This window comes from Nelumbo nucifera, chromosome 1 (genome assembly GCF_055504915.1).
Source record: "Nelumbo nucifera cultivar China Antique chromosome 1, China Antique-T2T, whole genome shotgun sequence".
Lineage (NCBI taxonomy): Eukaryota > Viridiplantae > Streptophyta > Magnoliopsida > Proteales > Nelumbonaceae > Nelumbo > Nelumbo nucifera.
In genome coordinates, this window is record NC_142649.1 from 31,453,588 (window position 1) to 31,525,676 (window position 72,089).

Here is a 72,089-nt window from a genome sequence, read left to right on the forward strand (position 1 = left end):
TAATATTTTTCAAAACCAACCTGAAAATGAAATCCTCTTTCATAGCAGGTTAGAGTGTCAGCTGTCAAAGTGGAATGGACCAACATATATATAAAAATACAAAAATGCAATAAAATAAAGAAAAGTGTAGAAAAAAATTGGACATATTTTTAATATCATATATTCAATGTTTTAAGAAAATTTAATCATGTTTAAAAGAGAATGTTTATTAATGATGAAAATGGAATGCAAAATTTAAAACTACTAAGGAAACAAAATAATTTTTCCATTGGGGTGGTGACTAGTGGTTCAACCATCTAAGTCAATCAATTCATTATGTCATTAACTATACAATAAAATTTTCAAAAATAGATAGTACAAAAAATTATAGAAAACTTGGGCACATCATTGACATTAAATATTCATTATATTAAACAAAAATAAATGTAAACCTGACACCATATTTATGAATAATGCAAATGAAATACAAAATTTAAAACTAATTGAAAATGATATCATCCATGTCAAATGGTCAAGCCTTGATATCATAATTAAATAATAGAAAGTGAAAATAGATATAAATAAAAAATTCAAATTTCAAAAAATAGCGCATTTCAAAATTATAAATTCATCATATAAAAGAAAACAAATTTAATAAATAAGAATTATTTTCATTAATGATGGAAAAGGAATAAATTTAACATTGACTTGAAAAAAAAAACCATTTTTTCATTTAACTCATCGATTAGCAATTCAACCATTTGGGGTTAATTCATGATGACATAATTAAATAAAAAACTAAAATACACAAAATTACAAAAAAAAAAGTAATTTTAAGGAAAAATATGGGCACATACTTTCACTCATCCTATTAAACCAAAATATGTATTATAAATTAGAATTAGTTTTACTAATGATGGAAATGGAAGATAAAATTTAACTCAACACAAAAATGAAGCCCTTTTCCCATTGGGATAAACTAGGCCAACCTATGATGTAATAATTTTATAAGAAGATTTTAATACTAGATAGAAATATTAAAAATTTACAAAAAATACAATTTTTTTGTCAAAATTCAAGACACATCTCCAATCATATTAAATAAAAATTAAGTGTGATAAATATAAAATATAAAATTACAATATCGGATGGGTCTACCCTGTGCTGGCAATATCGGATGCCCGTTTGCCATTCTGGCCGACCAACACTGGCTCACCTCTGGAATCTGAGGAATCCATCGGTTCTTGATTGGGCGACTCGTAACAAGACAATCGAGGAGGCACAAGGAGTGGCCGCTGATTAAGCTTGTGGAAAGAGCACCTATTGCACTCATTCAACCAATGGCCTTAGGTATCTTTGCCATTGTTTGGAAGGCTATCACGAGAATCCTTATCTTCGAGGAGGATGCCAGGGTAAGATAACTTATCTTTTTTCTTCTATTTTTGAAGAATATGATAACTCATTTCTCCAAGGTTATGTTTGATTTGAAGGAAAAGATAAGGAAAAGAAAGGAAAGGTAGGATAAGGTTTATAAAGGTTTCCTTGCATTTTCTTTCCTTTCCCTACTTTTTCCTTCAAACCAAATACAAGCATTCTCTTTTTCCTAGCATCTCAGTACGATTTTTTCATGCTACTAGTGAGAAAATTCCACATCAAATTAGGAAGTAATTAATTAAGGCTAACAAAATACATAATCCCGGTGAACATTAAAGTAGTGTTTGGTATCATTTTCTTAACTTCTAGGTTGTGTTTGGTATCGTTGCTATTTCTAATTGAAATGTTTTTGTTTTGTTTTCTTTATTTATATATTTATTTGAAACCTTTTAACTAATTAATACAAACTTGTAAGAGAATGATTGCTTTTTATCCAAACATGATTTTATGTTTCAACTTTAAAACCATAAAATCATTCTCTTATATGCATCTTTCTTATTGAACTGACTCTCAAATATGATGTGACAACATTAGGGTGCTGGCAATCTTGACCCAGACCCATTTGACCTACCCAACCCACCCACCCAATCTATTGACAGGTCAATATGGGTCAGGTAACCCATTAGAGTCAGTGGAAAAGGGTTAGAGTGGCTTGAATATATATCGAGGGTATCCATTAGTGTTAGGATGGGTTGGGTCAAAGTCATCTCCATCTATACTCACCAAATCTCAAAAAATAAAACAACTGAAGTGACTCAAACACAGGCCTCATAATGTGTTTATATCTTACAATTCCAAACCACTATAACACATTTCATTTTAAGATTAAAAGTGAAATAAAATAGATTTTATTAACTTTTGTGTTTACATTAAATTTTACACAAAAGCAATTCTACTAAAACAATTTTATAAAGTAATTTTATGAAAAGGACTTTTATAAAAGTACTTTTTCCACAAAAGCACTTTTATAAAAGTACTTTTATGAAAGTACTTTTACAAAGGCACTTTTACATGAAAAAACTTTATGAAAGTACTTTTACGAAAAAACTTTTATGAAAGCATAAAACACTTTTATAAAAGTGCTTTTATGACAGAACTTTTACAAAAGTATTTTTACATGAAGCACTTTTACGGAAATACTTATGAAAGAATAAAAACAATTTTACAAAAGTAATTTTACACAAAAATACTTATAAAAGTACTCTTATGAAAGCATAAAAGCACTTTAATAAAAGTACTTTTATTAAAGCACTTTTACGAAAGTACTTTTGCGAAAGCACTTTTATAAAAGCTATGCATGTTTTGCATTTTCTACAATTCTTCTGCTATTTTCTGCATTTTCTATAACTTTTTGTATATTTTGCAATTTTCTTGTATTTTTCTACATTTTCTGAAATTTTTTGGTATTTTTCTGCATTTTCTACAATTTTTTGGTGTTTTAATGCATAGTTTTTGCATTTTTTGGTGTTTTTCTTGCATGTTTTGCAATTTTCTTGTATTTTTTTACATATATTCTGATTTTTTCTATAAATGTTCTGAATTTTCTATAACTTTTAGTATTTTTTGCATATATTTGTAATTTTTTTGGTAATTGTTTTGAATTTTCTGCAATTTTTTAGCACTTTTTGCATTTTCTGTAATTTTTTACTATTTGATACATTTATCTACAATTTTTGCAATTTTGGGTATACGGATTGGCCTAACTCATTTTTGTCACATGACAGTCTAAAGAGAGATTATTCTCTCAAAAGTTATTATTTCGGCAGATTGTTTTGACCCATTTTTGTATTTATAGATAAGGGTAGACGGATTAGTATGGATTAAGGGTCAATATGGATGGATCAAATGGGTCAATATGAGTGGGTTAGGGTGAGTTATGACTCTTTAATAAGGATTGAGTGTGCCCCCAAACTGTTTTACATTTATACAAATGTGTTAAAAAATTCTTCTTTGTAGTTGATTTAATTTGATGAATGAACTTCTCTCTCCACCCCATGTGCAATAGTGGCTTACTAGGAGCAGATGAATTAGATCTAGTTTCTTCACTTGCTGAGAGAGAGAGAGAGAGAGAGAGACAATTCTGTCTATGAAATCATTTGTAACTGGTTAATCACCAAGGCCATGGTTTTAAAAGGCTTAGGCGTTGATAGGGGTGAGCAAAAAGAGCCAAAAAACCGAACCGACAGAAAACTCGACCGAAACCAAAACAAAAAAACAGTTAACCGAACTGTTGAGAACATGCTGTGAGGTTAGTGTTAGGAGCAGATCTAGGCTCCTTTGGTACTTGGGCACTCACCCCTTCTAATGCATGTGTACAAAGACACTAGTTACAAGAGATCAAATCAGCCCCCACAATGTCCCACAACACATCCCTGCCGTGTATTGGAAACATCTATTGATTATATTATCAGAAATGATGGTGTCATCATTGAGAGATGTTCCCAATACACGGCAGGGATGTGTTGTGGGGGCTGATTTGAACTCTAGTTACAGGATCCTTTCCACTTTGTTGAATTTGGATCTGCTTCTCATAGAGCATGTCTCACACTGACCTCACAGTTCATTTCAGTTGTACATTGAAAAAGCATGAATAAATATTTGGGAGAAAGACGGTTCAACTCAGGGTCGGAATTTATAGGCACAAAGTACTGTTGTGGTAGGCACCAGCTTGGAAATTGATGCCAATTCACCAGCGGACATTGATGCATAGAATGTGGGTTGTTGCTATTTTAAATGTTTATAGCTCTACAAATGAAATCAGAAATGGTCCTGTCCATACTTCTCCGTAAATATTTTCAAGATGTTCCAGATGTACAACTAAATATGGTGTAATGGGGTTCAGATCTGCATCCCACGAAGAGGCACCCCACAACATCCCACAGCGCATCCCCACCTTGTATTGAGAACATCTCCCAATGATGACATCATCAGGTCTAATAGTATCATCAAGAGATATTCCCAATACACAGCGGGGATGCCCTGTAAGACATTGTGGGGCGCCACCCTGTGGGACACAGATATGAACTCGGTGTAATGTCTATGTGAGACGTGCCCTGTGAGGACCAGATCAGAACAACTCTTTGCTTCTCATGTGTTTTAATCTTCTGCAATCTAAGTCAATTGTTGGCATCAAAGACTGGATTGCGGGTAGATATTATTTGATGGAAACATCTGGCTCGTATCACACTGGATTGCGGGTAGATATCACTCAAAGTTCCTTGCAATTCCATAATGTTACCAATGAAAAAATTAAAACATAGCCATGTAGGCCAATATATCTTGCAAAATTAAAAGTTTATCGTGATTAAATGAACTTTTTTTTATCAACTTCATTAATTGCATTGATAAATAGACTGCAATCCACCTCTGAAATCTGAAATTACAGTCCCCTATTAATTTACTAGTAGTTTCTTATAAATCGCATCCTTTCATGAATTTGGCATCATTTCATGGTCAGGATTCATCCCACTTATACAGTGGAACTAAGATTTCTAGAAGTGGACTCAATAATAAAAATCCCTAATTGCCTGATATTTGGTGCATGTTAATGTTTAAACAGCCCTTACCAGAGCCCGAATGACCTGGAAATAAAAATATTTTCCAACAACTTATCTACATAATCTCACACCGCACATCTTATGTATGGTGAGTCCTAGTTTCATGGTGAGACTGAATGGTGTTTTATTGGCAAAAGATATCAATTCTCAATTCCCCCTTAACATACCTAGCTATCAACTAGAAGTCTGTAAGTAATCTGGACTTCTATTACATATTGACAATGTAGCCTTATTTTTAAATGTTATAACACTCAAATAAATAGGATTAGTCAACTACGATTATGACACCTAAAAACTTAACAACTAAAATTAATCTGTATTATCTAGTTGGTAATTAAAATTCATCTATTTAAGGGTTTAATTATGATACCGAAAAGTCTTGTAACCAATCAACCGATATCTAAAAGTTGTAAAAAATAAAGTGGCATTTATCAACATTCATGGGGTTTTGATTGGTCAAAACTCTTTCGATATCATGTATTTCTAACAATAGGTTTTAGGTTTTCCTTTTAACTATATAATTCACCTAATGTTTCAGGTACCATTACATTAACATAGAAATTGCCTTAGACATTGAGAAGGGAGAAGTTGGTCAATGGGATTTTGGTTCCCATTGACCAAGAATCCCATGTACATTTTTCAGATTAATGTGGGAATCAGGGAATATTTATTTTCCTAGACATTTATTAGGTGGGTTAATAACTTTTCCACCTAGGAAGAAAATTGCTAACACTTGAATGGGACAAAAATGTCCCTTTTAATAATGAATTTTTATGACTAAAATGGTCATTACCTTATTTACCTGACCCTTCAGCTATATAATTCACTTGATGTTTCAGGTACTATTACTTTAACGTAGAAATTGCCTTAGACATTGAGAAGGGAGAAGTTGGTCAATGGGATTTTGGTTCCCATTGACCAAGAATCCCATGTACATTTTTCAGATTAATGTGGGGATTAGGGAATATTTATTTTCCTAGACATCTACTAGGTGGGTTAATAACTTTTCCACCTAGGAAGAAAATTGCTAACACTTGAATGGAACAAAAGTGTCCCTTTTAATAATATGAATTTTTATGACTAAAATGGTCATTACCTTATTTACCTGGCCCTTTAGCTATATAATTCACTTGATGTTTTGGGTACCATTACTTTAACGTAGAAATTGCCTTAGACATTGAAAAGGGAGAAGTTGGTCAATGGGATTTTGGTTCCCATTGACCAAGAATCCCATGTACATTTTTCAGATTAATGTGGGGATCAGAGAAATTTTATTTTCCTAGACATCTACTAGGTGGGTTAATAACTTTTCCACCTAGAAAGAAAATTGCTAACACTTGAATGAGACAAAAATGTCTCTTTTAACAATGAATTTTTATGACTAAAATGGTCATTACCTTATTTACCTGAGAAATAAAAGAACATGGATAAATGCACTTATTCGGATAAGTATTTCACAGAAAAAACTTACCCAAATAATTACATTTATCTAAGTACGTAATTTACCAAAAAACAAATGGGGCCTTACAGTAACCATTCCAACTCTTGATTAATATTAGCTGCTTAAATTTTAAGATTTTAACTTATAAAATGCCTCTAATAGAATTTTATTTTTGGATACTGCCTAAAAACGGAGCGGTCTATTATGAACAAGAGCTGTGAGAAAGGAACCACTAGTTATGCATGCAGACAGAACACCTACTGCTCTTACTCCAACAATGGCCCTGGATATATTTGCCATTGCATGGAAGGATACCATGGGGTCCTTATCTCCCTTCTGGTTGCCAAGGTATGAATCATTCCAAGAATTCTCCTTTTGCTTTAAAATTTGGCAAAATCTATGATGCATTTGCTACACCCTGCAGCAATAATAGACATGTTGGTTCTCATCTTATTAAACGTAAAATTAAATTTTGTTAGAAAACGTGAATCAATGAAAAATAAAATGTCTTTAATACAATTGGTTGAGGTTCAGATTTCAACATGCAGCCAATGTCAGTGAATACACTTTTGTTTAACTTTGAAATTGATTGGTAAATAGGGGTTTTCATTTGGATCGGTTCGATATGAAAATATGGTTAGGTCATTTTCATGAACCAAATTTAAATCGGTTCAGTTTGATTTTAATTCGGCTAATTTGGTTAGTTAAAATATAAATGTATTTTGTAATTATATTAATAACTATCACTAAAATATATCACTATTTATACTTAAATACGTATTATATATTATTATTAACATAAATAGTAATAATAATAGATATTAGTGTTAGTAATATGCATATTTTTTCATTAAAAACATAAATATATGTATTTCTTTTCATTATTTAGGTTTTTAGTTAAGTTTGGTTGAAGTTTTCTCAAACCGAACCGAAAACTGAAAACAAAATTTTCTAAAATCTTAAATCGAACCTGATGCAGTGCGTTCTGGTCACTCCTAACTGGTTCAGACTTGGCTCCTAGCTGGCGACGGACGTACAACACCTAAGAAGAGGATGAGAGATTCCCGGGGAGCTCACCCAGTGGGAACACTACAACGATCAAGTTAGAGCTTCTGAGAGAGAGAAAGAGAACACAAAGCTAAGAGCTAGAATGCGCTAGATCAGGAGATTACAATTACCTTTGCCCCTTGGGGGTCGGGGCCCTTTTATAGTGAAACTTTGTCAAATCAGGCATAACCGCCTCTATCCAGCCGGGCATAACCGCCTCTGCACCTCTATCGCAGTTGTTACTGCCAGAGCTGAGGTGGTGGGCGCAGGTAGACGTTGTAGGGTACAGACTTGTCGGGCGTGAAACACCTTTCTTAGATGTCAGGCACGACGCCGCCTGACGGGAGTCATGGGGGTAGCCTCCTGACCTAGCAGATACTGTTGTTGGGCAGATATTTCTTGTAAGTCCTAAGCCAACCTATCTTTTGCCGAGCTACCCTGTCCCGAGGTGTTCTTCCCTAAGACGGGCTCGGTGCAGTCAGGGGCACTAACAGTGCTGGTCCGAGGTGTCTTTTGGGCCAGCGCCCTTTGAACCAGATTAGGGTGTTCTAGAGCTCGGGAGAGGGGAGCTCTGGGGGGGCTCCTTAGGAGGAGCTTGAGGGGCTCCTTACAGGAGCTCAGAGGGCTCCTTAGGAGGAGCTCGAAACTTAAGAGGAGCTCAGGATGCTTCGGCCTTGGGGAGAAATCGGGGTAGCTGGGTGTCACTGTGGCGAGTTGCTACATCCACCGAACTGTCAAGACAGGCTCCGATGAGTTCATTTCGGCGAGCTACGACCAGGTTGTCGCGCTGAGCTGTCACTTGTGCTAGGTCACGCCCATGTGTCACCCGTGTTACTAGGTTGGGCCAAATCACCCTCCATCAATTGCCCCTCACTCCCCGTGCTAGGGGTCTTGACCCAGTGCGGGGAGTTCTCGGGATGACGGGTGGGTTTGAGCTGAAGTTCTGGTCGTCTAGCTAGGCAGCTCGTTGGTCAGACCAGTTCGCAACTTGGCTCAATCAAGGGTGACCTGGACCGCGTACAGTTCATGCGCGGATGTCAAGCGAATTATAGACTTCACGGACATCAAAAAATGCCCTAAACCGATTTTGCCTCGAAGGTCACGAAGCCGGTTTTGTTGAGAACCGTCAGATCATCTTGATCTTGACCGTTGATGCCCAAGCATAGTGGCTATAAATAGTGGGGGTCCTGGGTCATCTTTCCTTGCCATAAGTTCTTGCATTCGTTTTGAGCTCATGCCTAAGATCCTCAGCTCAGGTTTCCCAATTCGTCAAGCCTTTCCCAATTCGGTTGCTTTCCCTTGGTGAGTCCCCTTAGCCCTTCTTTCAATTCATTTCTTCCTTTCATTACAATGTCTAGCTTTGATAGCCTTCTAGATGAGCCCGAGGTGGGTGCCTCGGCTCAGGGCAACCCTACCAAAGTCCAATCTGCCCATGAGGCATGGGAGGCCTCTAGCAACCTGGCATCCACCTCCCACTGTGGTCGGGTGCCGGACAAGTTCGGTCCCTCCACCATGACCTTGGAGAGACTTCGGTACCTCATCCGTCAGTTTAACCTACCTAGGGAGTACACCTACAGCCTGCCTGCGGGTAACTTCCCGTGGGAGTACGGTCCTGATGAGATCGTGATTTTCCGGGAGCAGATCATAGCCGGGCTACGTCTTCCTATCCACCCCCTCATTGTTGAAGTCTTGAACCACTTCAACGTTACCGTAGACCAACTCCACTCGAAGTCCATTTGCAACGTGGTCGGGACCATATCCCTCTGTTTTGACTATGCCCTCCCCCTAGACTTAGACATTTTCTCTTCCATCTTGTCCATTAAGAAGCATGCTTCGAGCTTCCTCCCTGAGCACAGGCGGGCTTACTACCTATCCCCTTGCCCGGGCTTCAAGTTACTACACAAGCTTCCTAGAAAAGTCCCGGCCTGGAAGCAGAACTACTTCATAGTCCGGAACACCACGGGGTGGCCCTTCCCCACTCATTGGAGGGCAGCTATTCATGACTCCTGCATTGTGCTGGACAAGGTCACAAGGGATGCACTTCAGTCCTGGGCAGAGCTCAGAATCAATTGCAATGACTACATTGCTGAGAAGAAGCTCGTCCAGGCTGGCTTAAGCCTGGGTAGGTAGTCTTACCTTATTACTTCCACCTTTATAGTTAGTGCTTTTGGGTTTACTAATAACGAGCTCTGTTGCAGGACCCATGGAGGAAGAAAAGCTCAAGGGGGAGAGACTTTTCCATAAGATGAAGGGACGAAAGAAGCGAGCTGTCAAGAGAATTCGTATCGAATCCCCATGGGCTCCTACCTCTGAGCCCGAGCTCCCAGATGCTTCTCTAGTCATCGACCTGGAGGAGGAAGACGAGGTACCTCGGGAGCCTGAGGCAGCAGAGCTTGCTCCGGAAACAACTACAGAGCCCGAGGTCGTTGGGACCATTGATGCTGTTGATGCTGTTGAGACCTCTACCAAGCCCGCTCGTGTAGTTGAGACAATAGTTTCCATCTTGGGGAGCCAAGAGGGAGCCCGGAGTATCCTCATCCCTCAGTGCAGCATTCGGAAGAGCAAGGGGGTTGTCTATGCCGAGGAGGTCTCCAACTGGGCTAACCTCACACCTACTCAGCTCGGAGCTCGGGCCACAACTCACTCTATGGTGGTTAGTGTCACCAACACTTAAAAAATATATTTTTTTGTGTCCTCTTCGGTGCTAACCGACCTTCTTTTGATAGGTGAACTCTGCTGTGCATGCCCTGACCCTTCAGTCCGAGAGGCATTTGAAGCGAGCTCTAGCTGCCGAGGACTCAGCTCGTGCAGCCCACACCGAACTGAGGGCAGCTCGCGGCCAAATCCATCGACTGGAGAGTGACACCACAGCCTAGAAAAACGTCATCGAGTTACTAATGGCAGAAAAAGAGGAGCTGATGCGCGAAAGAGACGAGCTGAGGGGTGAGGTGAACGCCCTCAGGGCAGATAAGGGGGCCTTGGAGCTTGAGGTGAATGGCCTCAAAGAGGACAAGGGAATCTTAGAGCACGAGGTGGAGTTTCTCAAGGCTTATATTGAGGAAAAGATCGAGATCTTCACCTAGGGGATAGAGGAGGCTAAGGTCAAGGCTGTCATGGACTACATCGACTCAAAGAAGTTCGATAACATGATGGGGGAGGCCTATCGCAAGGGCTTCAAACTTAGCAGGTGGTTGATAAGGCATACGTACCCCGAGCTCGATACAAGTGCCATCACCACCTTGCAGATCACAGATGATATAGCCCGCTAGGCCATAGAAGACCGGGACTCTGAAGAGGAGGGTGGCGACGAAGAGACAGATGCCACCAACCTGGCTAAAGCTCCCGAGTAGGTCCCGAGCAAAGATGACGAGTCCCCAAAGTAGCTTATGTATATAGCCTTTGTACTTCGAGCCTGCGAGATCAGTTTTAGTTCCTCTTTTTTTTTTTTTTTTTTTTGCTGAGCTCATTGTACAGAACTCCTACTAATGAAAGTCCCTCTTTTTGCAAAGTGTTGTGTACTTCTATTCTTTTACCGAAGTGACTGTCTATCCAAACTGTTAGAGTTAAATGATCGGAGTAGGGTTTCTCAACTATTATCACCCCGAACTATTCCCCAGTACTTAGTAGGGTTGATTTCACAACATACACCGAGGTGAACAAATAGTAGGGCATATGCCGGACCTGTCTATGCCTGGGTTACTTTATGTTGGTTGTCCTAAGTAGGTCCAACTTGTGTGCTAGGGCAGGCTTTGTGTCGTAGGGTTCACACCCAAGCTGCTTGCGTCTATGGCATACTAAGCCCGTGCCGTTAAGGTGGTTAAGTCATGTATAGCGCCAAGGTCCTTAGCTCGGCACTCTAGCCCTTAGGCTGGGGGAGCAACTTATAGTTCACTCCCCTAGGGTCTGCCCATGCCGAAGAGGTTACTGGGTCTTGTGATAACGAGGTCGTCGTTAGCTCGACATATTGGCCCTTGGGCTCTAGGAGCGACTTGTAGTCCACTCTGAGGATTACTGGTAATATTGCCTTAGGTTGACAATATTCCATGCTCGAGGTACCTGTTTGCCCTCTAAGGTTTTGAGCTCGTACATACCTTCCCTGAGCACTTGCTTTACTCAGTAGGGTCCTTCCCAATTCGGGTCGAGCTTACCAGCACCGGGCTCAGGCACCATAACCTTACGAAGGACCAGGTCTCCGGTGCAGAGGTTCTACTTTTTGACCCTAGTGTTATAGTACCGAGCTACTCTCTGCTGGTAGGCCGCACTCCTAATGTATGCAAGGTCCCGTATCTCGTCAAGTAGGTTGAGGTTGGTGTGTAGCTCGTCTTCATTTTCCTTGTCATCGTATGCTTCTAGATGTAGTGTAGGAACCTCGATCTCGGCTCAGGAACCTTGACCTCGATCTCGGCTCAGGCACCATTTTCCTTGTCATCGTATGCTCCTAATTGCTTCTGTGCCATAAGTGAGGTTAAAGGGGGTCTTGCCTGTTATAGACTTCACTGTGGTCTGATAAGCCCATAGAACACTGGGTAGCTCGTCTGCCCATAGTCCTTTAGCTCGGTCCAGGCATGCCTTCAGTCCGCGGAGGATGGCTGATTCATGAATTTCGCTTGGCCGTTTGCTTGAGGATGCGCTACCGAGGTGAAATTCTGTTGTATCCCCATGTCTTTGCACCAATTTTGGAACTTGATGTCCTCAAACTACTTACCATTGTCAGAAATCAGTACCCGGGGTAGTCCAAAGTGGCATACTATACTCTTCCAGAAGAAGTTTTGCACATTCCGAGTTGTAATCGTCGCGAGAGGTTCGGCTTCCACCCACTTAGTAAAATAGTCGACTGCCACCACTAAGAGCCTTCTCTGCCCTGTTGCTGGTGGGAATGGTCCGAGTATGTCGATCCTCCATTGTGCAAAGGGCCACAGGCTGGTAAGATATTTTAGGTCGGTGGCAGGCTGGTGGTGGATGTTGGCATGCTTCTAACACTTGTCACATCTTCTGATGAGCTTGACTGCATCCGCCTTCATTGTTGGCCAGTAATACCCCTGTCGTAGTGCTTTCTGAATGAGAGCCCTGCCCCCTAGGTGTCCGCCTCACAGGCCTTCATGAGTATCGCGGAGAACGAGCTCGGCTTCAGAAGGTCGCAAGCAGCGCAGGTAGGAGAGCGTGTAAGATCTTCGGTACAGCCGTTCGTCTACCATGACTTATTTGGATGCCTGACGCTCTACCCTTCTGGCAGCATTACGATCTGCAGGGAGTTAGGTTTTGAGGAGATAAAAAGTTTTGGACCAAAATTTGTGTCGTTAAACAAGAGAGGAGTAGGTCATGTTAAGGAAGTTATTGACAAAGGGCTTAGTGATGTTACTGAGAGGAATTGATTTAAAGATGCATTGGTTTGTCACATCTGCTCCAACGGCTCCAATCATATTCCCATTACTCTATGTTTGGATGCAGTCATTTATAGAAAAGTCACCCCTTTAGATTTGAGGAAATGCAGTTAACCATGAAAATTGTTCTAGGGTGATCAAGGAAGTGTTGAAGAAAAACCAAAGTGGAGATAACCCGTTAACTCTAAAAGGAAAGAGTATTGTTTTGCAAAGAACTCTCCAAAAAATGGTATAAGGAAGGCTTTGGCTAGTTCAAAGGAAAATTCAAGAGCTGAAAGATAGACTTCTTTGGATTTGCTAAAGAAAAGATGGGTAAGTATAATCCCAATGAAATCAAAAAAATTGAAAAGGGTCTTGATAAATATAGGAAAGGGAGGAGATCTTGTTATCCAAGGAAATAAGAAATAGATGGCTTAATTGGGGAGACAAAAATACTAATTTTTTCCACTAAACTTCCCTAAGAAGAAGAGCCAGTAACAAGATTTTAAAGATTAATGATAAGAATGGGAATTGGGTTGAGGGTCCCCAAGATGTCCCAAAAGTCCCTATTGACTATTTTGAGGATCTCTTACTTCTTCCAATCTATTTGACATTGAGGAAGCTTTGAGTTATGTGAGATTCTTTATTTGTATGATTTTTTCCACTAAACTTCCCTAAGAAGAAGAGCCAGTAACAAGATTTTAAAGATTAATGATAAGAATGGGAATTGGGTTGAGGGTCCCCAAGATGTCCCAAAAGTCCCTATTGACTATTTTGAGGATCTCATACTTCTTCCAATCTATTTGACATTGAGGAAGCTTTGAGTTATGTGAGATTCTTTATTTGTATGGAAGATGCAACATATTTAGAAAAAAAGTCACTGATGAGGAAAAAATTGGAATTTATTCCAAATGGAGCCTAGGAAAGTAGATAAGGATTTTGCATTGCTATAGTTCACGACGATTTTAGAATGGTAGATGAGGGTTTTTTTTCAATGAGGTATCCTTGTTGAATGACTTCAACTCTACCTATATAACCCTTATTCCAAAAATCCCCCACCCAAAGGAAGTTAGTCATTATAGACCAATCAGTTTGTCTAACACTATATATAAAATCATCTCTGAGGGTATTGGTCAATGGACTGAAGACAAAGCTTGAGTTTTTGATTTCTCCAAATCAAAGTGATTTCATCCAAAGAAGATATATTAACTAGGGACAATTCTAACACTACAAGAAAAAACGGATAAGCCGGCATTTGTTAGACCACATGCTTAGCTTTTTAAACCGCCGGCATAGATATCTGTCGATGGTTCAATGGCTGCCGTATATAGTTGCGTCGCCCTAGGTCATGGACGTAGGTCTAGAATACAAAGACCGTCGGCCTAGGGAACCGTTCTGACCATTCATTTGCTGGCGGTTTTTAGAGAACCATTGGCTTAGTTATTGAGCCAATGGTAGCCCAAATCACTGGGACAGGTGGCCTTGACCGTCGGATTAGTTATTGAGCTGACGCTCTTGACCACCCGTTTAAATTAATTTGTCACTTCCATAAACCACCAGTTTAGCTAAATTTTGTAATCAAATCCGACAGTTTCAACTGCCAGCTTAGACTAAAAATTCATGTACATAAACCACCGCCATTCATGTTTTATTTCGTCAAAGGTGGCAGTTTGAACTGCCTGTGTAGACTTTATATAGACCGTCGGTTTAAGTGTAATGCTTTACCAAAGGTGGCGGTTTGTTTGACTACTGGCTTATGTGTTTAATTTTTTTTTTTTTTAAATTAATAATTTCAGTTGACACCTGCTGAAACCTAAAGTGTTCCAAGTATCATTGTAATGGTTTGCGGATAATAGTAACAGTAAAATAAAAAAATTATGATAGAGAAAACTGAACTGAGCTTAGTGGATCGAGAGAAAAAATTGAAGTTGTATTCTGATGTTTCTCTGATAAACCGAAGCAGTAGAGAAGGGGAATATATATAGTAGATGGAGTCGGTTGAAAGTGAACCGATGTACATGAACGAAGACTCATTAACTCACCTTGGGAGAGGTATCGACAGACTTTGGAAGATACAACGACTTGCATCGGAATGGAACAAACATTGAAAAGAGGCTTAACTTTACTGTTATTCGAGAGGACTGATTCACTGACTTCTGGAAATGTGAAGCAACATTTAATACTCCTCCATGGTGCACATTTCAGCAACTCCAATCATATCTCGTAACAATTTGAACTTCCCTTTTGGTAGAGCCTTTGTGAATATGTCAGCTAACTGTTCTTCAGTTTTGCAATGTTTGAGCTCTATTTCTTTGTTTCCTTCTACTTCTCTGATAATGCGATACTTGATGCCAATATGTTTGGTTCTGCTGTGAAATATCGGATTCTTTGCCATTGCAATAGCAGATTTGCTATCGTAGTAGATTTCAGTGGCACCAACTTGTGGTTCTCCCTTGTCATCAAATATCCTTTGAGCCATATAGCTTGGCTCATTGTTATTGCTACTGCAATATATTCTGCTTCAGCTGATGATTGGGCAACAGTTGCTTGCTTCTTTGAAGCCCAAGAAAATATCCTTGATCCAAGTGCGAAAGCATAACCGGATGCACTTTTCATGTCATCTACCGAACCTGCCCAGTCACTGTCGGTGTAGCCAATGAGCTTAGAGTCATGTGTGACTCCGTACCAAATTCCATAGCTCTTTGTTCCTTGCAAATACCTTAGTATTCTTTTAGCTGCTCCATGATGAACTTGACTTGGGTTTTGCATGAATCTTGATAGTAGACTAACTGCATACATGATGTCTGATCTTGTAGCTGTTAAATAGAGAAGACTTTCAATCATACTTTGAAATTGTGATTCATTTGCCTTTGGTGAGCCATCTTCCTTTTTGAATGCTTTAGTGTTGTCTAATGGAGTGGAGGCTGTTTTGCACCCCTCCATTTTGAATTTCTTCAAAAGAGTTTCTGTATACTTCTTTTGTGAGATGAATGTCCCTTCTTCTTCTTGAATTATTTCAATTCCAAGAAAGAAGTGCATTAGGCCTAAATCAGTCATCTCAAAAGTCTTCATCATGTCTTCTTTGAACTTCTTGACCATCTTCTCATTATTTCAAGTATAAATAAGATCATCAACATATAGAGAAACAATGAGAGTGTCATTTGTACCTTGAGTTTTGATGTAGAGTGTTGGCTCACTATAGCTCCTCCTGAATCCTTGCTCCAAGAAGTAATTGTCAATTCTATTGTACTAAGCTCGTGGAGCTTGTTTTAAGCCATATAATGCCTTCTTTAATATAAGAACTTTGTCTTCTTGTCCTTGCACCATGAACCCTTGAAGTTGCTCCACATAGATTTTCTCCTTAAGATAGCCATTGAGGAATGCAGATTTCACATCAAGTTGAAAAGTTTTCCATTTCTTTTGTGCAGCAAGTGCTGTCAATGCCCTGATTGTGTCAAGGCGAGCAACTGGAGCAAAAGTCTCATTGTAGTCGATACCGTATTGTTGTGAGTATCCTTTAGCAACTAGCCTTGCTTTAAGCTTCTGGATTGAGCCATCTGAGTTAAGCTTTGTCTTGTAGACCCACTTAACTCCAATAGTGTCTTTGTCTTGTGGATGATCCATAAGATCCCAAGTCTCATTTTTTTCAATCATTTTTATTTCTTCATCCATAGCTTTTCTCCAATTTTCTTTCTTAAAAGCTTATTCAAAGCTTTCTAGTTCTATGATAATCAAATTGCATGTTTCATATATTTCTGTTAAGGATTTAGTTCACCTTGGTAGTGAGTCCGGAGTAGACTGTGAAGCTTGTTTTGGTTCCGATTGTGTTGGCAAACTGATTTGATCACGATCTTCTTCAATTCGTTGACTTAGTAATAGAGGCAAGTTGATAGTCTTTCTTTCAATTTCTTTTGTCTCCCAATTGTATGCAGCATCCTCGTCGAAGCTTATGTCTCGACTAATTATGAGTTTTTCTTTCCTTAAGCTATAGACTCAATAACCTTTTGATTGAGTGCTATAGCCTAAGAAAATTCCTTTTTCAGCCTTCTCATCCAGTTTGCCTCTTTTCTCTTGTGGGACATGTGTGTAGCATATGCATCCGAAAACTCTGAGATGCTTTGGTGATGGCTTTTGCCCACTCCAAGCTTCAATTGGTGTCCTATCTTGCACAGCTTTAGTAGGACATCTGTTGAGCAGATAGACAGCAGTGCTTACTGCCTCTGCCCTGAAAATTTTGGGAAGACCTTTTTCCATGAGCATAGCTCTTGTAGTCTCTATAACTATTCTGTTTTTTTTCTTTCGGATACTCCATTCTGTTCTAGAGTATAACCGACTGTAAGTTGATGCTCTATGCCTTCATCTTCATAGAACTTGTTGAATTCATTGGAAGTATATTCTTTGCCTCTGTCACTTCTTATGGTCTTGATGTTGTGATCACTTTTGCTTCTCAACACGGGCTTTGAATTTTTTAAAAAAAAAACCTGCGATTTTTCTCACAAGAAATAAACCCATGTCATTCTAGTATAATCATCAATGAAGATGATGAAATACCTGTTTTGATTATTTGATGGAGTACGCATTGGACCACAAACATCTGTATGAATTAACTCCAATGGCACTTTGGCTCTCCAAGCTTTCCCAAATGGGAAGGGTTGTCGATGTTGTTTTCCGAGCATACACCCTTCACAGACATTGTTGAACTCCTTGATAGCTAGTAGGTCACGCACCATGTTCTTCTGCTGAAGAATCCTTAATCCATGGAGATTAAAGTGTCCGAATCTTCTATGCCATAGCCATGACTCGTCCACTTGTACTTGCATTGCTATATAACTTGCATCTTTCCATTGAATGGGGAAACATCTGTTTTCTATCATTTTTGTTTTTGCAATTTCAAGGGACTTGTCTTGCTTATCATAGATTGTACAAGAGTTTCCCTCAAAATGTAGAGAGTAACCTCTTTCTATCATTTGGCTCACACTAAGTAGATTTTGATCAATATTGGGGACCAAAAGTACATCATTTATGTATTTCTTGCCTTGTTTGGTGTCAACAACAATGGTGCCTTTGCCGGTTGCTTCCATGAAGTCGCCATTACCAATTTTGACTTTTGTCTTGATTTTATCAAGGCTATGAAAGATGCTTCCATTTTTAGTCATGTGGTTACTACACCCACTGTCAAGATACCAAATATCCTTTTTCTCTTCTATTGCAGAATGACAAGCATAAAAGAGATTATTTTCCTCATTTTTCTTTTCTGAAAAATTAGCTTGATGGGTTTTCTTGAATCTACAAACTTTTTCAACATGGCCAAATTTTTTATAGTTTTGGCACTGTAGTTTTCCTTTAAACCAGCAATCTTTCTCCAAGTGGTTTCTCTTTTTGCAAATACCACATGAAGAATACTTGTCATTATTTTCTTTTGGTTTTCCTTGTGACTTCCTTCCATCAACTTTTGGTTTATGACACCGCAGATTAACTTTAGACTGAAAGGCAGCTTCAACCAAATTTTCATTCTGCCTATCACGCCTATGCTTAAATGTCTCGAGAGAGCCCATCAATTCTGTTGGTGATAGTGTTTCTAGATCCTTTGTTTCTTCTATCGCCGAAATTATTGGATCATATCTCTCTGTACAAGAGATTAGAATTTTTTTGACTATTTTCTTGTCAGAAATAGTCTCCCCATAGGCTTTCATTTGATTTACTATTTCTTTTATTCTAGAATAGTAATATTTTACAATCTCATTATCCTTCATCTTAAGATTTTCAAAATCCCTTCTAAACTTCTGCAATTTAACAGTGCGTACCTTGACAGATCCCTGATACTCGTTCTGTAGTGTATCCCATGCTTCTTTTGTAATTGATGCGCCCATGATTCGAGGAAGTATCTCCTCAGCCATTGCTTGATGTAAGCAGAATAGTGCTTGACAATCCTTTTGTTGATTCTCTTCACAGATCTTCTTTTGATTTGCGGAAAGAGTAGAGGTGTCTTTAGCAATGCAGAATCCTTCCTCAACGATTCTCCATAAACTTTGTGACTGAAAATAGGTCTTCATTTTGATGGACCAGAAGTCATAGTTTTCTCCATTGAAGATTGGAATAGAAAGGGTGGAACGATTGGCTTCTGCACACATATTGTTTAGAAGAACTCACACCCAAGAGATTGATCGAATGGGCTCTGATACCACTGATGGTTTACGGATGATAGTAATAGTAAAATGAAAAAATTATGATAGAAAAAACTGAAGTGAGCTTAGTGGATCGAGAGAAAAAATTGAAGTTGTATTCTGATGTTTTTCTCTGATAAACCGAAGCAGTACAGAAGGGGGATATATATAGTAGATGGAGTTGGTTGAAAGTGAACCGACATACATGAACGAAGACTCATTAACTCACCTTGGGAGAGGTATCGACAGACTTTGGAACTGATTAACTTTGGAAGATACAATGACTTGCATCGGAATGGAACAAACATTGAAAAGAAGCTTAACTTTACTGTTATTCGAGGGGACTGATTCACCGACTTCTGGAAATGTGAAGCAACATTTAATACATTGTAGTAAAAATAGAAATGAAAAAATAAATATTTATTTAAATAAGCATCCAAGAAAAAAGAAACATCTATTCAAATAAGTATCCAAGTATCAATTTCGATAGCTTCCATACTTGGCTCAATAGGGTCAATATTGCTTCAGAGAAAACAGTGGGTGCAATAGAATAAACTAGAGAATGTGGTCATGCAGCCTTCACCTACATCTTTTTAAATGGAGATGAGAGAGCATTCCATAGGCAGATCAGGAGAGTCCAATGCCATCTCCATCATGGCATATCTGTTAGAAGTGCAACCTTAATTTTAGAGACCCCTTGTAGTTCACATTATAAGGCAAACATCCGTTCATAGATAGAAGTACACCAAAGTTTATGCCAACAAAAAGATAGAAGTACAAACACTATTTATCAAAAAAAAGATAGAATTATACCAAGTTTGCAACAACAAAAAGATAGAAGTACAAACACTGTTTATCAAAAAAAAAAAAAAAAGTATACCAAGTTTATACCAGCAGAACAATAAACACATACCGATCTCCTATATACTTTCCCCGTGTGAAGTAGCCCAAACCCAATTCCTCCACAAGAGCATGCTGCTTATCAGGACCCTAGTGTCTGGCAAATGCTATGAGCTTATGACTGTCCAAAGTATTCCCCCTGAATTATTGAATCATGGTTAGTTGAAACTCTGGCAAAGGCCATCTTTCTCCTACATAATGGTATCTATGATTAAGCCACATTTCAGGTTTAAGTAAGCCCAAACATGTCATAATCACGGCCATGACCCCGAAATATCTGCAAGAATTAAAGCTTTCAAAATGCTTTTAATAACTAAATAAAACAAAGGAAACAAAAACTCTATATTAAGTGATTTGATAAATGAGAAAAACCTCCGTCATCCAAGCTTTAATTTGTTCAGCCCGAGATCCAAACTTCCTTCTGTAAAATTTTGCCTTGTTAACTACTTCTTTTGGGGCAGAAGGATTAAGGAAAAATGGATGCCATCTAATTTGAAAATTTAACCAGTAGTAAATCCAACATGTGGTGAAAAAATAAACAACTTAGGAAACAAGAAAAATGATAAGGAAGTGAACCTCAAAATCAAATCTATCCTTTGATGAAGTTATAGCTTTATCCAGATTCCTTTTGCCAACAAAACACCATGGGCAAACAGTGTCTGAACTGATATCAATTTGAACGAGTTTCTTCCCGGCGTTGTTATCTTCTAATTGAGCCATGAATCTTGTGTATCTGCAAGTTTTACAGAATATTATCATAAACTTCAATACTTCTACCATACGAAACCTTGTAAGGCAAGGAATCAAACCAGTCAGAGTAATTAAATTCTTAATTTCAATCTCCCCACCGGCATAATCTTTAGTAGGCCACTTCTCGTTGGTCCTCAAGGGAATCATCATATAGAAGGAAATCTAGAAAAGTGTGAAAGAATCATAACCAGAACATAACACAATGACATGCTAGGGTATCTTACAACTCAAATTAAAAGTACCTTAGATTTCTTCCAAATGGGAATATGGGAATCCTCCCAGAGTTAATCTGCATCTCTACATTGGAAAGATACCAATGAGGTCTTTCATGGGATTTAATTAGTAACTCTTTCCCCACTATGCTAGTATTTTGTTCCATCATATACTTCACATCATTATCTTCAGAATAAGAAGTATCCATGACTGTATCGGAAGCTTCATGTCTATCAAAGGTAACTTGAGAAATGCATTACTCTCTTTCTGGCCAATCAGATCTTCTGCATACATCCCATACTACAAACATCTATTCAAATAATTAAGCATCCAGGAAAAAAGAAATATGTATTCAAATAATTATCTAGGAATCTGTTTTGACACCTATGATTCTGCAAACAAAGACATTAGCATCTCATATCTTCTGCCATGTGACTCTTCTCATTCCAAACCTCATTTACTTGGACCTAAGATTCAACTACTTCTCAGGCCCCATCCCGGAAGAGCTTTTCAACAAGAGACTGGACACCATCTTTTTCAACAACAACCAGTTCGAGGGCCAGATTCCTTCAAATTTTGGGAAGTCACCCGCTTCTGTAATAAGTTTAGCAAATAACAAGTTCAATGGAAACATCCCACCCAGTTTTGGTACATGAGTACTACACTGAAGGAGGTGTTGTTCCTCAACAACCAGTTATTGATAAAAAAAATGCTGAAACAAAAAGAATAATATACTAAATAAGCTTTCTTGCAATAATATCAAACCAAATGATAATGACAGTTTTGTCAATGAGTTGTCCTTATGACCGATCATTCCTTTCCATCCAAAAGAAAAGATAGAAACTTGAACAAAATCATATAATGTAAAAAAAAAAAATTATAAGCATCTTAAATAAAATACTGAATAAAATTCCAATTGTTCTCAAGCAAGACAAGCAGGGATTCAAAAGAAAACAGGGGATCTAGTGACATCCTATGCTCCTACTGCAAATCCACTTAAGAAATTATTTCAGTATGCAAAAGAAGAAGGATAAATATTAGAATTTATGTTGAAATGTTTGATTCAAAGAATACAAATAGAAAATGAATCTTACAAATCCATAAAACCAAGCAATTGGTACCCCAACAGCACTTCCAGTTGTTCGATATCGTCCATGTGGGCATACTAGAGGTGCATCATTGATAATAGGAATGTCAATCACAACCTCAATCCATCTTGGACCAAGTCGGGTACCACCTACATTTTTTGATGGGTTGGTACTTATAATAGTTGCTTTTGCTACGGAGGCAAATATCCCTTGATGGCTAATCAACAAATAGCATTTTGTGTTTTCCTACAAACGCAATTCAGTCATTAACAAATGTCTTTGTAGTATTTTTATAATAAATGTTTGAGATAAAAAGTAACACTTACAGTTAAATTCTGTAAATCACTGTTATGGTTGGCATTAAACCAATGGTAAAAGGGGCATTGAAAAGCATGAGCTGAACAGTGGTTTGGAAATTGAGATGATTCTCCTTGGGAGATCTTATTTATAAATTATGAACACAAATATCAATTTAGTCCATAATAAAATTTAGTATATATATATATATATAAATATATATACAAGCTATTACTTGTCTATTGGCCGATCTAGCCTCTAGTTCATGTACTCGAGCTTGTAATTCCCTATTTTCCTTAGCCAATTTATTTGCATGCTCTTCAGCTGTCATTTACCCTTCTTGTGTAACTCTTCTTTGCTCGTCATTTCTTTGTCAGGGGCCATTAAACCTAGTTGGGGTTGGACCAACCCTAGTCCATGCACTTGGCCATGACGTTCTGGGCCCATGTCATTTGATCCATTATCCTCTACCTGATCTTCTAGATATTGTGACATATAATTTTGCATTTGTTCCTTAAATAGAACACCAATATTGAATGCATTAGAAGACCATCTGTATTTATTTATTAAAAATAATGGTTTAACATGTCCTTAATAAATTATAAGGTTTCATATTTAAAATATGGTTACCATTATCTCAACAGATTGTGGATCAACAGGTGCCCCATCTTTCTTCCTGTGAGCAGCAATAAATACCTCTGTACGTTATATTTCTTTATTCCTTTCCTTTTGCTGTTATAAAAAAAATTGTATATATTGCCACTCTTAACAAATAAAAGATTTACTAACAACAAACTTAGTAAATCAAATAATACGATTACCAACTCTTCCCGAATCCTTGCATAACCTTTTGCACCAGTAGTGTGCTTTAATCTTTGCTTGGAGCGGTTATCTTTATTGGTTGTAGCTCGTGCCTATAGTCATATACAAGTATGTTAGATGGTCAACTCATTCAGCATCACCTAGAAAATTGTAATATTCTTTAGCTACTGTATTTGACCTCACCCTTGCATATGCATCTAGTCCCTCAGTTTCTTCATTCACTTGTTCATACACTTATTCTGATATTCCAAAAACATCCCGCAACATTCCATGCATATCAACATCCACATTTGGTGCATTATTTCCATTAGGATTCTTTTCTTTTCCCTATGCTCAATCCAATTAGTATAACTTGACATCATCCCATTCCACAATAAATGCCCCAAGACTTCATCTTTATCTTCTAATGCAGAGTTGACACATTTTTTACATGGACACAATGCCCTATCACCACGAGATCCATTAACAACAACAAATTCAATAAATCCCAAACAACATATTACCAAATCAAATACTATATAATGAAATCTATTCCTCAAAGAGAGGCTATATACTACGAAGGGTACCTTGGAAGATTAATCCAGCTCCTATCCATTTTATATGACTGGTTGCTCCAAAGATGATCAGTACAATGAAAAGTTCATAATTTAACCGGTAATGGTTATTATAAAATCCAAACAGGAAAAGAATTTTCAAAAAAATTTATCACCACCCTAGCTATCTGATATACTCCACTACAATGACAAGGTTGCCCCTACCCCAATAATATGGTTATGATAAAATCTACTCTAAGTTACTTGAAGGCTTTAATAAAATAGATCTGCAAGCTTGATAATCTGTTTCAGCACTTGATTTAGCACCCACATCTGACTCGGGCTGAGAAGGTCCAGCATGCTTAGCATGTGATCGCTGAGATCTATGTCAGGACAGGCTGCAACACATCAGTGCATTGTAGCACTCAACTTCTTATTTTATTTTCGTATCAGGATAACTATCTAGATCTGAGGGTGCAGATTGAAGAGTTATAATACAACTAGGAGTGGCATGTGGTATGTTAAGCTTAAAGAACAGAAGTTCTAATTTGGCAATATTGGGCAGGCTAAGGTCCAGCCTGGTGCTTTTTTCATTTGTCTGATCTTGATTTGTGTCCTAAAGGTAATGATAAGCCACTCCTAAGGATCGGCAACTGAAGTTATTCCCTAGCACTGTCAACCAGTTCTGTTTGAGATTCATCTCTACTCTAGCATTGTACTTGTCAGCAATAAATACTACTGAATAATTAAGAATGTTTCAGAATACAACTCTTCCAGTAGTAGCAGTAGCAAAGGTGGGAGTTCTGAGAAATTGGAAGGAGTTCCTTTATAGAATGCATCTGTAGAATATAATATGAGAAAATAAGGGTCTTGAGGATTATCGGTGTCATTGCTTCTTGATGATTTTCGGCATGGGAAGTATCCCACAACATTTCTGCAAAAACGAAGCATGCTCTTCGGCTTCCCTAGTATTGGTCTTATGAGGGTCTTACAGATAAAATATTCCACAGATTTCAGCAATTTTAGAAATTCTGATATTCTTGTTTACTGCCTTTCTCTTTGACTGAGTCCATATCCAAATTGGACAACCATGCTGTCATAAGAGAATATAAAGGATAGTGTTCTAGTTGAAGGGTGACAGTTGGGCATAAATGGTGTTTTTTGTTACTGTTGATTTGATTAATTGTTTTTATATTCTTTCTTTTCAATTATTCATTAGCAAGTACTGACAGTGGATGTGAATCACAATTAGGAAAGTTGGTGAATGGTTGAGATGCTAGTGAGTTGTGACTGGCTTGAATTGTTGGCCTGCTTAGCAGGACTTACATTGAAATCAAAATCAAAATCACGAGTATAAAGAAAATATAGATTGAACTTCTGCGTACAAGGAGTGTAGAGTAGTAGCTGTTCTCGACCTATGATGAAAGAAAAGCAAGATTAGGGTTTTATAATATATAGAGAAAGACGAATGGGGTATAAAAAATATAGGGGTCGATGAAGGTACCTTTCTCGACTCTCTGTTGAATTTCGCAGCTCTCAATGCATTGATTGAATATAAATCCGACCTCAATGATTCAGAATCTCAATCAATGTAGGAAACTTTCCATGTGATTTTAGAGTTGTGTAGGAAAGAAAGTAGAGAAGTGGTGTCATATTGCTCGTAGACTAGTAAATGAGAATCAATTATCTGGTGTAAAATTGAATAGAGGTTGGCCCATCTTTTCTCACCTGTTGTTTGTAGAAGATAGATTTATTTTCACTTTTTGCAAATTTAGAATAAGGGAAGAAAATCTTGGAAGCAATTTAGCATTATGAGAGAGCCTCGGGCCAAAGGTGAACTCCGCTTAGTCGGGAGTCATCTTTGTCTCCAACTTGCATCCTAAACTTCAGAAAATTGTGGGCAAGAGCCTCCATCTCAAAAGAATGGAAAATCCTTCAGTCCACTTGGGATTACCCCGTAAAATAGGAAGGTCAAAATATAGATTGTTGAGGTTCTTGTTAGAGAGAGCTACAAGAACTTGCTTTTCTATCTTCTATCTCAAAAGAATGGAAAATCCTTCAGTTCCTGTTATAGATGCTGAAGTATGTAAAAGATAGTTGTAAGTCCTTTTACAGAAGAAGTTATAATTACTGATATTTCAATAAAAACATTAAAGAAGTAAAATCCTGATGTGCTTACAACTAGAGGATATATCTTAACGTGGAAATGTCATAAATAATATTCCATCTTTCTCCAAACTATACTGCATAGATGCATCACATGGATAGTGCCTTAGTGGTACAAGGATAGGAGTAGTGATTCCAGATTGTAAACTAACATTCTCTCCTTTCAATTCTTCAACACATGACTATATTTCCAACCTATTTAATCCTTCCAGCTCCATGGCAACTTCTTTCATGCTGGGCCTCTGTTCCCCCCTTATGTTCAGACATCTATTTGTAAGGTCGGCAACTGCAAAAATTTGTTCATTTACACAATCATCTAAAAGTTCATCCTCAATGATTTGTAAGAGATGATTTTCATTAATTGAAGAAACAAAATATGTAGCTAAATTCCTTTGTTCTTGTGATCTTTCAAAACAAACTGGTTTTTCCCCTGTTAAAAGCTCCACAAGAACCACTCCAAAGCAATAAACATCACTTTTCTCTGTTAACTGACTACTATGAAAATATTCTGGGTCTAAATAGCCCAAGGTCCCTTGAACTAATGTAGTTACTTGATCTCGATCTGTTGGAAGTAACCTCGAAATTCCAAAATCAGAAACTTTTGCTGTATGATTATCATCCAATAATATGTTTGTGGATTTGATATCTCTATGGATGATTGGTATTGAAGCTGCAGAGTGTAGATAAGCAATTGCACCAGCAGTTTCTATTGCAATCCTCAACCTATCTTCCCAAGAAAGCAAGGAGATGCCATTCTTTCTTTGAATATGATTGAACAAGGTTCCATTGGAGACATATTCATAAACCAGTAAGGGTATTTCAGTCTCCAAATAACACCCCAAGAGTTTCACTACATTTCGGTGGTTAACTTGAGAAAGAATAATAATCTCATTTATAAGTTGCTCAATTTTTCCATCTTCAACTACTTTAGACTTTTTAATGGCAACTACTCGGTGATCAGGCAGAACACCTTTATATACTGTACCTTGACCACCTCGGCCTAGGATGCAGTCCTCATTGTACCTATTGGTTGCGTTTCCTTATGATGAAATGTAACCAAGAACCACCAATGAGTAAGAATATGGCACCGAAACCTATACCTGCATATAGCATTAATTTGAATATTACTTTGTTAGCAGAGCTATTATAATAGTAAGGGAGAAATGTATCATATATCAGTCTTTAATATTAGAGTGGGTTCATCTCCCTTTCCACTACTAGAAGGAAGAATTTAATTGGTTTTTCTTCAAGTTAAGATACATGTCAATGTCATGCTTGCAGATAATTAGTAAAATATATCTGGGTAAAGTCTTTAGTTCAACTCTTGATCCTAGCAATCTCTGAAATATGTACACATTATCTTATATAAATATAATTATTTGTCTATGAAGTAGTCATACACTAATTCATGCAGGATCCAAAACTACTAACATGAAAACTGTTCTTGATGAAGAAGGATTACCTAGAATGACCTTAATCGCCGGAAAGGCTTTACTCTTGGCAATGCATCCTTGACCATCTTTTTTACCATCACCATAGCTATTCTTTGGACAAGAGCAGTTGTAAGAACCAATTGTATTAGTACAACTGCTTACACAAGGATTGTTCTTTGGATCTTCACACTCATTTATATCTGCCAGAGCAAAACAAAGATAGAAAGAAGCATTACATACGTAGCTTGAACCATGCTCCCAGCAATTAATATCCCATATATCCGTGAACTCATACCTTGGCATCCAGTGGGGAGATATAGATTTCCGTGGTAGCCATTCAAACAATGGCAAAGATATCCCGGGCCATTAGTGGAGTCTGTGCAGTTGGTGTTCTTCCCTCAAGCATAATCATTCGCTCTTTGTGATTCCTTGCAATTCTTCTCTCGAATTGCCCAATCAAGTACTACTGGAGTTTTGATGCCAATGTTTACAATGCGATCCACATCATTTCTTGAATTCCACAGGGAAGATGCATTTGAAGTGAACCACATTTGGTCAGATAGGAAGGCTAAGCCACATCTGCTGATCTTCCAAGAGTTCGATTTGTTGGTTGTTTTGGCATACTCACTAACTCCCAGAGTAAATGCAGGAAGATCCTTCGGTATTGCGGTCTGGCAGCATCCAATGCCGTCACAAGGTCGCCCAGTCAATACGGTATCATAAGGACAGGACGAAATGCACCCCAAATTGAACTTTGTAGAATTGTAATCGGACAAGACGCCAAGTGTGTTACAACCAACAGCCGTGAACTGGTTTCGGGTGTAGGAGAATCTGTATACATTTGGTAACTCGATAGATGTACTGTAATTGTAGCCATAACTATGGTTGTCTCCAGTGTAACAGTAGATGGAAGCCCAGGTGGAGAGTATAATCAGTTGACCTTGTAGTTATATGTCCATAACGAGAAATTCTCTACTCATTAACATTCGAGGAGGATCAGTGGCAGTGTTGCAGAACAACTTAAATTCATCTCTGAAACAGGTTGGATCTCTCCATCGAGACCGAATGGGTATGGGATGCTAACGTTCCCGCATTTGTTTTGGCATCCAGGCTTTGTCTAAGGATGTGGATTCTGCTGCTGCCATCAACACAAATGGTCAACTGGTGTTGTTGTATCTCACATCCTTCTTAATACAAGACATTATTGAAATTTTAAATTAATTCACACCTTGGCATCCCTCAGGGAGGTAAGGATCCCCATGGTAACCTTCAATGCAATGGCAACGAAATCCAGGGCTGTGGTTGGAGTAAGAACAGTTGGTGTTCTCCCCACATGCATAATTAGTTGATCCTTTCTCACAGGTCTTGTTTACAGTAGACCAGTCGAGTACTGATAGGTGCATGTCCAAAACAAAATTCTATTAGTAACATTTTAATTTATAAACTAAACCAAAACATAAATTAAATATAAGAATAATACAAGAACATAATTATATATTATTTATTCATAAAATACATATTTATATGTATGTGAAGGCTTAAAACACTTCAGTTTTGCCAAAACCGTCTTTAAGTGTGTGTGAAGGCTTAAAACACTACTTCAGTTTTGCCATTATGGCATTATAGTTGCAGGAAAGGAGAATCCAACTTCAACTTTATTTGTGTTTCTAATATTGTTGTCATATTTAAAATGCATATAAATCAATCACTAATATTCAGAACAAATAAAATAGTTGTATAAGTGACAGAAAAAAAAAAATATATATATATATATATATATGCCAAAGAAAATTGTAAAAAGACAAGTAAAAATGAAAAGAAGGTTGAAAATGCTGATCAAGGACTCAAAGCCGCCGCCTATTAAAACGGTGTGACAAATACAATTGGTTTATTAATTGTATAAAAATAATTTAAAATTTACAAATAATTATTTTAGTAATTGTTTAATAATTTCTAATCCTATAATCAATTAATCATTATTAACTATTCTTACAAATAAATATTATAATTTATAATCTATTTAAAATTTGAAAATAGTAAAAGATAGTAACATTTCATAATATTGATTTTACTAATAAAACAAACAGCTCAGACCATAACACATCAGCATATATGTATGTATGTATGTATGTATGAACATATATTATATCAATAAAATAATGTATATTATATTCCACATAAATTATTCATTATATGTATTAACTAAAGTTTAAATTATATTTTTTATTTCATGTTTTAACTTTTCTTTTTAAAAAATGTCAAAATTTTGGATTTGATGCCAAAAAGGGTTTTTTGGAAAAAATAGCAAGACAAGGCACATCTGGCCCTTGGGACACATAATTCTTGAAAGATTATCCCAAATCAATATCAAGCTCACCCTAATTAGACAACTGAATGCAAAGTTATGGCACCTAGAAGTTTGCATACACATTTAGCGTGCAACCCATGACATAGTGATTTGGCTGAATGGGTCAACGGTTCAGCCACTAGGGCGGAACAATTTTTGACTAAACCCTAGACTTTAAGAAAACTGAACAAAATCATGGCCAAGTGACGGTTTGAACAATTCGACCATCCAATAGTGGCAGGTTTGAAATACTAACTTAAATCCATTTAAGTTTCTCACTTAAAATTAATAATAAATTTATGTTAATATTTTTCGTTAATTTAATTTCTATTTAAAAATAATACAAATTAATAAAATTAGTAAAGAATAATTACTAAAATCAAATTGAAAATAATAAAAAATAGTAAAATTAATAGAAAACAATAACAAACTCGGCCACTCTCATTAAGTGTGAAACTTAATTAGGTTGTGAAGATAACTAAAAAATAATGCTTGAGTCGTATTTGGATTTACTTAGTATAATTGAAAATGCCATAGGTTTTTTTTTTATTAACAAATCCCAGCACAGGTCCTGACTAGTACTTTTTTTTTTTTTGCAATTTTCATTGTTTTCTGTATTTCTCATTCTTTCATACTTTTATTTCCTATATATTTCCTACTTTTGCTTTATATTTCGTGTTTTGGTTGTATTTTATCATTTTTCTACAAAATGGTCTCATGAAATGACATTAGTACTCTGCGTTTTGAAATTTTTAAACAAGCACAGAACAGTCGCATGTGACTCTTTTCTCAATTAAACTAGTAGAATTGTTAGAGTGGATGGGGCCTACTATTTACAGTACTCCCGTGCATGATGAATTTTCCGTCAAATTATAAATTCTAAATCGAATCCAATCTGAAATACAAAGTACTGGATTCAAATCAGATTCAGATATAATCCAGCTTTCCTTCATTTAATAAAATAAAGAATTAATTATTATTTACTTATACATATAACTAAAATATTATATTTTACAGAATATATATATATATATGCATATAATTATATTATATTTTATGAAATTTGAATTTTTATCAATGAAGTGGGATCAAATCTGTATGTAACCCAATTACTATAAGGCTCAGTTTGAGTAAAAATAAATAAAAAATAATACAAAATATAAGGTTTTGCAGTCAACATATTTGTATTTATACTCTTTCCAAACTGAGCCTAAATGGATGTAGGTTTTAACATTCAAATTTAATATAATCAGATCAGGTATTTGATTTTAGCACTCCATTGACAACCTTAATGTATTAAGGACGTTAAGGATTAAGATATTAAATTTAATAATTAATTAAAAATATTATTATAATTATAAATAATACAATTACAAAATTATTTAAATACAGTTAATTAATTTGGTAGATATAATTGCTCTCAAATACTTAATTAACGGAGTAGAGTTGATAATTAAATACTTAATTAATTATGGTTAATTAATTAATGATAAAAATACTCTCGATAAATGATAATTAATTATCAAACATTTTGAGAAAGTAATTTAATAGTAAATTACCATATTTAATGAATTATTTAAATTATACTTTTGTTATTTTAATTAATATTAAGTTATGTTATAATAATTATAATAATAGTAATTATAATTAAATTATTATTGACAACTACTTAAATTATTAATTATAAATATAATTAATTACTATGGTAGTTACTATTGAAAATTACCATAATTTATGCAAATTATGTTACTTAATTATTTCAATTAATATTAAGTTATGTTATAATAATTATAATAATAGTAATTATAATTAAATTATTATTGACAATTACTTAAATTAGTAAGTATAAATATAGTTAATAACTATGGTAGTTACTATTGAAAATTACCATAATTTATGCAAATTATGTTACTTAATTATTTGCCTAACTATTTGAAAGTAATTTAATTGTAAACTACTATTTGAATAATTTGTTAAGTACAATAACTAATTAAACTAATGTATTATTTAAGTAAAATATCACAGTAATTAAAATAACTTCACATTTATTTACTTAATTAATGAAGTAAAATAATTCCATAGTAATTAAACTCAACTTAAATCCGTCCATTGGAATTGGGTTTAAGGCCCGAGACCAAGGCCAAGGTAGATCTATCCAATGTGAGCCCAATATGTGCATGTATGTGTCTATATAGTTCGACTAGGCTAGAACTGGGATAAGGTTGTCTTGATCTCACGTTGCCCAAGGGCTAGGCCCAGCCCAACCCTCAAAATTAAAAAAAAAAAAAAAAAAGAAACTCAAACATTTAGTCCTAGGCCCAACCCAAGGACTTAATATCCAAGCCTAATCCATGTAAATTTGTGGGTTAGGACAATCTGGACCCAGGCTAGGTTCCCTTAAGTTGCATTCCTAGTAACTTATTTATGTAGTTAAACAATCCTAATTAACTTAATAAGGTAGCATAATTATTAATTGTTATTACTAATAAAATTATAAAATTTATAAATTTAATCCATTTAAGTTATATTTAAAAAATGGGAATTGTAAAAATTAATTCAATTTTTTCAAAATAATAATAATAGTAATAATAATAATAATGATGATGATGATGATGGTGATAATTACTAATTGAAAATTCAATTAAATTACTAATTTTATAAAGAAAATAATTTACAATAAAATTAATTTATCAATAAAATTAATAAAAATAATAATATTACAAAATTAATCTTAAAATGATTAAATTAAGAAAGCTTTATGGTAGGCATATAGCCTAACCTAGCCCATGATCATACCTAATTAAGAATGTCATAGGGCTCTCTCTACTTTATTTTCTCTGAAAAATCTATACATAATAATAGATCATAGCAGAATAAGGATGTCAACCCAATAACCCATAAACGAATTTCCAACTAAAATTAATGGCTCGAGCTTTCAAAATCTGTCAGAAAAAATACAGCGAAAGATTGCGACATGGGTTGTGTTGGTATCAGGTTGAGTGGATCTGCATGGGTTTAACTCAACCCTAACCTAACCCAACCAACCTGGCTCAATACCAATCCAATTTGCTCCATAATTTTTCAACTTAATGCTTTTTGAAAGCTCAAATTAGTTTAAGTTGGAAATTGGTTTATGGATTCTGACGAAGGGAAATTTGGCCCGACCTCGCGATCGCCCGACGCGTGGCAAAGGCAGGCAGCAAGGACGCTGTGTTTAGTCCGAGCTCCTTGATAAGAGCGAACTCCCTATTAAAGATCCCAGCTCCCTAAAATCCGAGCTCCCTGTTAAGAGCGAGCTCCCTAAGTAAAAACCCGAGCTCCCTAAGTAAGAACCCGAGCTCCCTAAAAACCGAGCTCCCTATTAAGAACAGGCTCCCTACTGGGAGTCCGAGCTCCCTACTGGGAGTCCAAGCTCCCTATTGAGAGCGAGCTCCCTACTGAGAACCCGAGCTCCCTACAAGGGGCACGAACTATACCGGGCCCCGAGCCTCACAAAGCTGACCCGAGCTGGCCCACGGCAGCTCGGAACACTCCAAACCGAACTCAAGGCACCTCGCTCGCCACTCCAACACTTCACTTCCAGAGCACCAGGCCAGCCTCACGTACCCGACACCAAGGACGTCCGTATCCAAGGGCGACGCACCTGACTGATTTGGGATCTGACGCCTGACAGCCGCATTTCAAACGGCTTCCTACCACCGCCACCTGCAACCGTCGTCACTTGCCGCAGAGACGGCTCCGACAAAAGGAACAGTGGCGGTTCTGTCCGGCCAGAGGAAATGACACCCGAACTGGCAGGAGTTCAGAAGTAATCATGCCCGACCTGACGGAGGCCTGGAAGTGAGTGTGCGAGGTGGTTATAAAAGGCTTCTACCCACCAGGAACGAGGTATGCTAACTCTCGCGCTATCTGGTTATTCTTGCCTTTGAAGGATTCTAACTTGAGCTTCAGAGCCCTTACACCGGGTTCTCCCCGGAGCTTCTCTTCTCCCGTTTCAGGTCCCTGTTACTCATTTCAGAGGCGAGATCGTCAACAGCTAAGACCGGCCAGATTGTGCATCATCAGATTCCAAAGTGAAAGAAAAAAGAACCCAAAACAAATAGTGAAATAAATCATATACTTTAAGATTAGGAGTTAGAAGTTAGATCAAATTACAAGAATACCCTTTATATGTGTAGGGGCATTATGTATCGATGGATAGGGGTTAGCCAAACTTAATGCAGATGAGGGTTAAATAATCAAAACTCTGACCTAATCGTACACCCAATTTGGGTTAAGCAAGTATTGGAAGAAATCATAAACTTTAAGGTTAGGGGTTAGAAGTCAGACCAAATTATAAAAACACCATTTATATGCCTACGGGTGTTATACGCAACAGGCCAGGTCAGCCAAACCTTCACACCATTTGTGTTAAATAATCAATACTCTAACAAAATACAAGAATACCCTTTATATGTGTAGGGGTATTATGACCCGATGGGTAGGGGTTAGCCAAAATTAAAGCTGATGAGGGTTAAATAATCAAAATTCTGACTTAATCCTACACCCAATTTGGGTTAAGCAAGTATTGGAAGAAATAAAAAACGTTAAGGTTAGGGGTCAGAAGTCAGACCAAATTACGAAAACACCCCTTATATGCCTAGGGGTGTTATGACCCAATGGGCTAGGTCAGCCAAACTTAAACCATTTAACTTGATCCATTGACATCCCTAAGAGGGGTGTAACTTGGGCTAACTCGGGTTGGGAAATTGTTAAAAGTTCAATGGGCCAGCCCAAAAGCTTGTGACTGGTGCAGTCCTCAAATCGGGTACTGACTTGCATCTTTTTTCTCTACTAAAAGTTTACATATTCAACTTTGTTTGGTTTATATATTGAAATTGAATTGGATCTCGTCCATCGGAGATTCAAATCAAATTTGGATCATATAAATAAAATTAAATTAAAATGATAAAAATAATGTATAGTCTTTCATATTATAATTTATGAAGAAAATTATTTAAAATTTACTTTTATAAAACTTGAATATAAAAACACAACATTCAAACAAACAAACATTATGAATAGACACAATATAAATTTTAAGTACACATGAGCATTTATACTTGAATCCAATGGAATTGGGTTATGTTGGATTAGATATATATGTGAATTTAAGGGGTGGATTCGAGCTGAGCCGAGCTAAACACTTGACTATTTGAGTTTGGCTCGTTGAAACTATGTCAGGCTCAAGCTTGAGCTCGATTCAAGCTATAAACTTGAGCTTGAGCTCGGCTTTGTTCAAAGTTCGCAAGTTCGAGCTAGGCTCAGCTTGAGTTCGATTGCAAGTCACGTTTTTTTCTAAAAAATAAAAAATATACATAGAAAACTATTTTTTATTTTAAATACAAAAAATTAAGAACTATAAAAATTATTTATTATTATACACATAAAAACAAAAATATATGCATATAAAATTGTGTTTATTTTACATATAAAAAATAAGAATTATAAAAATTATTTACTATTTTACATAAAAATAAAAATGACATATATAAAATATTATTATATAAAGCAAACATTTTTTATTATATATATATGTATATATATATATATGTTTTTAGTAAAAAAAATTTTATTTATTATAGTAGTTTCAGTAGCCAATCTTCCCTGAGCTTGAGCTCGGCTTGATTAGGAAATGAGCCTATATAGCCAAACTTTTCACAAGCCTATTGAATGAATGTGAGTCTCACATGCATAATCAGCCTCACATTACCTTAATTGACCAGGTCAACTACCTTTTCTTCTTGACAAGCATAATGAATTCATACCTTGGCATCCACTGGGAAGATAAGGACTCCAATCGTAACTTACCATACAATGGCAAAGATATCCAGGTCCGTTTGTTGAGTTCGTGCAGTAGGTATTGCTCCCACATGCATAATCAGCCGCTACTCTTTGCGCTTCCACACAACTGGTCTTGTGAAAGAATGGTAGGATCCATCTAATGGACGCCATAAAGATTGCGGAATGGATGGGCAAATTTCAAAAATCTCCTACCTTCTCTCAACTGGGAATCATATTCCCTAAATTTAGAATACAATATTCAAGGATCCTACTTGAACCATAATCAAACCAGATCTGAACCAAAAGCAAAAGGGAGGAATATACCTGATCCGAAGAATCAGTATCTCCCAAAAATGGTGTTCACGCACAAAGAAGATACCAAGATCCGCTCCTGCTGAAGATGACACAGCTATGGGTGGAATGGAACCAGCAGAGTGCGTCCTACACACTGGATTCTTCGCAAGAACCCCTTGGAAACTCTGAACACCGAATCTTTTTCAGTCTTTCTTGCAAAACTGATGTCAAGAACTGATTTCTTGACTTCCTATTGCTGCAAAGATCGAATCTTGCAAGAGGGAATGGCGGCGACTGGAGGAGGACTCCTAGGACGAAGATGGCTGAATTGCTTCTCTTATCTCTAGAGTCTGTATGAGATCTAATCTCAATTCGCAGGAAGCTTTCTTGCTTGCTTACAACCCTTGGTTCGAAATTTGATATCTCTCCCTTGGTTTTTCCTCCTTTCTTCTTGATTAAGAAACCTCCTAATTAGGAGTTATCCCAATCCAAATCAGTATTTGGATAGAGGATTATCTTAATCCTATCTGCAGATAAAGTTAGCTTACTCCTGATCTTATCAGGAGGTTACCAGATTCAAATCTAATTTGAATTTGGTCTCCTAGAGTGGATAAAGTTAAAGGCCTAATCCTTTCACTAACATTAATCTCAGATTCGCCCCATATATGGATAATCATATCAGCCTAGCTCGAAATGGGCTTTTGGCCCATTAAGTGTTCAGTGCTTAACTAGTTTCCAATCTGCTGCCCAGTTGGGCTTCTTTGTATGGCGTGGGACCCAAGCATTGATCTACACACCAGTCACATGGGTTCGGCCCAGCCTTTATTACAAGGCCCAGCCGAATTCACTAAAAAGCTCAGTGAACCCCTTGAGCCCATCACATGGACCCTATGAGCCCAACACTTACATTAAGTGGTCCCTGGGCCAAGCCAACTTATAAAAACCCAGGGACTGTGGGCAGGTGCAAGATTAGCCCATCAGGTATTATCCCAAATGGTCTTACACTTAACCTCTCAGCCCTTAATGATCAAGCACTGCCCGACAAGAGAGGACCTCTCCCTCGGCTGCAAGGTACAGTGCCACACTCTCTACTCACATGGATTCTAGGAATTAAAACCATTTGCAAATATTTTGAAACCGTACATATACATATATATATATCTTAATTTTTGCAAAACAAAATTCCAACGATTGAAATCAACTACCGGCAGTTTGGTTTCCATCAGAGAGAGTGCATTCCCGATCATTACCTTTGTCCGACAAAGGGGTTGATCCTGTTACTATGATCACCCACTCAGATGAATTCTCAGACTGTCCCAACATACCCAGGTTTTGATCCCCGCAAAGGATCTCACTGATTGGCATATCAAAGACAGCCCAATCCGACACCTAGTGAAGTGTCATAATCGAGTCTAGGGGTCAGGTGTAACTTTCCAGTTTTGCCCCTCTGTCTCCAAGGTCCAGGGCAATACTAGAAATCTGGTCCGGTTCAAGGATTCGAGTAATCCCATACTACATGTGCCTTGGGTCTTACCCTGGTGGCCGAGACAGGCCATTCCAACACTTGGTGGCACACCAGTATCAGCCTTGGCAGGATAAATCTCCCCAGACTTATCCAATGGCAATGAACATTTAAAACTAACACGAGTCTCTATAAGTGTCCAGTTTTAGGGTCTTACACAGAATTATACCAAACAACATGAATCAAACATGCACTTTATTTATTTCCACTAAATAACAAAAGTACATCAAAACGGATTGAAGCTAAGGGCATACAAAAACTGTCTAACAGCTCCCACTTGCACTTAGGTCCAATCTGGTATAAGCCAGAGTCCCATACTTCCCACGTGTTTCTCAAACACCTTCTGTGTCAGTGGATTAGTCAATGGGTCTGCCACATTATCCGCTGATGCTACCTTCTGAATTAGGACGTCCCCTCTACCAACAATCTCCCGCAGTACATGGTACTTCCTCTCGATGTGCTTTGACTTCGAGTGGGCCCGAGGCTCTTTAACCTGGGCGATCGCTCCATTGTTGTCACACAACAACGGGATGGGTGATGTGCTGGTCGGAATCACTCCCAATTCGTGTATGAATTTCTTCATCCACACGGCTTCCTTGGCAGCTTCACTTGCGGCAATGTACTCGGCCTCGGTTGTGGAATCTGTAGTGGACCCCTGTTTGCTACTTGCTGCTTTTCCAACAAACAGCACACAATCCTATCGTGAAAACATACCCAGATGTAGACTTTCTATCATCTGGATCCGACTGGAAATCGGCATCGGTATACCCTAGAACTTGTAATAAACTACCATCGAATACCAGACAAAACTCTTTTGTCCTTCGAAGGTATTTGAGTATGTTCTTCACAGCAGTCCAATGCTCCTGCCCTAGGTTGGCCTGGAATCTGCTTACCACACTCACCGCCTAAGCAATGTCCGGGCGAGTGCACAGCATGGCATACATGATGCTCCCTACGGCTGAGGCATAGGGAACGTCTCTCATGGCATACATGATGCTCCCTATGTCTTTGGAGACATCTTCTTGGAGAGAATGACTCCGTGCCTGAAAGGAACGTTTCCTTTCTTGGAGTTCTCCATGTTGTATCTTTTGACAATTTTGTCAATGTAAGCAGCCTGGGATAATCCAATTATCCGCTTCGATATATCTCTATAGAGTCAAAGACCCAATATATATGAAGCTTCTCCAAGATCTTTCATGGAGAACTGCTGTGATAGCCATACCTTGACTGAAGTCAACATTCCTACATCATTCCCAATGAGTAGGATATCGTCCACGTACAATACCAAAAAGGTGATCTTATCCCCACTGGACTTCCTGTAAACACAGGGTTCATCCGGATTCTGCTCAAAGTCAAACGTTTTGACAGTGGAATCAAAACGGATGTTCCAACTCCTAGAAGCCTGCTTAAGTCCATATATGGATCTATTAAGTTTACATACCATGTGTTCCTGACCAGCAGCAATGAAGCCTTGCGGCTGCTGCATGTAGATATTTTCACTAAGATCTCCATTCAGGAATGCGGTTTTGACATCCATTTGCCAAATCTCGTAGTTATGGTATGCTGCTACAGTTAGCAGGATCCTAATGGACTTGAGCATGGCTACGGGCGAAAAAGTTTCCTCATAATCGATACCTTCTTTCTGAGTGTACCCTTTCGCCACCAAACGATCTTTGTAGGTCTCAATCCTGCCATCGGGGCCCTTCTTCCTCTTGTAGATCCATTTGCAACCAATTGCTTTTACCCCGGAGGGTGGATCTACTAGAGTCCAGACTCCATTGGTCTCCATTGAGTCCACCTCAGCTCTCATGGCCTCCACCCACTTCTGGGAATCTATGTCTAACATAGCTTCTACGTAAGTTACGGGATCCTCTTCACTAGTCAAGGCTTCCACCAGGTAACTATCCTGGTCATAACCATATCGGACTAGTGGCCTGGATACCCTAGTGGATCTTCTAGGTTCGTCACAACCTAGAACCTTTGGGACATCTTCCACTGCTCCTGAGCTTTCCTCATCAAGAACTATTTCCTGACGATGGGTGTCCAGGATGTATTCAGTTTCTAAGAATTGGGCGTTTCGACTGCAGAACACTTTCTGCTCACTTGAGTCATAGAATAGATAACCCACCGAATCCTTTGGGTAGCCTATAAATAGGCAACGGCTGGTTTTAGACTCCAACTTGTCCGCACTTGTTCTTTTAACGTGTGCAGGACAACCCAAAATCTTCAAGTGTCTTACACTTGGCTTCCTTCCGGTCCATAGTTCATATGGAGTTTTCGGAACTGATTTGGTTGGAACTCGATTCAGCACGTAGATAGCAGTCTCTAATGCGTATCCCCAAAAGGATGTGGGTAGTTCTGAGCGTACGAGAAGTAACCGGACCATGTCCAACAAGGTCCTATTCCTCCTTTCTAAAACACCGTTGAGTTGAGGTGTGGCAGGAGGAGCTAATTGTGACACTATCCCGTTGACCTTTAAGTAGTCCCTGAATTCGTCAGAGAGATACTCACCACTTCGATCTGATCGAAGTGCCTTAATTTCTCTCCCTAACTATTTCTCGACTTCCTGTCTGAACTCTTTGAACTTTTCAAAGGATTTAGACTTGTGTCTCATTAGGTACACGTAACCATATCGTGAAAAATCATCTGTAAAGGTGATGAAATACACGTGTTGATTTCGTGTCCTAACACTCAGGGGACCACATACATCAGTATGTATTAGGTCAAGTGTGCTTGTAGATCTTTCAGACTTACCGTCAAATGGCCGCTTAGTCATCTTACCTTGGAGGCAAGGCTCACAAGTGGGAAGATTTTCTACGGTTAGAAAATCCAAAGGACCATCCTTTACCAGTCTTGTGATTCGGTCGACACCGATGTGGCCAAGTCGGTAATGCCAGAGGCACGTGGGATTCACTGTATCACGAGTCCTTTTCTTGGGATTTTCAACCGACGTAGTTTCGGTTAAGTTAGTTTCCAGAGAAGGATGCAGAACATAGAGACCGTTCTCTAGTTCCCCGCATGCAATGAATTTGTTATTCCGTTTAACAGTAATCATATTACTAAAATAAACAGTATATCCATCAGCACACAGTTTAGAAACAGAAATTAAATTTCTTCTCAACTCTGTACATAAAGACAATCTTTAAGTACAAGGACTCCTTCTTTAAAAACTAATTCTACGGTTCCTATGGCCGCAGCTGCAACACTTGCAGTCGTTCCCAAAAATAGTGTCACATCGCCTTCACTCAATCTTCTGTTAACTTTGAACCCCTGCAGTGAGTTACACGCATGAGTTGAAGCCCCGGAGTCAACACACCAGGTCACAAAAGTAACTAACATATTAGTTTCTATGACACAAGTTTCGATGTTACCTTTCTTAGATTCCAAGTAGGCAGGACAGTTCCTTTTCCAGTGGCCGGTCTGCTTGCAGAAGTGACAGACATCAGATGCCTTGTTCTTCTTCTGCTTCTTGGGTTTGGCAGCTTTCTTCTAGGGCTTCTTTGCCTTTCTCTTTTTCTTGCCCGATTTGTTAGCTTCAGCAAGCATAACCACAGGCTCATCCTTCTTGAGTAAATCCTCGGCCCTCTGCAACATATTGCTGAGTTCCTGGACACTGACATTCAGCTTATTCATGTTGTAGTTCATAGTGAACGCATTGAAGGAAGAGGGCAAAGAACATCCACTTGCGTGCCAAGATCTAGCCCGGATCCAAGAGTTTCGAGTTCGTTAATGTATCCCATCATCCGAAGACAATGGTTATGAACTTTCTGCCCCTTGGACATCTGCGCGGTCATGAACAATTTCAGGACCTTTTGTCGAGTAGAACGGTTCTGCTCTTCATACATTGTCCTTAGACTGTCTAATAGGTCCTTGGCTAGTTTGATCTGATCGAACTGCCTCTATATTGAGTTGTCTAATGAGGCAATGACAAAACAACGGGCTAGGGAGTTCTTATCTTCCCAATCTTGGTAATCCCTTCTACGGGCCTCAGGAGCCCTATCACCCAGACGCTCCGGGGTAGGATTTTTCACCACCTTATCTAACTTTTCAGAAGTTAGGACCAGCATAAGATTTCTGTACCAGTCGGCATAGTTTGGGCCCTTAAGCTTATTATCGTCTAGAAGCTTTGCGAATTGACAGTTTTCCATTTTCTGATAAAACAGCAAGATCGTTAGTCCACAACCTTAGTCTGATTCATGTTACCTACATAGATAAGGGTTTTATTCTATGTTCCATTACCATTTGTTCATCTCTGAGATTTCCCTCCTTTCTCAGTGACGGAAATGACGAAATGTCTCTGGAAATGTGGGAAATCACATGGGGTGCGTGAAGCCAACTGTTTCAGCTGCATAACCCCACCACCTTTCTATGACGGATCATATCCACTCATCAAATGAGTTTCCCTTTGGCCTCTGTCAGACAAGGTTTACAGCCGTTTTCCGGTAAACCTTTCTGTCCAGTGAATGCTCACCCATCATATTTAAGTTACGCCAAGGTACCGTGAGAGAGTTCCCATTTTTTGGTGAAGCCCCTCCCACATCAGTCTATGACACCCCTATCATCTTATGAAACACTCTAACAGATCCAACAACAAATGGATAGCCCAATTTTATGGTGCGTTTCCTCATTACTGAAGGACCCATCATTGTGCTAATGACGGAAGGCCTTTAGAGGGTCCATCATATGGATCTCCCTATCACATGCATTCATATTTGCTGGAGGGAACAAAATTATGCCTTAGTTCTAATTTTAGGTCAAACCAAAGTGGCTCCCACTGACTTTCATAAAGTCAGATTTCTGGTGGGCCTTAATTGGCTAGGGGTTCCGTACGCATCCCTTTTCAAGGTTGTGGGGGCCCACCAAGCAAAGAAGGGGTCATCCAATGACCTCAAGGGACACCATGGCAATGATGTGCATTCAGCCATGGTGTGCGCAAGAGCCACTAACGAGTCATCATGGGCCAAGTACTTATGGCCCATGGTCGCAGCACATCAAACATCAAAACATCACATGTAAAGGAGGAATTGATCCAATCAATTAACTGTTGTAAAGCCCATTAAACAGCCCATTAAAAAACCATAACATTAACCATTAATGTCTACTAGGTGTATGGGCTGAATCGCAGTTAGCAGTTCGGCCCATACAGCTTTTCTCACAAGAGTGGGCTTTTGCAGTTTTAACCATTTAAAACTGGGCTTTACAGGTGGGCCGAATTAATCCCTGTAATTGAACATCAGATTTGAAGCAGTAAGTGTGAGAAAATTGGACTGAAAGCAGTCCCCTTCGAACCCCAGATTCGGTCCAAACAGTTTTGGTCCAATCTAGTCCGAAATGGTCCAAAACTGATTTTCAATTCAAGAATTAATTCATGAAAGATCTGAAATTAATAGTTTTGATTTCAAGCAACCACAAAACAACTAAGGATTGTTCGCACCACCTGCAAAACAGAGATTAATCACTAGGGTTTGCAGTTTCATAAACTGCAAATTGCAGAAAGCGATTTCTCCATCTGCAAATCTCCAGCGCCGCCTTCTTCTTCCTTCTTCTTCAATCAAGAAAATAAAAAAAACAGAAATCCTATTTCTATTAATTTATTACATTCTTGATCAAATCCTATACATTCAGTCTAGAAAAATAAAAAAAATATTTACAAACCGAATTGTATAAAATAAATAAAAGAAAAAGGGTGCGCAGACCATCTACGCTAAAACTGCACTGCGATCTCCAGGTTCGAACAGTCCAATAAATCAAAATAAATAAAGAACAGTTATAAATAAATTTTGGATTTAACAAAATTAATTTCAGATCAATCACCCTTAACAAGAAACGGTATCTTGAAATAAAGAAAACAATCTGCGCAAATCTTGGCAGAACAGCTTCTGTCCATCTGCGCAGGTTCAGATCTGGTTTTCTTTTGGTTCAAGATTCGAACCTGTGGCTCTGATACCACTGAAAGAATGGTAGGACCCATCTAATCGACGCCATAAAGGTTGCGGAATGGGTGGGCGAATTTCAAAAATTTCCTACCTTCTCTCAATTGGGAATCATATTCCCTAAATTTAGAATACAATATTCAAGGATCCTACTTGAACCATAATCAAACCAGATCTGAACCAAAAGCAAAAGGGAGGAATATACCTGATCCGGAGAAGCAGTATCTCCCAAAGTTGGGGTTCATGCACAAAGAAGATACCAAGATCCACTCCTGCTAAAGATGACACAGCTGTGGGTGGAACGGAACCAGCAGAGTGCGTCCTACACACTGGAATCTTCACAAGAACCCCTTGGAAACTCTGAACACCAAATCCTTTTCAGTCTTTCTTGCAAAACTGATGTCAAGAACTGATTTCTTGACTTCCTATTGCTGCAAAGATCGAATCTTGCAAGAGGGAATGGCGGCGACTGGAGGAGGACTCCTGGGACGAAGATGGCTGAATTGCTTCTCTTCTCTCTGGAGTCTGTATGAGATCTAATCTCAATTCACAGGAAGCTTTCTTGCTTGCTTACAACCCTTGGTTCGAAATTTGATATCTCTCCCTTGGTTTTTCCTCCTTTCTTCTTGATTAAGAAACCTCCTAATTAGGAGTTATCCCAATCCAAATTAATATTTGGATAGAGGATTATCTTAATCCTATCTGCAGATAAAGTTAGCTTACTCCTGATCTTATCAGGAGGTTACCAGATTCAAATCTAATTTGAATTTGGTCTCCGAGAGTGGATAAGGATAAAGGCCCAATCCTTTCACTAACATTAATCTCAGATTCGCCCCATATATGGGTAATCATATCAGCCCAGCTCGGAATGGGCTTTTGGCCCATTAAGTGTTCAGTGCTTAACTAGTTTCCAATCTGCTGCCCAGTTGGGCTGCTTTGTATGGCGTGGGACCCAAGCATTGATCTATACACCAGTCACATGGGCTCGGCCCAGCCTTTATTATAAGGCCCAGCCAAATTCACTGAAAAGCTCAGTGAACCCCTTGAGCCCATCACATGGACCCTATGGGCCCAACACTTACATTAAGTGGTCCCTGGGCCAAGCCATCTTATAAAAACCTAGGGACTGTGGGCAGGTGCAAGATTAGCCCATCAGGTATTATCCTAAATGGTCTTACACTTAACCTCTCAGCCCTTAATGATCAAGCACTGCCCGACAAGAGAGGACCTCTCCCTCGGCTACGAGGTACAGTGCCGCACTCTCTACTCACATGGATCCCGGGAATTAAAACCATTTGCAAACATTTTGAAACCGTACATATACATATATATATATATATATATATCTTAATTTTTGCAAAACAAAATTCCAACGATTGAAATCAACTGCCGGCAGTTTGGTTTCCATCAGAGATAGTGCATTCCCGATCATTACCTTTGTCCGACAAAGGGGCTGATCCTGTCACTATGATCTCCCACTCAGATGAATTCTCAGACTATCCCAACATACCCAGGTTTTGATCCCCGCTAAGGATCTCACGGATTGGCATATCAAAGACAGCCCGATCCGACACCTAGTGAAGTGTCATAATCGAATCTAGGGGTTAGGTGTAACTTTCCAATTTTGCCCATCTGTCTCCAAGGTCCAGGGCAATACTGGAAATCTGGTCCGGTTCAAGGATTCGAGTAATCCCATACTGCATGTGCCTTGTGTCTTTCCCTGGTGGCCGAGACAGGCCATTCCAACACTTGGTGGCACACCAGTATCAGCCTTGGCAGGATAAATCTCCCCAGACTTATCCAATGGCTGTGAACATTTAAAACTAACACGAGTCTCTATAAGTGTCCAGTTTTAGGGTCTTACACAGATTTATACCAAACAACATGAATCAAACATGCACTTTATTTATTTCTACTAAATAACAAAAGTACATCAAAACGGATTGAAGCTAAGGGCATACAAAAACTATCTAACAACTTGTTTCGAATTGCCCAGTCAAGTATTAATGGATTTCTCAACCTATTTTTCTGAAGGTAATCCAAGTTGTTTCTCATAGTCCAGAGGTCGAACACATGCGAGCTGAGCCATTCCAGCTCTGACAGAATGGAGTATGCGCATTTGCTGGCATTCCCACTGTGGTATACGCTGTAATAATTTCCAATGTATACCGAGAAAGAACTGAGGTCCTTGGGTATCGAGCTCTGGCAGCATCCAAGGCCTGCACAAGGTAATCCTGTTATTTGAGTATCCTCCAAGCATAACGAATCGCAACTAATATAGCGCACCCTGCCCATGTAGTCGTACAAATTTCCATACATCTCGCAACCGACAGACATGAATATATTTCTGATGTTGGAGATCCTGTACGCTTTCTGAAGTTGAAGTGCAGAGTCGGGGCTATTCCACGGCTTGCTGTCCCCCACCTGACACTGGATGGCGACTTGAATGGAGGTCGTCAGTTGGCCCTGCAACGATATGTTCAAGATGGGCTGGCCGTCTTGGGTCTGCAGCACAGGATTGTCACTAGAGGTGTTGCAGATCAACTTGAAATCGTAATCCATGAAACAGTTTGGATCATCTCCTATACCAAACGGGTATGGGATGCTGATGTTCCCGCAGTTGTCCTGGCGGCCAGGCTTCGTCTGAGATAAGGTCGACACTTCTGTTGCCTTTGTTATGGACAGAAGCCATGGTAAGATGAGACGAAGCAACATGGGCCAAGGCATACTTGGATGAAATGAAAATTGGGGTTCTAAACTTTGAAGGTAGTCCTGGAAAGATGGCAATCTGATAATACTGCACTTTGTTGTTGATGAATATCATGCTACTACTATATATAATAAATATTATATCACAATTGTCTCCTCCTACTACATCATAATTAATTGGTATCTCAAAAAGAAGCAATCTAATTTTATTAAATATGGTCGAATCACTTTTTGTCCACTTAGAGTTACCCATATCCTTCTAGGGACACAACTTAGAGATTGTGATTTATATTTTGAATCAGGTTCTAACTAAGTTCCCAAGAGTACTATGAGCTTTGGACTATCAAGAAATCAATTGTTAAACACATTAAGGTATGAGGTTTTTGAACACATGTCAAAAAGACAAGTGTAGACAAACCCAAAGGACTCTATGAAGTACTTCTTTTATGACACGAGTGTTCTTGATGAAGAGAATTAGGAAAAGTGAGAGACATCCCACAAGTTCCAAATACCAACATCTAGTTTAAAAGATCTACCTAGGTGTTTAGATCTCCTATTCATTTTGTTTATTATCAAGAAATTTAATTGACGGAAACCATGGACAGCGAAAAAAACCCCGAACTTATATGAAAACTATATTAAATATATACTCCCTAAAGTGAAAAGATGCCATAAATGCCAAATGGGCTCAATGAAAACCATCAAAGTATGGACTCTTATAGACCTACCCCCAAGTTAAAAGCAATTTGTTTCAAGTGAATATACAAAAGGAAAAAAAGGCCCTAATGGAAAGGATGAGACCTACAAAAATCAACTAGTGGCAAAAGGTTACATTAAAAGAGAAGGCATCAATTATGAGGAGACCATTTTGCCCATGGTCATGCTAAATTTCATTACAAAACTATTGGCAATAGCTATTGTCGACACAAATTTTGTGTATTTGATTAACACAAAGTATGGAGACAAATTACAAAAAAAAAATAATGTATAATAAAAAGAATGCGAGGGAATTAAACACTCTTTGATTTCTACTCGGTGACGTGAGCAACCTTTAATCAACAGTCGAATTCAATAAACACGAAAGCCACTGGCATATTTCTTGTACTTCTTGAAGTGTCGATGCACATTTCCTTGATTTTAGTGCTTTTGAAGACTTGATGTAATTTCTTTTCACTCTGAGCTTCGTACTTTATAGGATGTGAAGGATGCTTCTCTAAGAAGGGCCCTTTTGTAGTGGCCTGATCTTCTTGAGAGAGATTGAATCCAAGTGTGTTGTAGGGAAACTAAGAAGTTTTCCCTTCTTTCATTTTTCTTCATCTTTAAATTTTTGAATTTGCAAGATCTTGTGATTCCTTGCAATCCTTAAGTGTTGGTGTGTGAGAGATTCTTTCAATGTGATTGTGAAAATAAAAGCTATTTCTTTCTAGGCAAGGGTATTTGTAGCCTATGATTAGGGCTCCCACCTCAACCCACTTTGTTAACCAATACCATGTAAGTGGGGTAATAGGTTAGGGTTTACTCCCACACATGCTCCATTATATAAGAGTTAGTGGTTTTGGTAATGAGACCACCCTATTACAATAGGACATGGGTCAAATTGGACTTAGTACACTTGCATTTATAGAAAAAAAAATTTATTAAGAAGCTCTCCAAAGAGTTACCAATCTACCAGAACAGGGTGATCTACAAGGAAGTTTCATAGTGCCTATCGTTTCCTAGTCTTATGCGGTTCATTGGTGATGTCAAATTCTGATAGGAGGAGAACCCAAATAACTAGTTTTCTTGATAGTACATGGTGTATCATGATGTACTAGAGAGGGTTTGCTCTTCAAGGTGGACAATATGTGCCAACATGTAGTGTCGTAGCTTCTTAATGGCAAAGATGAGAGCAAGACAAGTTTTCTCTATGGGTGAATAATTCAACTTGGGTCCTATTAGTGTTCGACTAATGTAGTAGAGTGCATTCTCTTTCCCTTCCTCATTGACTTGTTCCAAAAAAGCTCCTAGTGACTGCTCTTCTACTGTAAGGCATTTTTGCAGGCTCCATCCCACTCAAATGGGGCATCATTTTCATCATCTTGTTGAATGATTGACAATGTTTTGAATGATAGCGATTTTTTATAGATCAATTTCAATCACTTAATGGCAAACAATGAACCCAAGGAACTTACTCGAGGTGACTCCAAATGCACACTTGAGAGGGTTCATATGTAATTAAAATCTTCTTAGCTTGTTGAAGATGATACACAAGTCATCGAGGTGGTCTTAGATTTTCTTAGACTTGATAACCAAATCACCAACATAGCACCCGACCTTCTTGTGTAGCATTTTATTAAAGATTCGTTGCATTGAGCATTGGTACGTAGCACTAGCATTCTTAAGCCCAAAAGGCGTTACTTTATAGTAGTAAATCCCGTTTTGAGTTTGGAAGGCTTTGAATTCTTCATCCTTAGGTGTAATGCGGATTTGATAGTATCCAGATAAAACATCCATGAAAAATAATGCTCCATGTTCTATAGACGCATCTACCCCGAGCTAAGTGATAGATAAGGGAAATACATCCTTTGGGCATGTTTGATTTAGGTCTCAAAAGTCAACACATAGCCGAATTTGACCATTTTTCTTCCTCACAAGGACAATGCTAGCAATCCAAGTTGGATACTTCGCCTCTCAGATGAAGTTAGCTTCAATAAGCTTGTTGACTTCTACTTCAATTTGTGGAATTAACTTGAGCCGGAATCAATGTTATGCTTGCTTAATTGGTCATACCCAATTCCTAACAGAGAGGTGGTGGAAAATAACCTTAGGGTCTAATCCAAGCAATGTCTAAGCAAAAATTCCCTTACACTCTTGAAGTAGTTTGAAGTATTTGGCCTCCACTTCTAGACTTAAAAGTGTATTGACGTAGACTAGTTTAAGTTCTTCTTAGTGCAAGGTTCATCTCCTTTAAGTCATCAAATGTTACGTAGGCTCCCTCTTCATAGGTATGTGGAGTAGGCTAAATTTCTTTACCTGAAGAAGAGTTTAATGGATATTCATCCACCTCCTCAATGGTGATGTGATTAACTGAGACAATGTCTTCATCCTTAATTAACTCTTCACCTTGCTCCTTCATGCCTTGTACGAAGAAAGTTAAACTTTGATTGAGATGATGATGGAGATGTGATGACAATATTCTATTGTCTAACTATCAAGGTCTCATTAGAGGAGACTTCTAAGTTTGCCACCCTCTTAATCTGAGAATGAACAATACTCTGAGGCTCTGACTTTTCCTTTGTAGCAACAATGCATTGTAGGCTTTGGCTTTGTTGTTGGCATTTTGTCTTCATACTATCACCCTTAGGCTCAATGCGGAAGAGTACTAAAGTCCTTTTTGATTATGTAGATCATGTTGGAGTAGCTACTTATTCCCCGAGTTTATTGAACAATGATTACCTTTCACTTGGTTCTCCTAGGCAATTAAAGACTGAAGCATGTTGTCTATGCTTCCTTTTCTTCTTGTTAACCACTTCTACGATGATGTGCTTAGACAATGCTTTAGTAAAATTTGAGTAGATGGATTTTGATGGTATACTAAGTCAACATTTTGCTGAGTGATGTAAGAATTTCCACTCTCTAAAGTTCTTTGTATGTTTGTCAAGCCATAGGCTTGCCCACTTGTAAGGATTGGCTCAAGGTCCCTTAGCTAGTGATTCTTACCTCCACCATTCCCTACCTTTTTAAGGAGCTTTTCAATGTTGGGTCAAACCATCCTTCTTGTTCTTGCCCTGCTTTACTGATTGATGAAGTTTTAAAAAATCCCTTTAGTGGTGGTTCAAAGACCAAAGACTTAGATGCCATGGAGATTGGAAGCACAAAATCCTTCTTGAGAACTTAAATGTCACTCTTTGATATTGGTGCAATGCTTAATGTAGCCATTACGTCAAAAGGTATTTTCCCGTCCCTTCTCTTTTACTTTGGTGTGTAATGTAGTATGAGGACTGAGTGGTTATTAGGAGAGGATACCAAAGGTGGAGTTGTTGGTAATGTAACAATTGCATGCTGGTTTTGTAAGGACATATTGTCATTGCTTGAAGATGAATTTTCTCCTTTGTGCATTGTGTCTTCCTTTTCTTTCTAAACCGTCATTGTGGAAAACTTCAATATCGAGATTGGAAGAGCTTCTGATATGACCTTATTAGTATTGGCATTAACAAAATGTTCTTTAGCTTAGTTAGAAGGCTCAATCTTGGTAACTACTTTCCTCTGTGTTCCATTATGATAGTATTTGAAGCATTGGTGTCATATTTGAAGGAACTACCATTATTTCATGTAATCGAGAACATCTCAAAAGCAATTGGTAGAATGTCTTGGTGTCGATGACATATAGAAGAGCTGAAGATGTCAAGTCTCATATTTCTATCTCGAGGTGTACCATGCCCACAATATGTCCTATTTAATTGAAGCCTTAGATTGTTAGCTTGATTTTTAACAACTCATTCTTGTTAATCCCAAGTTGTTTCTTTGTAAAGACTAGCATGATGTTGATAGTGAATCCGCAATCAATGAGGATGCATGACATCTTTTGTTCATGAACATATCCAGCAACATACAAATGTCTATTATATGGACGGAACACAAGTTGTAGGTCCTCATCTATAAAGGTAATTTTTGCCATGCAATTTGTGTAGTCATCCCTTTCTATTACTTTGCTTTGGTACTTGTTTGGGAGAATTAGGGTTCACATCATTTCAAGGCAAACCTTCTATGGTAGTCAAGTGTTTGGGTGAGGCTTAAGTGAGATGGCACTTCCTCTAACTACTTTGTTTCTTCTTTATCACACATGGGGTAATCTTGAAGAAGTCTTGTCATGTCTTCTTCCTCGCCAGATGAAACTTTTTCTATTGATAGCAATGTCTCTTCTTCATTAACTATCACCATATATGTCGCTACACACTCTTCTAAAAAGAGTTATTTAGGCATGAAGTCCCAAAGGGTTATTGGAGTTGGATGAAGTTATTGAAGCACTTTCTCCTCACTAGATGGTGATATCCAATGTGCTTTCTTCTTTACCACCTTCTTGGATGTATTGTGTACTCACCGCTTACTAGTCAACATTGATATAGTTGACGCTAGGATGATAGGATGAGGAGACTTGTTCTTACCTCAAGAGATGACAGTCCATCCAATCACATCTTGAGGAGATGTTTCAAAGTCACTAGAGTAGATGAATATAGTCTTGCCCCTAATCGAAATGATTCCTTTAAGTTAGTGTCGTATTAGTTTTCTTGATGTGTAGGCAGGTCACCCATCTTTTATCTCTTATTCCAAAATAGATGATTCTTCCCAATAGTTGAAGTCATCAGTTATCAACTCATAAAAAGTTGGGATGTTAGTATTTCCGAACCTTGACATGTTAAAATAGGCATAAATCATGGTCACCTCTTGATCAACAATAAACTGGATAGGAATTTCTCCCTCTAGGAGGGATGCTATAGGAAAATGCATTATTGAGGGTCTAGTTACCTTGGCCCTAGTCCCCATGATTTGAGGAGAATCCATCAAGTATTGTTGTGGTGTTAACTTCCTTTTTATAGTTTTAGAGTTTCTTGAAGTCGAGATGCTCACTATAGCTTAAGTAAAAGAGGAAGAACCTATTAAAAATGATACTGGTTGTCAAGAGACCCAAAAGTCATTATGATTACATTAGTAGTAGAGAAATTGTCACCAATGTCTAACTCAATCTTTCCCTATCGTACAAGATGAAGTATTTTGTCCTTCAATACAAAACACTTATCAATTGGATGACTTATCATTAGATGGTACTGAAATGCTTGGGTGGTAAAATCTCAATCAACTTTGCTTGGAGATCTTAACTGGTGTAGTAGTAGTAGTCATGACTTCCTTTCTTTAGAGGAGGTAAAGGTCTTAGAATCCTTCTTGGCTTCCTTCTTAGATTCATTCTTCTCACAAGGATCACTTAGTTGAAGATTCCCGTTTTTGGCATTCTAGAACTCTAAGTCATGAGCTCAATTAGTCATCTCTTCTAAGGTGGTAGGCATATTCCTTTTGAAACTGTAGAGTATACCCTAATGCATCATTGGGACACATGTTTATGGCAGAGGATTGACTGATTTGTTCCTTGCACTGAAGGGTGAGGTTTTTCCACCACTTGTTGTAGTCGATGATGAACTCATCATTTCTTTCCCCTGTAGTAGAGAGTTTTGGAAGTCTAACCGTTTGATGTGTACAGAAGAAGCAAGTGAGGAATTCTTTCTCATTCTAGTCCCAATTGTCAATAAAACGTGGTTGGTGGTCAATATACTAGTTAAATGTTATGGACTTGAGGGAGCGAACAAACTTCTTCACTATTTGGTTGCCATAGGTACCCGTGTTACAAGTCTCGATGAAGTGGGCTATGAGTTGCTTTGGATTGTCCTTCTCGTTGAACTACTGGAGCTTAGGCTATTGGTAGTTGATTGACATAAGCAACTCATCAATGCCCAAAATTAGTGCCAAATTCGGCCTCCAACTGAAGATAACATAGTGAATGTGAAGACGATTTAGCAACACTGTTTTCTACAAAATTGCTATGCAACTTGCTTGGATCAAATGGGATGTTGAGCCTGATTTCCCCAACATTTTTCTTGCAATAACTCAGAGGAAAATTTAATAAAATTCAGTTCTTGAAAAAGCTAGGATGTGATAGGGTTTTTGGAAGAGAAGATAGAAGATGAGAGAACAAGACAGTTTAGAAAACAAGTTATGTTTTCCCTCTTCCTCTTAACCACCTTATATGGAGCACTCCCCTAATCTAATTAGGAGATTATCCGAATATTATTTGGATCTAGACACTTTTATGAAATAAGTATTAACCTCTTAAGAGGGTAAGTGCTCAATACCTAGAAACATGTCCGATTTTGACACAAATCACGACAACTTAAGTAGTCATGTGATAACATAATTAATCATATTAGGAATGGGCCTTCGGCCCAATTTCCTTAAAGGCTCATGTCCCAAAGTGTTACATGGCCACTTTGGGTCTGATATTGTATAGCATGAAACCCCACAAAGATCTCACACAAGTCCATAAGGGTTCGACCGCACCTCTGAAAGAAATTAGGCCAAATTCATTGGTCAAGGTAGTGAACCCCTGAGCCAATCAGGATGGCTTTAGCTTGGAACCAACATTTACACCTAAATGATCCTTGGATTCAGCCACTCTATAGAGACTCAAGGATAAAGGACTTATGTGAGATAAAGCCCATCAGCTAATCAGCCCTATAATGATCTCTTACACTTAATCTCTCGGCCCATAATGATCACAACTCTGCCCGACAAGGAAGGACCTCTCCCTTGGCTACAAAGTGCAGTGTCACACTCTCTGCTCAGATGAATCCTGTGATTAAAACCTTTTGCAAACATTTTTTTCATAAAATAATAGTTTAACATATAAATACATTTTGTAAAACCAGATTTTAAACATAAGTGAAATCCACTACTAGTATTTTAGGTTTCCATCAAAGAGAGTGTAAACCCTAATATTCACTTTGTCCAACAAATGGGCCAATCCTATCACTATGATTACCCACTCATGTGAATTCTTAGATTACCCCAACATAGCTAGGTATTTGACCCTGATGGATCTCACTAGTTGGCATATCAAAGATAGTCCAGTCTAACACCTAAAGCAATACCATAATCAAGTCTGGGGTTATGTGTAACTTTCCAATTTTGCCCATTTATCTCCAAGGTCCAGAGCATAACTAGAAATTAGTCCAGGTTCAGTGCTTTTGATAAACACCCACTAATTGTACTTGGCATCAAGCCATAGAAACTGAGACAAACTACTTGAACTATTTGATAGCACACTAGTGTCAGCCTTGTGAGGATAAACTCTCCAAGTCTACCCAATGGTTGAGAACATTCTAAACTAACATGAGTCTATTAAGTGTCTAGTTTAAGAGGTAATACAGAGAAAACACACTAATATGAATATGAAATAACAATGTACTTTATTCATTTACAAATCAATGTTTATGTATATCAATCTAATTGGAGGTAAGGGCATATACTGTCTAATCTTTGAACTGTACATTAGAAGCGAGTGAGGAATTCTCTCTCATGCTAGTCCCAATTGTCAATAAAACCTAGTGGGAGGTCAACATACCAATTAAAAGTAATGGAATTAAGGGAGAAGGAACTACTTCACCATTTGGTTGCCATAGGTTCCCATGTTACAAGTCTTGATGAAGTGGGCTATGTGCTGTTTCAGGTTGCCCTTCTCCTTGAATTACTGTAACTTAGGCGGATGGTAGCCGATGGACATGTGCATCTCACCAATGCAAAGTGTAAATGGCTTGGCATACACTAAAGAGGTCTATGGGACTCCTCCATATCGATCCCTTATGGTATCCGCAATCATATACTGAAGTCGTTGCACAGTTAGAGAAGCAATAGATGTCTGGAGGATTAGAATCCATCATATGGATGGCTGAACCATGCTAGATGGCTGGGCGAATCTCATAAGTTTTTCTAACCCATCTTGGGAACCAATTTCCTAGTGATTTTGATAACTTAATTTTTTTGATCAATCTTACACTTAACTGGACAAAATTTGAAACCAAAATTCAAACTATTATACCTGATATGAAGTCAATAAATTATGACTCCCAGAATGGTAGTTCATGGCTAAAATCAGTCCCAAAAACCAGCCTCCAACTAAAGAAATCAGAGTGAATGAGAAGCCGATTTAGCAACATTGTTTTCTACATAACTACTATCCGACAGGCTTGAATAATATGGGGTGTTGAGCATGATTTCCCAAACGTTTTTCTTGCAATAACTCAAAGGAAAAACTGATACAGTTCAATTCTTTCTGGGAGATAAGAGAGGAGGAGAGAGCAAGACAGTTAAGAAAACAAATTCTATTTTCCTCTTCCTCTTAACCCCCTTATATAGAGAACTCTCCTAATCTAATTAGGAGATTATCCAAATCTGTTTTGGACCTAAACTCTTTTAAGAAATAAACATTATTGTCTTAAGAGGATAAGTGCTGAATACTCAGAACCATGCCCAATTTGACACAAACAACATGACAAAAGTTGTCATGTAATAGATTAACTAAACATATTAGTAATGGGCATTTGGCCCATTTTCCTTAAAGGCTCATGTCCCTAAGTGTTGCATGGCCACTTTGGGTCTAATATTAGTAATCAGTTTTGTAATTGTCTCTTACACTTAACCTCCTGGCCCATAATGATCACAACACTGCCCAACAAGGAAAGACCTCTCCCCTATCTGCAAGGTGCAATGTTACACTTTCTGTTTAGATGGATCTCGAGATTAAAAACTCTTGCAAACCTTTTTTTCATAAAATAGTAGTATAACATATAAATATATTTTGCAAAACTAGATTTTAAACACAGGTGAAATCCAATGCTGGTAGTTTAGGTCTCCATCATAGAGAGTATAATCCTTGATATTCAGTTTGCCCAACAAAGGGACCGATCCTATCACTATGATCACCCACTCAGGTGAATTCTTAGATTGCCCCAACATGCCCAAGTATTTGACCATTAATGGTTCTCACTAATTGGCATATCGAAGACATCCTAGTCCAACACTTGGTGCAATACCATAATCAAGTATGGACTTATGTGTAGCTTTCTAGTTTATGTACATCAATATAATTGGATCTAAGGGCATACACTACCTAATTTTTTATGTGTACAATAGAAGTAAGTGAGGAATTTTCTCGCATGCTAGTTCCAATTGTTAATAAAACCTAGTTGGAGGTTAATATACCAGTTAAATGTCATGGACTTGATGGAGTGAACAAATTTCTTCACCATTTGGTTGCCATAGATTTTCATGTTACAAGTCTATCCAACAAAACATTGAATACTAATAATACTCCTGTTATTCCACCAAGTAACACCCCTTTGCCTAAAGAGACAGAGTTCATGGGAGATACCATTTTAGAAGAGTTAAGAGAAAGTGGTGAAGTTTTTCTTCTATTTTTAATTGATCTAAAAATTAACTTGTTTCAATTTTATTAGTTAATTTCAATAAATTTTAAGAAATACAAATTTTGGTAATATGTTTTTTATGATGCTGATTGATTCTTCTAAGACTCAAAAGCTAAAAGGGGGCGAGGTAGAAACCAATGCAAGGAAGTGGCAAGACTCAGAAATGGAAAGAAATTAAAAGTAACTTTCTTCAATAATCATGTTTTTGGTAAACACCATACCTCATGGTCAAGACACTTGGGCAGAATAGTGTGTGATTGCAACATTTGTCCAATGTGAGTGCATTCATGAAAGGACATTGGAGAAGAAGACCGGAATCACATGTGGTTTGCGGCTATGATAACTCCTTGTATCATAAATTTTAATTTTTGTAGATTTTACCACTTGTTTCCTCTACTTATTATATTTTTTAAATTCATAAATAAACTCATATTATTAATAAATTTTCATTGCTAATTACAATTTTAAATTATTGTAGGACAAATTTGAAAATGAGCATATAGAGCATTATCGCGAGAAGGCCTTGGAGCATATGCAAGACTTTGCAAGAGGCATTAAGAAATGTACCGTAAACATATTCAACATATATTAAACACTTACATGCAAACTAGGTTCAGGTTGCTCTAAGAATAGCATCACCACAGAAATGGATAGGCACATTGGACTACACCTCCAATATGTGCCTATACTTCCTCTCAGTAATCCCATTTCGTTGTGGTGTATAAGAACAAGTACTCTGGTGAATAAAATATTCTTTCGCATTATTGGATCTGAAGATTTTGATTTTGACCCCAAACTAGGTTAAAATCATCTGATGAAAAACGGGTATAGTCATCAACAAACAACAAGAAATATTTGTATCCCCCATAGAAGGGATTTGATACGGGCCCCAAACATCGGTGTGCACAACATCAAAAGAATTACTACTTTTATTACTCAAGGAATAAGATGTTCTACAATGCTTTGCAAGCTCACAACTCTCACATCTCAAATTTGACATCTGAATAGACTCAAACAAATTTGGAAATAAACTCTTCAAAGATCGAAAGGATAAATGACCTAGCCGATTATGCCAAAGCATAACCTGACTAACAGACTTAGAAACAAAAGACTTCCTATCTTCACGATCTTCCTAATGAGAATTCTCCCCAAGCAGATAGATCCCATTTGTCTCACGACTAGTCCCAATCACCTTCTTTGTCTCCAATTCCTGAAAAATACATCAGTCAGGGGAAAAAGTTACTGAACAATTTTGATGTTTTGTAATACTACTGAATGAAAGCAAGTTAGTATCAAGCTTAAGAACATGCAAAACTAAAGATAAGGAAATGGTATTAGACAACTTGATGTCTCTCTTGCTAGAAATGTGAACAAGGGAACCATCAACAATGGACACTTTATCTCTACCAGAAAATGAGTGATACGTAGTGAATAGTGATGGCAAGCTAGTCATATGGTCAGATGCACTTGATTCTATTACCCAACAATGTTTAGTGTTACCTGGAGCTGAAGCATGGTAAGCTGAGGCCCAAGTACCTGAATGAGCAAAGGCTAATGTGGAAGGAGCTGATGATGGCTGAGATGATTGAGCTGAATTCCCAACTTCCTTTTTCAACTGAGTTAGGGCAGCCCGAACAGCAGCTAAGGTGTCTAGAGGCGTGCCTTTTGTGCCCGATGAGGATGCAGAATCCGTATTAACAGCCATATGAGCATTACCCCTTTTGTTCCTCAGTTTTGCTGGAACTAGATGAGAGTGTAGCTTCCAACATGTGTCTTTAGTATGCTTAGGTTTCTTGCAATGTTCACACACTAGATCCCACTTATCTTCCTTCTTTATATCCCTTTCCGTATCACCCCTAGACTTAGGTTTAATTGCTTCTGAGGCTAGTGGGAAGGGCTGATGTTGCATCATAACCTTTCACCTAGTCTCTTCACTATGCACCAAGGAGTAGGCTTGAGATAAGGTCACACTGTCCCTTTTTAGTATTTGTTGTCTCACAATATCATAGTCAAGATTCAAACCAAATAGGAATTCAAAAACCCTATTAGTTTCAACTTGGTTTCTATGAGTTTGCATCCTTCTAACTTTCCCAGTCAAGTGTTTCTAGGTGGTCAATTTCATGCCATAAAGATTTCAAAGTAGAGAAGTAAACCGAGACTGGTTTGTCTCATTGCTTAAGCTTATTAACCTCACACTTCAATTCATAGGCCCTAGCAACTTTAAGGGTTTAGGAATAAGTCTCTTTCATGACATCCTAGATTTCCTTGGCTGTTTTTGCCCACAAATAGTTATGGCTGATATCTGGCTACATAGAGTTGCACAGCCATGTCATAACCAAATAGTTCTCATGAACCCATTTGGCATATGTTTGGTCCTCCTTAGTTGGTTCTTTCACATCTCCCAACAAGTAGCTAAGTTTTCCTCTACCCCTAATGGCCATCATGGCCGATTGAGCCCATTCTAAGTAGTTGGATCCATCAAACTTCACAGTTGTAATCTAAAAGGCATTCTCAGACATGTTACCAGAATTGCTAGTCCCAAAAACACCTTCCCCCTGATTCTTGAACTCCATTCTTGGTCAAGAATTAACAATAAAAAAACTTTTGAAGCTACTTAATAGAAAATAGCACCTAAACAACTGATAATAGCTGGCCTAGGTCTTCCAAAGAATAAAGAAAAACAGAATTTTGTATGAAACCAGTTCAAAATCTGATCTGAAACCAATAACAGTTCTGAATTTAGGGTTTTCTCTCAAAACCCTAGAAAGAAAAAAAGGTTTTCCAGCCGCACCTCTCAGAATAGACCAAGATGATTCTTTCAAGGTTATTCTCAAGCAAAAAAAAAAAACTTACTTTATGAAAGAAAACCTCTGGCCGCCACCTTCTGTCTGATGTAGAACCCTAATCTTGGGGATCCGAAGCCTTTTCTAATTCTTCCTAACTATTGGAACTCTCCCAGCCTTCTACAATCTTCTTAGTAGTAGTTGCACACTACCAATAGCCTCCAAGAATTAACCGATCCTCCTTCTTTGTTGAAAAACTTTTAAACCTAGGAAATTCTCATATAGTCAATCTAATTAGATTAATATAAGACCTCCTTCTCTGCAACCAGTTTTAGGTGTTGAACAGAAATTCTGATTGCCACCTTTAGTCTTGATAAAGAAACTGATCTTGAACTATTTATCTTCCTCTGATTCTTCCAGATTATCAAGAACACAATCCACTCTTTGGACAACTACTACAGTCTTTGATAACCTCCAAGAATCAGCCGAAAAAGGATCCTCTTAATCTTCCATCCCTAGGCAACTCTCATGCAGTTGGCTGGATCAGACTCACATGAGAAGCCCTAAACTTGGCTCTGATACCAAGTAGTCAATCAGGACTACAATCAGTCTTGAATTCGAAAGAAAAAAGGAGAGATTTCAGAAGAAAAGAAGAAGAAAAGAGGGAGAAAAGAAGAAGCACACAAAGGGATTTAGAAAAGAGAGAGAGGGTTGATCAATTGATCAGCCGACCCACTCTTAATATTTATATATGTTGAGTAAGTGTAAAAGGGCTGAATTGTCCTTATTGCTTACATGGCAAATAAACTAATAATAAAGCTGAAATAACATGTTGTAACGACAAACTGAAATAACTACCAATAACTACCAACTAACACTGGCATAACTAACAAAGCATATGCTATGCTGCCATATGAACACAGTGAGGACCACAGCAGTGGGGTCCACATCAGTGTTCTCTACAAAAAGTACAAATACAAATATGTACAGTACAAGTACATGCATATACAAAGTGCATTCTACATATTTGTAGAGTGCAAAATCTTCTTAACTGAGCATAAGGTATTAACTCTCAGTGTTTCTTACTAAAGCTTATATTTAAGGAAATTTTGTTTCTCACGATTGAATCCTAATAATTTACAATAAAGAATCACTTTTTTAACCCAAGCATTTTCTCAGTTGAGGGGTCGCCACTGTATAAAAGCCATACCCCTTGAAAAGGCTATACAACTTGACCAACAGCTCATATATTTACAATCAAATGTGTGGTGGTCATGCAAATACCACTCAAAGCTATTTAAGAATCATGAGTGTTATAGTGATCATGGTCACACATCTTATCACACGCTTGATTGGCTAAGAAATCAGCAACACTGTTACCTTCTCCATAGACATGATGGATACTCCAATCCAAGCCATGCAGCTCCTGAAATATCTTCTCAAGGATATACAATAACTTCCACAAGTAGCTGAAAGAACCCTTCATGATCTCAACCAAAACACTTGAGTCAGAGTAGATCGCAAGATTATCATGACCCAAAATTTTTTGCTATACAGATCCCAACAAGCAATGCCTGGATTTCTGTGAGAAGCTCCATCTACAGATAAGAGGGTATAGTTTACAGGAGGTGACAGAAGATAGGCATATTGCCCAAGACTCTATAAATCAACATTAGTTTTGCTACCAAATGATAAAAGCAACTTTTAGTTTGTTGACTAATTGGCAAGATGCATTATCATATCTATTGGTCAAGCACATTATCTCCTTTAAAGACCACTAGTTTCCTCTCAATAATATAACAGTATTGTCTGTGAACAAACTATGGGAAACCAAAGGGCACCACTGTGGAACAAGATATCAGTCAACTTTTTTCCCAATCGTAAGCCCTGGTCTTATCCAACTTAAAATAACAGTTCCATCATCCCCACTTCCATCAATTCCATTTTCCATTTCCTGAACAATAGCTATACTCTCATGAGTACTCCCTTTAACAAAAGCCCCCTATTCAGTAGAAACTAACTTGGGAAGAATGGAGCACAATTTGTTAGTCATAATTTTTGCAATTATTTTATAGGAAAAATTACTGAGATCAATGGGCCTAAATTAAGAGAAGGCACAAGGGTGTTTCACCTTTGCAGTTAGAGTAATGAAAAAAAAGTGTAGCCACGTAGCAGAGACCACAGCCACCACGACATTCTTTTTGACAACGTCCCAACATTCTATAAAAAGCAGCCCGTGAAGCCATCCAACCCTGGTGCACCATCTTGGTTTAGGTGAAATACTACCTCCTTAGCCTCACACCTATCTGGTATTCCTAGCAGTAAAGATTATTCATCATCTGTCACTGTCACTAGAGAGGGAAGAAAGATAGCACTATCACCAATTGACACCATCAGTGATCAAATGAAACTCTTCAATCCAACTGCCATCCTCCATTCTTATTTTTTTCTAACTTTTCTTTCTATTAAAGTTAATAGAACATGGAAGAAATTTTGTAATTCAGTGGCCCTCCATTAACCAAATTATTCTGGACTTTTGCCTCCATAAAACCCCCTCCACTTTAAGTGCATTATGAAGGGTCTCTTTAACATCCCTAAGAGCCAATTTGGACTGCTCACTGGGATTTTCACACCATTCCCTCTCCTTACCCAAAACTTCATCTTCGGTTGATTTCACCCTCTGCTGGATGTCCCCAAAGACTTCCCAGTTCCAGTTCTTTTACATACCTCAAAGTCTTTGAAGCTTATGGAATAAAACCTGTAGCAGCCCTCTAGAAACCAGTTACAGCCAATTTTCACTCACCAACCATTTAAAGTCATCATGCATCATGCACATTTGTTGGAAGTGGAAAGTCTTTGCATCAATCCAGCCCTCCTCGTCAAAAGAAAGAAACAAGGAGCAATGATTATAACAAATCTTGTTGAGGTGTACAGCCCCAACCAACATACAAGAGCTCTAATCACTATTTACCAGAGCCCTATCCAAGTGACCCCACGTGCAATCCAATCCTTTTCTACTACTACACCATGTGGTCTTGCTGCCTATAAAAACAACATCCATAAGAGCATCCCTTTGCACAAAGTCTTGGAAATTATGCATAGACCCCATAGGTTGCCTTTGCCCTATTTTTTTTTCATTTCCTGCCAAAATAGCATTAAAATCTCCAACTACAACCCAAGATAGGGAGAAACCATTTCTCATAACCTCCAGATTATCTTAGAGAGCTCATCTATCAATTCTATTGTATTTTGCATAGATGAAATTGATATAATATGCACACTCCCCATTAGGTTGCACCTTCATTGTAATATTTTGGTCATGATCAACATGTATCTGCAAGTTCACCCCTCCCTCCAAAACACCCATATTTTATTATTTATCGACTGTCCATAACAAAACTTTATATTCAACCTGTTAGAAATTCTCATTAGAGAGAGATTAAGGAAGATGCCACTCATAGAATTAGAGCAGGTTGGGCAAAATGGAGGGGTAAATCCAGAATCTTATGTAATAGGAAAATACACACTTAAATTGAAATAGAAGTTCTATAAAACAGTTGAAATAAAGCCAACTACGCTATAAAGAATACAGTGTTAGGTAATCAAGACACTGCAAAAAAATGATTATGGCAGAAATTAATATGCTGAGATGGATGAGTGGAAAACTAGAAAGGATATAGGCTCAGACATGAAGTCATTTGTAGGAACCTAGAAGTAGCTCCAGTAGGTGATAAAATGAGATTACTTAGTCTAGTCAATGATAGTTTAATGACATGCACAGAAGACCTTTTACAACACTCGTGAGTAGTGATTTAAAAGGCATGCTTCTAGGCACACAGGTGAGGCACATTTTAGGGTCCTACGTCCTAAGTGCACCCCTTTCAAAAGGCACATGGTTGGTGTGCCTAGGCGTGTGCTTGATGCACCTTGTGCCTTAGCCCAAGCGTGAACTTTTTCCTTTTTTAGCCTAACAGCTGGGTCAGGGGCTCTGCCCCTAGACCCCCACCCACACCCCTCGAGGCAAGCCCGAACAAGTCCATGTTAGGGTCTTAAATGCTTATTTCTCGCATAAAAAATAATGATTTTTTTATTTGAGAAATAAAATATCTTCTTAAAAAGGCAATTAAAGTTATAAAATCATTATTTTTCATGTGAGAAATAAGAATTTAAGACATATACATAGACTTGTTCAGGCTTGCCTTGAGGGTTGTCATACAAAGGCAACTCATAGAATTAAGAATGCAATATGTTTTACATCACATTAGCTACTTTAAGTAATGCAATTGAGGAAAGAAGAGATTGTGGGTTTTACATGCTTGAAAATGATTTATATATTACCTTTTATTTTTAAATTTTCATTTGAATACGCTTTACATGTTATGTTTATGTATTTTAATTTTAGATAATAGGCTTTTTAAAACATTTGTTTTAAAATTTATGTTTATATTTTTTATTAACATTATGTTTAAAATTTTTGAAAATTTTGCATTGTTTTTTAATTTGTTGGTATTTTTTGAATTTTCTAACATTTTTTATTTTTCATAATTTTGCGCCTTGCTTCAAAAAGATGTGTGCTTCACTTTGCACCTTGTGCCTTAGGTGCAAATTGGCCCTTGCACTTTTAAACAAGAGACTGGACACCATCTTCCTCAACAACAACCAGTTTGAGGGCTAGATTCCTTCAAATTTTGGAAGTCACCAGCTTTTGTAATAAGTTTAGCAAATAACAAGTTCAATGGAAACATCCCACTAGTTTTGGTTCATGAGTACTGCACTGAAGGAGGTGTTGTTCCTCAACAACCAGTTATTGATAAAAAAAAAATGTTGAACCAAAAAAATAATATACTAAATAAGCTTTCTTGCAATAATATCAAACCGAATGATAATGATAGTTTTTCCAATGAATTATCCTTATGACCGATCATTGCTTTCCAACCAAAAGAAAAGATAGAAACTTGAACAAAATCATATAATGTAAAAAAAATATTTTTTATAAGCATCTTAAATGAAATACTGAATAAAAAATCCAATTGTTCTCTAGCAAGACAAGTGGGGATTCACAAGAAAACAGGGGATCTAGTGGCATCCCATGCTCTTACTGCAAATCCACTTAAGAAATTGTTTCAGTCTGCAATAGAAGAAAGATAGATATTAGAATTTATGTTAAAATGTTTGATTCGAAGGATACAAATAGTAAAAGAATCTTACAAATCCATAAAACCTTGCAATTGGTACCCCAACAACACTTCCAATTGTTCTATATCGTCCATGTGGACATACTAGAGGTGCATCATTGATAATAGGAATGTAAATCACAACCTCAATCCATCTTGGACCAAGTCGGGTACCACCTACATTTTTTGATGGGTTGGTACTTATAATAGTTGCTTTTGCTATAGAGGCAAACATCTCTTGATGGCTAGTCAACAAATAGCATTTTGTGTTTTCCTACAAATGCAATTAAATCATTAACAAATGTCTTTGTAGTATTTTTATAATAAATGTTTGAGATAAAAAGTAACACTTACAATTAAGTTCTGTAAATCACTGTTATGGTTGGCACTAAATTGATGGTAAAAGGGGCTTTGAAAAGCATGAGCTGAAGAGTGGTTTGGAAACTGAGATGATTCTCCTTGGGAGCCCTTATTTATAAATTATGAACACAAATATCAATTTAGTCCATAATAAAATTGTGTATATATATATATATATATATAAACAAGCTATTACCTGTCTATTGGCCGATCTAGCCTCCAGTTCATGTACTCGAGCTCGTAATTCCCTATTTTCCTCAGCAAATTTATTTGCACGCTTTTCAGCTATCGTTTGCCCTTTTTGTGTAACTCTTCTTTGCTCAACATTCCTCTGTCGGGGGCCATTGAACCTAGTTGGGGTTGGACCCAACCCTAGTCCACGCACTTGGCCATGACGTTCTGGGCCCATAACATGAGCATATATGTCATTCGGTCCATTATCCTCTACCTGATCTTCTGGATATTGTGACATATAATTTTGCATTTGTTCCTTAAATAGAGCACAAATATTGAATGCACTAGAAGATCATCTGTATTTATGTTATTAATAATAATGGTTTAACATGTCCTTAATAAATTATAAGGTTTCATGTTTAAAATATGGTAACCATTATCTCAGCAGATTGTGGATCAACAGGTGCCCCATCTTTCTTCCTGTGAGCAGCAATAAATACCTCTGTACGTTATATTTCTTTATTCCTTTCCTTTTGCTATTATAAAAGAAATTGTATATATTGCCATTCTTAACAAATAAAAGATTTACTAACAACAAACTTAGTAAATCAAATAATACGATTACCAACTCTTCCCGAATCCTTGCATAACCTTTTGCACCAGTAGTGTGCTTTAATCTTTGCTTGGAGCGGTTATCTTTATTGGTTGTAGCTCCTACCTATAATCATATACAAGTATGTTAGATAGTCAACTCATTCAGCATCACCTAGCAAATTGTAATATTCTTCAGCTACTGTATTAGACCCCACCTCTGCATATGCATCTAGTCTCTCAGTTTCTTCATTCACTTGTTCATACACTTGGTCTGATATTCCAAAAACATCCTGCAACATTCCATGCATATCAACATCCACATTTGGTGCATTATTTCCATTAGGATTCTTTTTGTTCTCCCTATGCTCAGTCCAATTAGTATAACTTGGTATCATCCCATTCCACAATAAATGCCCCAAGACTTCATCTTCATCTTCTAATGCAGAGCTGACACATTTTTTACATGGACACAATATCCTACCACCACGAGATCCATTAACAACAGCAAATTCAATAAACTTTTGCGCTCCCTCAATATATGGTGGATCATCCCTACATAATGCATTAAACCCCAAACAACATATTACCAAATCAAATACTATATAATGAAATCTATTCCTAGAAGAGAGGCTATGTACTACGAAGGGTACCTTGGAAGATTAATCAAGTTCCTATCCATTTTATATAACTGATTGCTCCAAAGATGACTAGTACAATGAAAAGTTCCTAATTTAACCGGTAATGGTTATTATAAAATCCAAACAGGAAAAGAATTACCAAAAAAATTTATCACCACCCTAGCAATCTGATATACTCCACTACAATGACAAGGTTTCCCCTACCCCAATAATAAGGTTATGATAAAATCTACTCTAAGTTAATTGAAAGCTTTAATAAATAGATCTGCAAGCTTGATTTTCTGTTTCAGCGCTTGATTTAGCACCCACATCTGACTTGGGCTGAGAAGCTCCAGCATGCTGAGCATGTGATCGCTGAGATCTGGGTCAGGACAGGCTGCAACACATCAGTGCATTGTAGCACTCAGCTTCTTACTTTATTTTCATATCAGGATAACTATCTAGATCTGAGGGTGCAGATTGAAGAGTTATAATACAACTAGGAGTGGCATGTGGTATGTTAAGCTTAAAGAACAGAAGTTCTAATCTGGCAATATTGGGCAGGCTAAGGTCCAGCCTGGTGCTTTTTTCATTTACCTGATCTTGATTTGTATCCTAAAGGTAATGATAAGCCACTCCTAAGGATCGGCAACTGAAGTTGTTCCCTAGTGCTGTCAATCAGATCTGTTTGAGATTCATCTACTCTAGCATTGTACTTGTCAGCAATAAACACTACTGAATAACTTAGAATGTTTCAGAATACAACTCTTCCAATAGTAGCAGTAGCAGAGGTGGGAGTTCTGAGAAGTTGGAAGGAGTTCCTTTATAGAATGCATCTGCAGAATATAATATGAGAAAATAAGGGTCTTGAGGATTATCGGTGTCACGGCTTCTCGATGATTTTCTGTATGGGAAGTATCCCACAACATTTCTGCAAAAAATAAGCATGCTCTTCAGCTTCCTTATTATTGGTCTTATGAGGGTCTACAGATAAAATATTCCAGAGACTTCAGTAATTACAGGCATTCTTATATTTTTGTTTATTGCCTTTCTCTTTGACTGAGTCCATATCCAAATTGGACATCCATGCTGTCATAAGAAAATATAAAGGATAGTGTTCCAGTTGAAGGGTGAGAGTTGGGCATAAATGGTGTTTTTTATTATTGTTGATTTGATTAATTGTTTTTATATTCTTTGTTTTCTGTTTACTCATTAGCAAGTACCGACAGTGGATGCGAATCACAATTAGGAAAGTTGGTGAATGGTTGAGATGCTAGTGAGTAGTGAGTGGCTTGAATTGCAGGCCTACTTAGCAGGACTTACATTGAAATGTGTAAACTGAATTTGACTTGTGGGTTCAGAGAACCCCATCTAGTGTGTGAAAAATCATTTATGCTGAATTAATTTTAGGCTACCTTCATCAATGAGATCAAATTCTATTTGCAACCTATAAACATAAAAGATTGTAACATGAAGTTGTTTATTTGGAACTATCAAATTCAATATGATTTAGTAATAACCTACTTGGTGGATTGCTACATCGTTTATTTGTTTGGTTCCTTCTAGTGAATTCATAAAAAAAAGGTGTGTTATAGCAGTCATAGTTGATTATCTCAAGGAAACATGCTAACTAGTTTCAAATTTCTTAATGAAGAGTAGAAAAGTAAAGCTCAGGGAGTCCATGGTAAAGAACTATAGCTACTGCTGGTGGTAATGGGTAGGTTAAAGTTCAACCTCCAGAAATTAGAACAAAATTTGTCAGTCTATAGTCAAAGTATCAGCCTACAGAAATTGGTTCCTGTGTTCACTAGGGAAGAACACATGTAGACCCTCCCATAAAGCAAAATAATTGTAGAGCTCTTATATTCAGGAACAGGTCCTCTGATTCTACAAATAAACTAGCAAAAAGTCTTTCAACTGTAGGTATAGTGGAAGAACTATTTGAAGAAGGGTGAGCAATGCTTGCAGAAAAGTTAGTATTTTTTCTATCTTCTGTTTAGTTGATATTAGCTATAATAAGAGTATTGATTTTTTAGATTGGTTAATATAAGTATATATTTGACTTGTGATTTGTTTTTCCTTTTAGCTAAAGGTGTGCAATCCACTCAGAATTTAATAAATTATGATTATCCTTGAACACTAGAAACTTGTATTTGTGATAAAAGCTGAATTCTTGTTTTGATCAGCCACAATTAATTTTTTTATATAATTATATATTGTAAAAATAAGGTACAACTTTCATGTTCCAAGCACCCCTTGAGGGCAGCTAGCCTTTTCTAGCCTAGCCACCACTAAGAATTTACAAACTCCATTATTGGAGAATTAATCCTCAATACTTCTTAATTATATTCACCCCTACCTCTGTGAGGCTACTGGCTTAACATGGTGTTCACTTGTAGCTAGTGCCCAGCCCCAATTCACATTTTTTAATCTCCCTTTAAGTGTGTCCAAGTTTCCATGATCCCACATGGGCACTTTGTTGTTTCCAATCTAGCCAATCGTCTAAGCCTTATCCACTATGTGGGGTTGACTACATGACTTCTATTCAGTACTCAATGCCAACAAGTCATGAATAGAGTCTCTATGAAAAAAAAAGAGAACTATTATAGAGGAGGTTGTGACATGCTACCAATTCCTAATGATGTCATCTATTGTAAAAGGTGCAAATACATCCAAAGCATTTACTCAGTGCACTACCTTGGCTTCAACCCATTTAAGCACAAATTTCACTTCACCCTATCATAGATGATCCTATAAAACCTTCCATTTTCCTGTTAATTTGTCATTGTGTATATTATCTTTTTCTATTACTGCTGTTGGAGTGATTCAAACAACCAAAGGTGCAGACTCCATGCTTGGGTTAGTGTTGATGCCAAGGAACCTGTTGTGCTGACTCCAGCAATGACTTATCCCTTCTTCCCTTCTGTTTTCTTAATTTCCTTTTTAAAATTGCTTTTGTACCAACCCTTCCTATACTTTTTTTAATAGATAACCGACCCACCCTATTCTTCATAAATCCTCTTACTCTAAACATGATTTCCAGATTTATAATTAACTCCCAAATAGACCTGTTCACGAGCCAGGCTTCGGGCCTGACTTACACTATGTCAGGCTCAGGCTTCGGGCTGGGCCCCATTCAAATTTTGGCAAAAGCCAAGCCCGAGCCCGGTCCATGAACAGGTCTACTCCCAAACCCTGTTCCAAGCCCAAAAAACAGAAGTTTCTATACATCCTACATCACCAGTCTGACCATGGTTGGATTGGTCAGACCTATCCATATTCTTCTTACTCCTTGGAGTTTGGACCCAAGGATACTTCAGTAGTCCTCCCTATATAATATCTAAACATCCTACCAAAAAGGCAATTGATAGTCAATAGAAGACCTATTAAAATATACATTAATCACATTTTCTTCCTAGAGACCAGAGAGCTTAAACAATCCTGACATACAAGATTAGGTAATATAAGTACTATTTTAAACTCACAAGAGATAGTGGCCTCAGTCTTTAATTTTGATTTTCTAAATGATTCTTAGCATCTATCCTTTGTTGTGCCATCATTGTGTTATCATTCTTGCACAGAGAGGACATATGGCTATATGGGGGACAAGAGTTCATTATTCTCCTTACTATCATGATGCAGATATTAATTCTTAGCTGGAAAAACTATTAAACATTCTCAGAAGAATTTGATATAGAAAAAGATCTTATGTCCCTGAAAGAAAGCCCAAGCATTGTTGGCATTTTTGACTATAAATGCAAGGTCCAATCAATTATCCTTCCATGTGCTAGTGTTCAAATATGCAAACATTTTGATTTACTTGCAAAATCCAGAAAAAGCAGCAGAATCTGTACAGTATGTAAAAGGGAAGTGCTTTAATTGCATAGAAACCTACTATTTGCAACAAATGGAGCAGACTCACTCATGGGAAGATGTCCTAACATACCATTACCTAAGGGAAATCTGTTAGCCTTCTCATAGGAATTTCTTCTCCCGGTTTAAAAAATAGACTTGCCCAAATGACTGTAATATGTGAATTTGTACAATATTAATTTAATGCAAATCTCCTTTTAACAATCTTACCTTTAGCAATTAACATGGCTTTCTAAGTTCAACAGATTAACATGGCTTTCTAAGCACAAATTTCACTTCACCCTATCAAATTAACAGACCGCCCTAAACCCACTTAAGCATTATTGTCAAATCAAAATTAACATGTCTTTTCTATCAAATCTAGGATTCACTAAAAATAATTTGCTATTAAACCCAAAAAGGGGACTTTCTTGCTGAATCATATATTTACAAAGAAATCAAATTCACTGAAGAAAGGAGTACACTGAAGCAGAATTAACTACAACTTAAGTGTTATCAAAACTATCAAGAACTGGAACTGTAAAAGTATAATTGATCCTACCAATGCACAATGCACTTAATTCAAGAATCCATCAGCATGCAAAAACCTGAAATTTACAATTGACGAACAAAAAATCTTACAAGAACAGCAATTATTTTGGTGCTAGGAGTATAGAACCAATGCAACAAAAAAACTTGCATTCACATACTTGATCTATGACACATGTACTCATCTTCGTATAAGAACCAAAGCAAAGAAAAGGTTTTATTGTTGAAAAGGTTTAAGAGCCTCGTCACCGCTAAGGGAAAGAAATCAAAATCACGAGTATAAAGAAAATATAGATTGAACTTCTGCGTACTAGGAGTGTAGAGTAGTAGCTGTTCTCGACCTAAGATGAAAAAAAAGCAAGATTAGGGTTTTATAATTTATAGAGAAAGACGAATGGGGTATAAAAAATATAGGGGTCGATGAACGCACCTTTCTCGACTCTCTGCTGAATTTCACAGCTCTCAATGCATCGAAAGCATTGAACCAGTTTTAATTCACTGAATCGGCTAGTACAATGCAAATACCGCCGGTTTAGTTCACTGAACCGCCACCCTGTTTTAATCATTTCCTTGGTTTAATTCAATGGTGGCAGTTATGATAAAACCACCGCCATTGATGCATCAATGCCGGTGTTTCTTATGATTGCCGTCTTACAACCGCCGGCATAGCCGGTTTTTCTTGTAGTGTGAAAATAACTAAGACAATGGAGTGATGGCTTTAAAGATGGACCTGAGTAAAGCGTATGATACAGTGTAGTGGGTTTTCGTAATGAGAGTTTTAGAAATGATAGATTTATTTTCACTTTATTGTTTGCAGATGATAGATTTATTTTCACTTTTTGCAAATTTAGAAGAAGGGAAGAAAATCATGGAAGCAATTAAGCATTATGAGAGAGCCTCGGGCCAAAGGTAAACTCCGCTTAGTCGGGAGTCATCTTTGTCTCCAACTTGCATCCTAAACTTCAGAAAATTGTAGGCAAGAGCCTCCATCTCAAAAGAATGGAAAATCCTTCAGTCTACTTGGGATTACCCCGTAAAATAGGAAGGTCAAAACATAGATTGTTCAGGTTCTTGTTAGAGAGGGCCCATAAGTGAACAAGTACGTGGAAATATATCCTTTCTCAGGGTAGAAAGGAAGTAATGCTGAAGTCAGTGGTGTCTACCATTCCTTCCTATTGTATCTCATGTTTCCTACTCCCAAAGAGAGTTTGTAATGAATATTTGAAGCAAGTTTAGAAAAAGTTTTGGTGAGGGAAGTAAATGGGAAAAAGAGAACTTGCTTGATTGGTTGAGAACAAGTTAGCAAAAATAAGTTGAATGGGGGCTCGGGTTTCCCTGATCCTTTAGCTTTCAATTAAGCTATGTTAGCTAAGTTGGCTTGGGGGTTTGTGTCTAACCCATCCATCTTGTGGTCTAGGGTGGTGAAACGAAAGTATGTAATAGATAGATGGTTCCTAATCTCACAATTTCCTTTGCAGGGATCTTGGGGTTGGAAGTAGGAAAAATGTCTGGAAAGCTATCTAGACATTACAAGGTCAACCGAAGATCAAAAGTTTTCTTTGCGTTGTTGCTTAAATGCTATTCCTATCAAAGAAAATTTGTTTAAAAAACACATTAGCAATACAAGTAGCTGTGACATTTGTAAAAAGAGGTTGTAAGTGTTATGCAATGTTTCTTTTTTCTTTTTTTTTTTTGACCATGACCGTAGCATTTGGTTTGGGATCGAGCTCCCTAAATTTGAAAATCCTTGAGTTAAATCAGGCTAACTCTTTTAGTAGCAGGTTTTCAGAATTGTTGGCCCTCTGTAACAAGCATGGCAAGGAAGAGATCTGAGAGCTAGCTGCTTATGCATTCAATTGTTATTCTATGGAACATTTGGCTTTAAAGGAACAATCAAATTTTTAATAATGCAGATGCTAATAGTTCCAATGTGTTGTTTCTGATTCGCAGGCAAGTGGAGGAGATGAAGAGTCTTAAGAAGGAGGATATACAAGGAGTGTGCCCTTCTAATGTGCACTCCCTGTTCTCATCTTGGAATCTACCGGATTCGGGCTGTTTAAAGCTAAACTCAGATGCTGTTTTCGAAACTAGTAGCAGAGCAGATTTCAGGGTGGTTATCACAAATAGCTCAGGTCTGTGTTTAGCAGTTTCTTTTGGTCCCTGC

The 72,089-nt window shown here is 37.7% G+C and overlaps 1 pseudogene; it reads right to left on the reverse strand.

The window, feature by feature from the left end:
* Positions 1-25,933: 25,933 nt before the first annotated feature.
* LOC148803087 (wall-associated receptor kinase 5 pseudogene) lies at positions 25,934-45,818 on the reverse strand (annotated as a pseudogene).
* Positions 45,819-72,089: the final 26,271 nt, after the last annotated feature.